Here is a 72,089-nt window from a genome sequence, read left to right as displayed (position 1 = left end):
GGGGTTGTTTCCAGTTTGTGGTTATTATGAATAAAGCCAAAAAAACATGGTTGATCATGCATCATTACGGTCAGATAGAATGTCCTTTGGGTGTATGCCAAAGAGTGGTATAGCTGAATGTTCAGATAGATCAATTCCAAACTTTCTGAAGGACTCTCATATTGATTCCTCCTGTGATTATACAAATTTGTTTTGCAACCAGCAATGGAGGTGTGTTCCTCTTGTTCCACACCCTTGCCAGCAAGAGCTCTACACTTGTGTTATTGAACTTACCCGTTCTGACAGGTGTAAGATAGAATCAATGTTAGCATCCAGGCACAATTTTGCCCTTCCACTTGAGGACCTGGCAGAGTGCATCACCCCTCCATGCATGCCAAGCAGTACTCTGGCTCTATATAGGCATAGGTGGTCATTTTAAGAGATGAAATCTGTCTTCTCCTGATCTCTCCATTTCTCTGAGGAAACAGCACATCTCCTCTTTATCTCTTTCTTTTTTCTGTTTATTATTTCTTTTTTATTTTGAAGCACATTTTATTTTTATTATATATTTAAATTATAAACAAGCTTGTTTCCCATTTCAGTCCCAGCTCCCTCTATCTCCCCCACACCTGATTCCCCACCAGATCCCCAGCCACACACCCAATCCCCAGTACATTCTCCAAGGAGGGTAAGGCCCTCCACGGGGGGGATATCTATAGTCTGTCATTTTCTTCCTGGAAGGGCCCAGGCCCTCCAACAAGTGTCCAGATTGAGAGAGCATCCTCATTTTAGGATGGGCGCCCAAAGTCCATTTGTGCTCCAGGGACAAATACTGAAATACTACTCAAAGGCCCACAAATTCCCTAGGTCTCCTCACTGACACACACATTCAGAGGGTCTGGATAAGTCCTATGCTGGCCTGTCAGCCATCAGTTTGGTGTCCAAGATCACTCCCTTGATCATGTCAGCTGTTTATCTGGGTTTCAAGAACTCAATATTGACCACTTTGTCACTGGGTTGCAGGAGTTCAGTTCAGTGTTTAGCTGTGAGTATCTGCCTCTGCTTCCATCTGTCACTGAATGGAGATTGTAGGATGGTATTTAAGATAGCCATAAAAATCATTATCAGGGAGGTGCATTTAAGGTAGGCTCTCCACTATTGCTTGGTTTGCCAGTTGGTGTCATCCACATAGATCTGTGGGAATTTTCCTTGTGCCTGATGTCCCCTCAAACCTAGAATGACTTCTTCTATTATGGTATCTCTCATCCTGCTCTCCTATATTCTTCCCCCAACTCAACCTGCCTGCTCCCCCATGGCCCCTGCTCCACTACTCTTCCTCCCGCTCTATTTCCTGACTCCCTTCCCCCCCCCAATGCTGCCATTCTTCTCAGGAGGTCGTCCCTCATTTGACCTTTTCTCTAAGATACAATGCATATCTCTCTTAGGGTCCTTCCTGTTTCCCAGACTCTTTGGCAGTGGGATTCTAGGCTGGCACTCCCCTGATTCATGTCTAAAATCCATATATGACTGAGTACATGCCATGTTTGTCTTTTTGTGTCTAGGTTACTCACTCATGATGGTTTCTTCTAGTGCCATTTATTTGCCTACAAATTTCAAGATTCCATTGTTTTTCTGCTGAGTATTACTCCATTTTGTAAATGAACCACATTTTCTGTATCCATTCTTCAGTTGAGGGACATCTGGATTGCTTCCAGGTACTGGCTACCATAAATAGTGCTGCTATAAACATAGTCGAACAGCTGTCCTTGTATGAATGTGCAGCTTTTGCATATATGCCTAAGTGTGGAATTGCTGGGTCTCGTAGTAGACTGATTCCTATTATCCTGAGGGATCTCTATACTGATTTCCATAGTGGCTGTATGATTTGGCACTCCCATCAGCTGTGAAGGAGTGATCCCCTTTCTCCACATCCTCTCCAGCATAAACTGTCATTAGTGTTTTTGATTTTAGCTATTCTGAAATGAGCAAGATACTATCTCAGAGTTGTTATGATTTGCATTTCCCTGATTGCTAGGGATATTGAGCCATTTTAGTCTCCTCTGTGCTCTTGGTGTTGTGCTCAGGAAGCAGTCTCCTGTACCAATTCGTTAAAGGGTACCCCCACTTTTCTTTCTAATAGATTCAATGTGACTAGATTTATGTTGAAGTCTTTCACCCATTTGGAATTAAGTTTTGTGCATGGCGATAGACATGGATATATCTGCAGTCTTCTATATGCCAGCATCCTGTTATGTCAGCACCATTTGTTAAAGATGCCTTCTTTTTTTCCATTGTATAATTTTAGCTACTTTGTCAAAAATCAAGTGTTCATATGTGTGGGGGTTAATACCAGGGTTTTCAATTCGATTCCTTTGGTCTATCTCTCTATTGTGCCAATACCAAGCTGTTTTCAGGCCTATAGCTGATGGCTGATCAGGGATGGTGATGCCTCCGGACCTTGCCTTATTGAACAGTGTGGTTTTGGAAATTCTGGGTCTTTTGTTTTTCCATATAAAGTTGAGAATTTTTCTTTCATAGTCTGTGAAGAACTGTTCTGGGATTTCAATGGGAATAGCATTGAATCTGTAGATTGCTTTTGGCAAGAATGCCATTTTTACTATGTTGATCATACCTATCCGAGAGGATGGGAGATATCTCCATTTTCTGGTGTCTTCTTTAAATTCATTCTTTAAAGATTCAAAGTTCTTGCGATACAGGTCTTTCACTTATTTGGTTAGGGTTACCCCAAGGTACTTTATGTTGCTTGTGACAATTTTTTTTTGGTTTTTCGAGACAGGGTTTCTCTGTACTGTTTTGGAGGCTGTCCTGGAACTAGCTCTGTAGACCAGGCTGACCTCGAACTCACAGAGATCTGCCTGCCTCTGCCTCCTGAGTGCAGGGATTAGAGGCGTGCACCACCAATGCCCAGATCTTCTGGCAATTGTAAAGGGTGATGATTCTCATTCTCTGATTTCTTGCTCAGCTCTTTTATCGTCTGTATATATATTGATCCTACCTATCCAAGACCATGTGAGTTCTTTGGATTTTATGGTGTCTTCTTTTGTTTCTTTCATTAAAGTCTCAAAGTTCTTGTGATGCAGGTCTTTACCTTGTTTGGTAAGGGTTACCCCAAGGTATTTGGTGAATTATATTGATGGATTTTCTTATGTTGGACCATCCATGCATCAGTGAGATGAAACCTAAAAGATCATGGTGGATGATTTTTCTGATGTGTTCTTGGATCTGATTTGCCAGTATTTTATTGAGTATTTTTGCATCAATGTTCATGAGTGAAATTTGTCTGAATTTCTTGTTCTTAGTTGTATCTTTGTGTGGCTTGGGTATGAAGGTTATTGAGGCCTTGCAAAAAGAGGTTGGCAAAGCCCCTTCTGTTCATATTGCATGGAATAATATGAGGAGATCTGGTAGAAGCTGATTTTTGAATTTCTGTTAGAATTCTGTGCTGAGGCAATCTGGACCTTTTTTTGTTTTGTTTTGTTTTGTTTTGTTTTTGGTTGGGAGACTTTTGATGACTGTCACTATTTCCTTTGCGATAATAGGTCAACTTAAATTGTTTATCTGTTCTTGATTTAGTTTTGGTAGGTCATATCTATACTGAAAATAGTCCATTTCCTTTACATTTTTTAATTTTGTGGAGTACAGGTTTTCAAAGTATGACCTGATGATTCTCTGTATTTCCTCAGTGTCCATTGTTATGTCCCCCTTTCCATTTCTGATTTTGTTAAATTGCATTTTCACATTCCGACATTTGGTGAGTTTCAATAAAGGTTTGTCTATCTTGTATATTTGTCTAAGAACTAACTCTTTGATATGTTGATTCTTTATATTGTTTCTCTAGTTTGTAATTTATTGAGTTCAGCCCTCAATTTGATTATTTCCTGGTATCTAATCCTCTTAGGTGAGTTTGCTTCTTTTTATTCTAGAGCTTTCTGTTGTGCTATTAATTCTCTAGTGTGACTATTACCCAGTTTTTTCATGTAGGCACTTAGTGCTATGAACTTTCCTTTTACACTTCTTTCAAAGTGTCCCATAAATTTGGGTATATTTTGTCTTCATTCTCATTGAATTGTTGGAAGTCTTTCATTTCTTTTTTTATTTCTTCTTTGACCCAGGAGTGACACGATAGCACATTATTCATTTTTCCATTAGTTTGTAGGGTTTCTGCAATTTGTGTTGTTGTTGAATTATAGCTTTAAAGCATCATGGTCTGATAAAATACATGGAATTATTCCTATTTTTTGTACCTGTTGAGGTTTGCTATGTTGCCAAGTATGTGGTTGAGTAGTGAGAAGATTCCATGTGGCACTGATAAAAAGGTGTATTCTTTTCTGTTTCTATGCCAGGCGGTCTCTGCAGGCTCCTGGTCATTTGGTTATCCAGGGGGGAGTTGACCTGGCTACTGTACCCAGGACAGGAGATCTGGAGCCTCTGCTTGCTTTCTATCCTCTCTCTCTCTTCTCACACTTCTCTTCCCCCAGTAAAACTACCCACATGAGTTCTGCCTGCATGGCATATTTATCTGAATTGCACCCATCATGAAATTGTCCAAGGAATACCACAGCAACCTCAAACTTACTTTGATTTGTTTTTCCATGATTGAATAGGATGCTGAACATTTATTCAACTTATATTTTGTCCTGACTACACAATATGCTATGGAAGTGGTTGTAGAGAACTTGTTAGAAACCCATATCTAGCTGGAGAAAAGACTACTTTCATTTTGGTGTGGCTCAACAAAACCCACAGAGAGAAATATTTTAAATTTTTAAATTAATATTATTGAATGATATTAATCCTGCAGGAAGGTAACATAATAAATAGTTTTTGTTTGTTCATTTATTTTTCATTTTGTTTTTCACCAAGGCAGAGATTCTGTGTATAAAAGCCCTGACTGCTGCGCGTTGGTGGCACACACCTTTAATCCCAGCTCTCAGGAGGCAGAGGCAGGTGGATCTCTGTGAGTTCGAGGCCAGGCTGGTCTAACAAGCAAGTTCCAGGACAGCCTGTTCCAGGAAAGCTTCCTAAACAATACAGAGAATCCCTGTCTCAAAAAACCAAAAAAAGAAAAAATAATAAAGAAACCCATATCTCTTATTGATCATGGAATTCCACAGAGCTGGAGGCAGAAAGATTATATGAGCCAGAGGACATGCCTTTCTGAATTAATAAAGCATGTCCAATATGAGTTCAGAGGCTGAAGCACCAAGCAGAGGGCTTATATTGGATCTGTACTAGATCCTCTGTATATGCTATAGCTGTAAGCTATGTATTTTATGGGACTCCTGACTGTGAGAATCAGTGGATCTTGACTCTTGTGTCTTTTCTTGGGTCTCTTTTCCTCCTGTTGTGTTGTCATGTCCAACCTTGATATGATAGCTTTTGATTCATCTTATTGTATTTTATTTTTTCATGTTGAGTTTTTACCTCTCAGAATCATTTTCTTACCTAATGACAGACAGAACGGATTCAGAGAGGAAGCAAGGTGGGGAAAATTGGTACAAGTAGAGAGAGACTCACAGGTAGTGTCACTGTTAGTAGGTGTGGCATTGTTGGAAGAAGTGTGACTCAGCTTTCTCCCTGCTGCCTTAGGATCAAGATGTGGAACTCACAGCTCCTTCTACTGCACCATGTCTGCCTGCATGTTGCTCTACACTGCCATGATGTTAATGGATCAAATCTCTGAAGCTGTAAGCCAGCATCAATTAAATGCTTTCCTTATAAGAGTTTTGGTAGTCATGGTGTCTCTTCACACCAACAGAAACCATGAAGCACACTCCATATCTATTGAGTTCAACCTAATAGTCCTCTTCATATTTCTCAGAATCATTATCCATAACATTCTTTGATCCTCTTGAAATTTCTGTTTGTGGGTTGGTGTGTGTATATCTGTGCTATGTTTTTGTGTGTGAATATTTTGGTTGTTTTGTTACAATTCTTATTGTGCCTAAGACCTCAAGTACAATGAAGAAGTAGCACTTAGCTATATAACCCAGTCCTTTTCTGTTACTTTTTATTGTGTAAATCAATAAGTATCTCAGTAAGTAGCTCATGTTGGCCTTGAATTGTCTATGTAGTCAAGAAGGTTGTGATTCATCTACCTCAGGCTATAATGTATAAGGTATGCAAGGCTGAGGCAGATCTGTTTAATTTTTATCAGAATTCACTTGCATGATTGTAAACTCTGATATTTGTTTTGAACAATTTATCATGGTGTGTCCTCTTGATGTATTAACCAGTTTATCATTAACAAGTGAGGTTTGCTGAACTGTATTATACAGCTGTCACTGAAATGTGTATATGTTTATAAGTCAGTGATTATTACATTATTAAGTATAAACAATAGAATTTTCTTTTGCATGTATGGAACAATTTTATCTCTCTTTTTCTCATGGAAATACTTCAGAACATATTAAGGTTGAATAACAAAGGTTAATTACACCTGTCACAAACAGGATACTATGTGAGATCTTTTGCCATTAAAAGGCTGGCACACTTCTAGACTGGATAATAACTGTATTCTGCAAGGAGCTATAATACAGCAATTATGAATAACCCAAATTATGGATGCAGAAAAATCATAGAACAATAAAAATCACTCTTTCCTGAATTTTTAATTAAAAAGGTAGTGCCTGCAATGATTGTTTAATAGTTAAAAGTACATATCGATCTTTGCATGATCCAAGATTCTTCTTTGTACCCATATCACGTAGGGTACAAATGCCTATAGTTACAGCTCTAAGGAATCCAAGGCATTTTTATGCCCTCTTTGGGTATCTGAAAACTGTGTACAATTCTCACACAATAATATACTTGAACAAAAACAGAATTTTTTTTAAACATGAAATTAGGAATCAGCCTTCTTCTGGGTAAGAGAGCGAAGATACATCCATGAAATCTCAACAATATGTTTGTCTGTACAAGAACTGAACCAAGACAGCATTTGGATACATGTCTACAGGGATAAAAAAATCACACGTGTTTCCATACCTAGATGGAGAGTACATGCAGGTCATTACTGCACAGATAAGTAAAAGTACTCTTCAGCAGAGATGAAATATACATATTTTGACAATATACATTTCAGAGGTTGATCCTATGACCATTATGGTGGGGACACAGGTTGGCATGGAAAAGCAGTAGCTGAGAGTATGCGTCTTAATCTGCAAACACAAAGCAGAGAGAGAATCATTGTTATTATGACCATGGAAAATTCAAAGACAGCCATGGTGACACATCTCTCCAAAAATGTAATACCTTCTAAACCTCTCAAAACATCAAAACATTATAATATATATATATATGTATTTGTGTGTGTGTATCTGTGTGTACATATGTGTTTGATAAACATATACACATACTAATGTATACGTATTTACCTTCTTTGTGTCACTATGGAACTTTCTAGATTTAATGCATCCTCAGAGACTTTAGTTTATTTAATATATTTGCAATTATATGTGTGGTAGTTAGAAAAAGAACAGGCCCCTTAGGCTCATATGTATAGATAGTCAGTAGCTAGTAGCACTCTGTAAAAGGAATATAGTGATTAGCAAATGTGGCTCCTTGTTGGAGTAGGTGTTATCACTAGGGCTTGGTTTTGAATTTTTAAAAACTCATGCTACACCCAGGTTCCCTCCATCCCTTGCTCCCTCTCTTTCTCTCTCTCTGTATCAGTCTGTGTGTCTGTCTGTCTGTCTTATGACCTAAGAATCAGGATGTAGTTAGTTCTCAGCTACTGCTCTGTCACCTGCCTTCATGCTACCATGCTCCCTGCCATGATGATAATAGAATGTACTTCTTAGAGGCTGAGTGGGTCCCCATTTAAAGGCTTTATTTTATAAGAGTTGCCTTAGTTGTGGTGTCTCTTCACAGCAATAGAACGGTAACTAATACAAGGTGTTTTCAGGAAGTTGGTAATTACTCTCATAGGACTAACTTTGCTGTTTCCTAAAGGAATATGAAAGACTTTGGAACATTGTGTTAGAATAGCAGTTGGACATTTCCACAATAGCTTAATGGACACCCTAACGGACACATGACAGATGGTACTGAGAGCAATTTGACCTGAGGGGGATTATCTCTACAAGTTTCAGAAGGGAAGAATGGTGGTAAGTGGCAACGAGAGGACCCATACTAGATTTTGGCAAACAATGTGGCTGCTTTTTGCCCTAGCTCTAAAAATCTGTTTAGTAATAAATTGAAGAATTTTGGATTAATGACTTTGCCTGAGAAGATTTTTAAGATAGCCAGATATTGATTCTGTTGCTTGCCTACTAGTAGTCTTATGTGAATCTGTAACGAGAAGGAGGAAGTTGGACTAAAACCAATAAAAAAAGGGGAAATCAAAGAACACCAGGAAAGGTGATTTTATAGCCAAGTCTTGTGTTCCAGCCATAAAAGTCTAAAGAGAATCATGAATCTAAGCTAATAAAGGCAGTGACGAACTCTGGGCAAGATCCCACCAAGCTAAGCTTCCAACTTAGAGAAAAGCAGTGACTGAAAGATTCAACACAGAAAGCTGATGCAGATGTAATTGAATGAAGGAGCCCTCTTTTAGCCCCAGCAAGGAGCAGGATGTGGCAACTTTGGCCATGTGGGTCTGGCTTTAGAGTCAACGATAGAAGAAAGGGGTTATGGGATCTCCCTCCAAGGCAAGTGTCAGGATGCCCCTGCATTGAGGCCCAGAGAGGACATTGAATGAATCTGTGAAGGTAAAGGCTCAATTTATTGGAGACCGTCAGGTTGTTGGAGATACTAGAGTCATGGGATACCTAGCAAGACAACTGCTAATAGAATATGAAGTAAGTCTGAGAAAGATAGGTATGTTGCAGCCAAAAAATCAGGAAGGATTTGCAATTCTGAAGAGTTCTTTGGCATCACATCAAGTATGCCTTGAGGATTTTTGAGTTTTGCTTTGGTCCAGTATTTCCTCATTATTCTCCCAGCTTTCCCTTTTGGAATAGTGATGCATATTCTGTGTCACTGGATGTTGGAGGTATCCAATCTGCTTCTTGGTTTTGATGTTAAAGGGAGTTACAGTTAAAAAATTGCCTTGAGTCTTAGAAGACACTTGAAACTTTAAACTTTTAAACAGTATTGAGACAATAATAGACTATGTGTACTTTCAGAGTTGGACTTAATGCATTTTTGTGTTAGGATATGGCTACAGCGTATGGGAGTCAGGGATGTGATGACTTAAATAAGAATGGCCCATATCATATCTTTGAATGCTCAGTCTCCAGGGACTGGCACTATTTGAAGAGAATACAATTATAACCAGGTGTGACCTTGTTTGATTATTTGTAGCCTTGTTGGATGAATTGTGTCACTGGGGCTTGTCTTTGAGGTTTCAAAAGTTCATGCCTATCCCAGGCCCTCTTGGCCTAAGGACCAGGATGTGGCTCTCAGATACTGCTCTAGCACCTGCGTGCATGCCACCATGTCCCTGCCCACCCTGTGATGATGGTGGAATAATCTCTGAAACTTTTGCAAGTGCCCAATTAAATGTTTTCATTCATAAAAGTTGCTATGGTTATGTTCATTACAATATAACAGTGACTAAGACAATATCAGTATTGATTTAAATTTTATCATTAGGTTTTTAATAATTATCTCATAATTCAGAGAAGCATGCTTAACCAACATAACATCAAAATCATTGAAGGGATATCAAAGGAGAGTTAAGCCATGTGCTTCCTCTAAAAAGAAGTTATTAAGAATAAAGTGCTTCAGATACTTTTGATAATTTCTAGACTTAGAAGTATTCAATTATTGTTTCATCATTACTTAATAACCATGGATGCTCATGATCACAATAAAGATTAATTAATTTCTTGGTATGTAACTTTACAATAGTTCTAGTACTGTGCCTTTATAATTAAAGCACTACAGAAAGTAGAAGCAGAGGGAATCTTAGTTGAATTAGTCCTTTTTTTTTTTACCTTGAATTTTCTTTCTTTTTTATTTTTTGAACACTCAAACGAAAATGTTTATTGAGTTACTACAACATTGTATCTGGTCATTCAGATGTCTTTGGGTTAGTTTTCCCAATAGTATTGTTTTTTTTTATTTTAGTTTTTTTTTTATTTTCCAGTTTAAATTTAGATAAGAAACAAGGTTGCTTCACAAGTCAGTTCCAGGTCCCTCTCCCATTCCCTCCCCTCCTCCCGTGCCCTCCCCCCAACCCCCCCCCTGTTATCCCTTCATTCCCCCAGGGAGGGTGAGGCCCTCCATGGGGGTGTCCATAGTCTGTCATTTCATATAGGGCAGGGCCTAGACCCTTCCCCAAGAGTTCAGGGTGAGAGTGCACCTTACATTGTTCTATGGGAGTCCGAAGTCCGTGTGTATACTTGGGATGGGTACTGATCTGCTGCCCAAGGCTCAATAGATTCCCTAGGCCTCCTCACTGACACCCAAATTCAGGGGGTATTGATTAGTCCCATGCTGGATTCCCAGGCTGATGCCTGGGTTTCAAGAGTTGACCTTTGTCTAGTCAGCTGTTTCTGGGGGTTAAACCAGCCCAGTCTTAATCCCTTTGATCACCAGTCCTCCCTCTCTGTTACTGGCTTTCTTGAGTTCAGCTCAGTACTTAACCAAGGCAGTCTGCCTCTTCTTCGATCAGCCACTAAATGAAGTTTCTGTTTCCCAGACTCTCTGGCCATAGGATTGTAGGCTGGCACTCCCCAGATCTATGTCTAAAATCCATATATGAGAGAGTACATGCCATGTTTCTCTTTTTGTGACTGGGTTACCTCACTCAGGATGGTTTCTTCTAGTGTCATCCATTTGCCTGCGAATCTCATGATTCCATTATTTTTTTCTGCTGAATAGTACTCCATTGTGTAGATGTACCACATTTTCTCTATCCACTCTTCGGGTGAGGGACATCTAGGTTGCTTCCAAGTTCTGGCTATTACAAATAAAGCTGCTATGAACATAGTGGAACAGACATCTTTGTTGTATGAATGGGCATCTTTTTGATATATGCCTAAGAGTGGAGTTGCTGGGTCTTGTGGTAGGTTTATTCCCTTTTTTCTGAGGAATCTCCATACTGATTTCCAAAGTGGCTGAACCAGTTGGCACTCCCACCAGCAATGGAGGAGTGTTCCCCTTTCACCACATCCTCTCCAGCATAAATTGTCCTTTTAATCAAGATAAATAAAAGAGGAAGCAATTATCTGCTTCTCACATTCCACAGGTATTGAAATGAAAACTACAACCATCACACTGGACAACGCTGTGCATAAATAATGTACTGAAACATTGTTTATGCTGATAGAACAGCTGCAAAGTACTACTAGCCTTTGTGTTTATTTTTAAGTTATTATTGATTATTATTATAATTGTTATTATTATTATTACTACTTTGTTTATATTTCCCTTATACGGTATATCCCAACTGCAATTTCTCCTCACTCTACTCCTCCAAATCTCTCCCTCTACCTCCCTTTCCTACACACACACTCCTGCACAATTTCACTTTGGAAAATAGCAGTCCTTCCAGGCATATCAACTAAACACTGCATAACAGGTGGCAGTAATGTAGGCACATGCCCTCATATCAAGGCTAGACAATGCAACTCAGTAGGAGGACAAGGATTCCAAGAGCAGGCAAAAGTGTCAGAGATGAGTCTTCAGTGCCTTCTGCCCTGTGCTTAAGGTGAATGGGGGCCATGTTCTGAACCCCATCTCCCTACACACCCCTGCTCCATCTCCCTGGATGTTTTCTGTGTCTAGAGAGTACCTGCCCCACCCAGAAGGATCACCCTGAGTCAGCCCACTCCTCAATCTCCAGTGCCTTCCGGTCCTTGCCCTGTGTTTAAGTATTCAGTCCATTCCCATCCTTGCCTAGTGCTTAAGGAGAGGAAGAGACCACACTAGCTCCCATTGAAAGAAAGGATGTGAAGAAGGCAATGTAAAAACAGAGCCAATAACAGAGGAACCATTATGACACTACCAGAATCTAGAAACTCTACATCAGCAAGACCAGAACATACCAACACAGATGAAACAGAAAACAATGGCCTTCAAAACAACCTCTTCAAAGTGATAGAGGCCCTCAAAGAAGATGTGAGAAAATCCCTTAAAGAAATGGAAGAAACCACAAACCAAAAAATGAAAGAAATCAACAAATCTATTAAATAAAGCAAGGAAAGCCCAGAAAAAAATCAAAGAGATGAAGAAAACAATTCAAGACCTGAGAGCTGAAATGGAGAAAATAAGAAAAACACAAAGTGAGGTAATGCTGGAAATCAAAAGGCTGAATAAACAATCAGGAACTATGGATGCAAGCATAACTAACAGAAGATGAACTAAAGGAAAAAGATTCATCGACAAAAGAAAGTCTTAAGTCCAACAAATCCATAACACAAAATATCCAGGAAATATGGGACACTGTGAAAAGACCAAATCTAAGAAAAATAGGTATAGAAGAAGGCAAAGAAACCCAGCTCAATGGTGCAGAAAACATATTCAACAAAATCATAGAAGAAAACTTTCCCATCCTGAAGAAGGAGATGCCTATGAAACTACAAGAAACATACTGAACACCAAATAGACTGGACCAAAACAAAGTCACCTAATCACATAAAAATTAAAACACCAAACATACACGATAAAGAACAAATATTAAAAGCAGTAAAGGAAAAATTCCAATTAACATATAAAGGCAAACCTATCAGAATTAAACCCGACTTCTCCATGGAAACTATGAAAGCCAGAAAGTCCTAAGAGATATTCTACAAACACTAAGAGACCACAGATTCCATCCCAGACTACTATTCCCAGCCAAACTATCGATCACTATAGATGGAGAAAACAAGATATTCCATTACAAATCCAGATTTATGCAATGTTTATCCACAAATCTAGACGTACAGAAAGTTCTAGAAGGAAAAACTCTGGCCCAAGAAAGTTAACTACACTCAAAATAACATGAGCAATAGATAATCTAACTTTACCAGAAATCAGGAATAGGAGAAAAACTCACACACAAAACCACCACCACAGACAGATCCAAAGCAAACAAGAATTAACAATCAATGGTCATCAATACCCCTGAATATCAATGGTCTTAACTCACCTATAAAAAGACACAGACTAACAGAATTGATACGAAGAAAGAATCCATCCTTCTGCTGCATACAAGAAACACACCTCAATTTCAAATTCAAACACTACCTCAAGGTTAAGGGTTTGGAAAAGACTTTCCAATTAAATGGACATAAGAAGCAAGTGGGTGTAGCTATCCTAATATCTAACAAAGTAGACTTCAAACTAAAATTAATCAAAAGAGATGAAGAAGGTCATTTAATATTCATCATAGGAAAAATCCATCAGGAAGATGTCTCAATTCTGAACATATATGCCCCAAATATAAAGACACCTACATCCTTAAAAGAATCATTACTACAACTCAAATCACACATTAAACCCCACATATTTATAGTGGGAGACTTCAACACCACACTCTAACCACTGGACAGGTCCACCAGACAGAAACTTAACAAAGAAACAATGGAACTAAGAGACATTATCACCCAATTGGGTTTAACAGATGTCTAGAGAACTTTCCACCCAAACAAAAATGAATATACCTTCTTCTCAGCACCACATGGAACCTTCTCTAAAATTGATGACATGCTTGGTAGTAAAGCAAACCTCAACATATAGAAAAACATGTAATAACCCCCTGTATCCTATCAGACTAACACAGATTAAAATTAGAATTCTATGTCAACACAAATTACAAAAACCACACAAACTCATGGAAATTGAACAATGATCAATTGTATCACCCTTAGGTAAAGGAAGAAATAAAAGACTTCCTAGGATTCAATGAAAATGAAGTCACAACATACCCAAACCTTTGGGATACTTTAAAAGCAGTTTAAGAGGAAAATTCATAGCACTAAGTGCCCACAGGAGAAAACTGGAGAATTGCCACACTAAGTAATTAACAGAACACCTGAAAGCTCTAGAAGAAAAAGAAGCAAATTCACCCAGGAGGAGTACATGCCAGGAAGTAATCAAATTAAGAGCTGAAATCAATAAAGTAGAAACAAAGAAAACAAAACAAAGAATTAATGAAACAAAGAGTTGGTTCTTTGAGAAAATCAACAGGATAGATAAACCTTTATCAAACCTAACCAAAACACACAGAGAGAAGATGAGAACAAAATCAGAAATGAAAACGGGGACATAACAACAGACACTGGGGAAATCCAAAGAATCATCAGATCATACTTTGAAAATCTGTACTCCACTAAACTGGAAAATGCAAAGGAAATGGATGATTTTCTGGATAGATATCACTTACCAAAATTATATCAAGAAGAGACAATTTAAACAGATCTATGACCCCTGAAGAAATACAAGCTGCCATAGAAAGTCTTCCAACCAAAAAAAAGTACAGGGCCAGATGGTTTCAGGGCAAAATTCTATGAAAAATTCAAGGAAGAGCTAATACCAATACTCTTCAAATTGTTCCACACAATGGAAGCAGAAGGATCACTGCCAAGAATTTTTACGAGGCTATAATTACATTAGTACCAGCACCACTCAAAGACACAACCAAGATATGGAATTATAGACCAATCTCCCTCATGAACATTGATGCAAAAATACTCAATAAAGTACTGACAAACCGAATTCATGAACATATCATAAAAGTCATACACCATGATCAAGTAGCTTCATCCCAGGGATGCAATGATGATTCAACATACAAAAATCCATCAATGTAATCCACCATAACAACAATCTGAAAAAGAAAAACCACATAATTTTCTCACTAGATCCTTAAAAAGCCTTTGATAATATCCAATACCCCTTCATGGTAAAAGCATTGGAGAGATCAGGGATTACCGGAACATACCTAAACATAATAAAAGGTATATACAGCAAACCAACAGCCAGCATCAAACTACATGAAGAGAAACTAAAGGTGATTCCTCTAAAACCAGGAACAAGACAAGGATGTCCACTATCTCCGTATCTCTTCAATAATGTACTTGATATTCTAGCTAGAACAATAAGACAACAAAAGGAGATAAAAGGGATACAAATTAGAAAGGAAGTATCAAACTTTCACTATCTGCAGATATGGTTCTTGACGTAAAATAATGGAACTACAGGAGGAATCACCATCCCTGACTTCAAGCTCTATTATAGAGCTATAGTCCTGAAAGCAGCTTGGAATTGCCATGAAAATAGATAGGTATACCAATGGCATAGAATCAAAGACCCTGATATCAAACTATACACCTTTGAACACCTGATCTTTGACAAAGAAACTAAAACTATACAATGCAAAAAAGAAAGCATCTTCAACAATGGTGCTGGAGTAACTGGATGCTGGCATGTAAAAGACAACAGATAGATCCATATCTTTCACCTTGCACAAAACTTAAGTCCAAATGGACCAAAGACCTCAACATCAAACCAGCCACACTAAATCTCTCTTAGAGAAGAAAGTGGGAAGTACCCTTGAATTCATTAGTACAGGAAACAACTTCCTGAACGTAACACCAGTACCACAGACATTGAGATCAACAATTAATAAATGGGACCTCCTGAAACTGAGAAGCTTCTGCAGGGCAAAGGACACAGTCAACAGGCAAAGCAACAGCCCACAGAATGGGAAAAATATTCACTAACCCCGCATCTGACAGAAGGCTAATCTCCAAAATTTGCAAAGGACTCAAGAAGAAATTCTCCAAAACACCAAAGAATCCAATTAAAAGTGGGGTATGGAACTAAGAGGAGAATTCTCAATACTCAATAATGGAGTCCAAAATTGTCATGAGACACCTGAGAAAGTGCTCAATATCCTTAGCCATTAGGGAAATGCAAATCAAAACAACTCTGAGACTCAATCTTACTCCCATCAGAATGGCTAAAATCAAAAACACTAATGACAGTTTATCCTGGAGAGGATGCAAAGAAAGGGGTACACTCCTCCACTGTTGTTGGGAATGACAACTTCTGCAGCCACTTTGGAGATCAGTATGGATATTCCTCAGGAAAATGGAAATCAGTCTACCACAAGATCCAGAAATTCTGCTCTTAGGCATATACCCAAAAGATAATACCCACATACAATAGGCACATCTTCTCAAATATGTTCATAGCAACACTATTTGTAATAGCCAGAACCTGGAAAGAACTTAGATGTCCCTCAACTGAAGAGTGGATAGAGAAAATGTGGTATATTTACACACTGAAGTACTACTCAGCAGAAAAAAAAATGGAATCTTGAAATTTGCAGGCAATTGGATAGCCCTAGAAGAAACCATCCTGAGTGAGGTAACCCAGTCACAAAAAGACAAGTATAGTATGTTCTCACTCATACATGGATTTTGACCTCCAGTCAACAATCATAGCACCAGAGAGTCTGGGGTGCAGGAGGACCCTAAGAGAGACATGCATGTTAACACGGAGAAGGGTTATGGGATCTTATCACCTAATTGGATTTGGGGGATAGAATGGGAGAACAGAAGGAGATGGGAGAAAGAGAGGTAGAAAAGAGGAAGTGAAAAGAGCACATGGAAGTGCAGGAAGGTTGAGCCTGGGTAAGAATAGAGGAGAAAATGATGGGAGATACCATAAATATGGGAGCCATTATAAGTCAGAGGAGAGATCTGGCCCTAGTGAGATCTTCATAGATCTACAATAATGACACCAACTGGCATTATAGCTACCTTAAAAGCCTTCCCATGATAATGAGAATGATGACTACCTTATAAACCATCCCAGAACTCTCACCCAGTGGCTGATGGAAGCAGAGGCAGGCACGCAAACTATGAACCATATTGAACTCCTGGAACCCAGTTGCAAAGACGAGTGATGACCAAAGGAATCAAGATCATGCTGCCCGAAACCCACAGAAGCAGCTGACATAAACAAGGCAGAACACATGGATCATAGATTGATGACTGAAGGGCCAGCATGGGACTGATCCAGACAACCCTCCCTGTTGGGAAAAGGATCCATTCAAAGAAACAAACCCTGAGTATAGCCAAAGAAACACACTTTGTCCTTGGAATCAAAGTCAGTGAAAGAAATGCACCCTGACCCTAAAATTGGAGCCAAAAGGCTAAAAAGGACCAGAGAAAGAAACACACTTTGGCCCTGAAACCAGAGCCAAATCTGACCCTAATCCTGTGCAGAAAACTAACCAGTCCTCAAGCACAGCTTTAGCCAATCTGAGCTCAGCACTGAAATCAGACCAATCCCTGCCCTGGAAAAACTTTCCCGCCCCCCAAGTATCCCAATATAAATCTTGTGTATGTTCAGCTTGGCTGGTCCAGATGCTTTCTTCCAATAAACCCCTTTGATGAGCTTTGGATGAAGATCTTTTGCAGCAGTAGTAACAGAGCAGAGGCTACCCTGGGCAGAGCAGAGCGAGCAGGGCTGTAACACTTTTGCCTGGGAAACCTTCCCTTGGCAGAGTGTAGTTATTATACTCCAGCTAGCTCCCCACTGTCTACTCTCAGGGAGCAGAACTGAACTGTAGCAACTTTGCCCAACCTTCTGCAGAGCAAAACTGCTACACTGGGCAAACATCCCTAGATGGAAGACCCTGTCCTGCTGGAGAGAAGCCAATACCTTGGGGAAGCCTTTCCCTGAGGCAAAGCTTTAAGCTGCTAAGCTTACTACAAGCTGTAGTGTTCCTTGGCTCCTGAGCTCCAGTATTCCTTTCCATCTGTGCTGTGTAACACTTAGTATTTTGTGGCTCCCCTGTGCCAGAATTCCTGTCCCAACTGGATCTGCCTGAAATGCTTACACTCCCACCAAACCTGGGTGACAGAAAGGAGGCCTTGGCAATTTGTGGGACCTTGGAGAGTAGAGCAGTATTTTTTCTTGGCATACCGATGGAATCTGAGAACCCATACCAGGTGGAGGGATGCTCTCTCAGCCTGGACACATGGGGAAGAACCTAGGCCCTTTCCAGTATGATGTGACAATTTCAGAAAATCCCTGCCCTCCCTGGGGAGTGGAGGGGGGATGGAGGGGAAGTGAAGGGTTGGGAAGACTGGGATGTGGGGGAGGAGGGGAGGGAGAGGAACTGAGAATGACATGCATAAAAAGTTAAATAAAAATATGAAAAAAGAAGTATAAATCACAATGTTTTGAAATTGTAAAAAAAGTGTCAGAGACAATTCCTACTCCCATTGTTATTATTCAATTTATTATTAATGTTTATTATTTACATGTTTATTGTTTGATAGCTTCAGGTATTTTTGCAAAGAATTTTAAACTTTTTCACTCCCTATTTTCTGTCATTATTTTTCTTTCTCCAATTGGCTACTTTTTTAATGTATTACCCTCCTATTTCCATGTATAAACAGTCAGTTTCATTATAGGTATTCACCTGAGTTGGACTGATTTTTAAAGTTATTATTCTGCTTATTATTGTATCTGTAATATGAATATATATCTACTTAATTTTAATATGATGTGTATTAATTTATGTCTGCCAGCTTGCACTAAACACTTCAAAAAGCAGAGCACTCATGTAGCAGGTAAACATAATTTTACTTGCTGACTTGGCTGTTAGCTCAACCACTGGCAGCTATGTTTTTGTACACAGAGGTATAATTTAATATTTTTGTACCATATAGCCTGAATATTTAGCTATATATGTTTAGCTTATCTTACCATTGAAAACATTCTAGCATTACCTGATTCAAACACCTTTTAATTTCTTCTTTAATTGATGCTAGGTTTACAAAGAATTGGAAATATTTAATGAAAGGTGTAATTGAAACTGATTAATTATGACTCTACAAAGAAGAACAATCTACCTTGGAAAATATTATTTTTGCATGAAAACCTAAGTTTAATAGTTCTTGATTTTGTATTATCACATTTCGCATATTTAGCAGGATAGACAAAATTCTCTCAGGTATAACCGAGGTTATGAACAGTAAGCATAGGTCTAATATGGACAGATATTCCCGATTGTTTACTGCAAGATTGCTCTCTTAGTTGTGCCACTCACGTAACTTTTGTGACTGGGCAATGAAGCATACTTAATTGAGAAACACATGTTTATGTTTGTAGGACATGATATTTTACAACTCCACCATCAAATAAAAACAATAGAGATGAGAGTATGATAGCATATTCTTGCTGCTCGTATTAATATTTTACAGTAAAAGAGCAAGATTCCTTGTTGACAATGCACAAGAAATAATGTATATATATATCATTTTCAAAGTGAGCCAAATCATAGATGAATAATTCCACATAAATGTATAAGGTCTTGACATTCAAGTTTATTTACATTAGAAAATCATACTTTAATTGTATTTTTCTTTGGGCCATTAGCTCACAAATACTGACCTGGAGACTTAAATTATGAAAGCTTGACCTTTAGCTTAGGTTTTTTTCCCAACCAGTTCTTATAATTTCACTTAACTTATCACTACTAATCAGCCTTCTGCCATTGACCCATTATCTCTCCTCTGTACCATATCTCTGACTTCTTTGGTCTCCTCGTGTCTCCTCTCTCATCTTCCTAAATTCCTCTCTCCTGAGAAGTCCTGCCTATCCACTTCTGCCTAGCTATTTTCTACTCAACTTTTTCTTAAAGCAATCATAGTGGGAGTATAAACAAATATTCTGCAAAATTTCCCCTTTTTGTCTAATTTTTTAATGTTTAACTCTAACAGAATTAAGCTATATATCATAAAAACAATTATCAGGTAAGAATCACATTTACAATGTCCGGTCCACTTGTATTTGGCGAATATGGAGAAAATGCTTCTCTATGTATTCCAACTTGAGGAGGCCAAAGTTTCATTTCTAAACCATTTGCTATCATAACTTGTACTACTGCCCTAAAAATATCTTTTTAGACCTTAAAACGTTTTCTAGATAAATAACTTAAGCTTTTGTGTTACTTAACCTTACAAACTTTATATCCCTTTTGTAAGATTATTTTCTGAATTTGGTAAAACAGAAAAAAGTAACTGTACGTGTTTCATCCTCAAACACATCAGCATACATTTTAGGATCAAGATTTTTAAATGGGCGAATATCTCTGCCCAATTTTTCTCTTTGGTCAAATATACATTTCCATTCTTTGACAATCATGAGGAAAACGAAGTATTACTAGACTGAAAAAAAATAATTCTGAAACAGTTCCTTCACAGAGTAGGTTTAGAATACTGTCACAAATATGGAGGTCGGTAAGCAAAACGAGCATCTTAATTGGAAGGAAATTGTCATGCCTTAGAAATTCACAATTGATAAATACATATGTGTGTGTGTGTGTGTGTGTGTGTGTGTGTGTGTGTGTGTGTGTGAGTATAGTACTCCAAAATAACAATTTAAAACTCTATGGATTTACCTGAATTGGTGCCAGTTACCTGAAATGACAATACTTTATGAGGCTGAGGTAGAGGAAACATAAATTTAAGGAGTTCATGTGCTGCAAATTGACCCCTTGCTTACAAAATTACAGATAAAATCATTATTTTGTATCAGGTTAGTGCTCAGTGAATAACAGCTTCATCATGTACACCTCAGTAAGTTATTAAATCATCATCTGTTTCCTTTGTCCAACGAAAACAGCTGATAATGAAATTTACCCTGTGTGTAATAGAGTTAAATGATTGGTAGCATAAATGCAAATTATTGACACAGATCCTATTTCTATTTTGTATCTTGGAATATTACCTGTACCCTAACAATTATTCAATATTGATTTTTATATGATTTGAGTTTAAATTAGAACTTTTTAAAAGATAAGGCTAGTATTTCTGAACAAAATGAGCGTGACAGTGGAAGAAGGAATTAAAAGGTCAAGCTCATGGGAGATGACCTATCCAGCTCCAGTGCCAATGTCACCTTCTACGACACAGCTCATCTTTGTGATACGCAAAATTCAAACACGAGAGCATGGGCATTTTCATATCATTTAATGCCTTGGGACTATTCCAAAAGTTTTAGTTCTGAAAATTTATTCATATATAGATCCTTTCCTAAAACACGAAAATATTAGGCCAAGTTAGTGACATTTAACCCCGAAGAAAATTCTGCCTAAAACTCTTTTCTTTTGAGATTAATTTTGAAATTCAGATCAAGTAAGAAAGATTCACAGTTCAGTTTTGCAATATAAATTTATAGCTATCAATGATACTAGTCTTTTTTCCTAACGACTTACCTTTAAATAAAATGAACTCATGAGTGTTAGGAAGAATTTTCTAAAATAAGAAAGAAATATATTTACCCTGTTTTCAATCTGAGTAAAACCTATGTTAAAGAGACTGACCTGAGGGCATTTTACAGATTATAGCAGCTGGTAATACTATTTATGTTTTTTTGTTGTAAAATTTGAAGAATTAGATAATTTTGCATTCTCATAATATTCATACAATAATATTAAAATCTGAATGGCATAATATTTTTAAATTATTTAAAAATTTTAGAAGCTTCTATAATTTTAAATTTTTGCTGTTTATAAAGGCCCAGAAATTATTCTAAAGTTTTTCCGAAAAATTCCAATGAGCATTATATACTCTTTCTGAGTTTTCTTAAACTGTCTATTGAATTTGACCTGAGGAAATACAAATTGACTTTCTATATACATTTTATAAATGATTCTGATTTTCTTTAAGTTCTTCTTTCCTTTTACACACTATTGGTGAGGAAAAATAAAGGTTAAGTGTTTATTTTAACTTGTGTTAATGTAACCTAATCATATTTATAATATGCTAAACTAAAATGGCATATGTAACAGTTTCTTGACAACTAAAACTGTGAAAGAAAAAGCAAAATTCATCATTATATAAATGTCTTCTAAGCTAAGCTTTAATGCGTTGTTTAAATTGTTTATTTTTGAACAAATATTTAAACAACTATGTATAGTCATTTCATATAAACTTCTAGCTTTATTCCTTAAAAGGTGGTGCTAAAATACATAAATCATATGATGAACTTCTTTTACAATACTTACATAATGCTCCAATTTCATCCAATGAACAAACAGTTTAATTTAAAATAATTTTATTTTTTGAGCATCACTGATTTTCAGTAAAATAATACATTTGATTTAAAATGGCTTCTTACATTTAAAAATAAATGCATCTAGTGAAAATTAATTATAATAACCAAGTATCCATCTTCAGTTTTATGTCCATCCCATGTCTATTGTTCATTTCTGTGTTGTTCTGTGAGCCAATTAAAATAACACTACAGATCTTCCCATTTTCAAGTTGAAAGGGCATCAAACACTAGTCAGTTGCAGTCGTGAATTAATTATTGCTACTTTTTAATGCATAAAGAACCTGTGTCAAATTCTGTAACCTTGATCTTAAAATCAGTGACATATCAAGTTGCATTAAAGTACCAGATATTGTCAATTTGCAGTTTAAATTACACACAAATCTTACCTATGCCTCCCCTAGATTAACTGATAAGTATGAAATGAAAAAGAGGAGTAAGAAGTAAGTAATTGTAAGAATCATTACAGAATTACAATTAAAGTTGGCTATTGCATAAATATTTCTATCATTTTTGTTATTGTATTATGGCTGGATTGCCTTGCTAGTCTTAATACTTCACCATAGGGCAATTCAAAATGCCAGGTATTTATGGTAGCCATGAGATGTTTGCCCCATTCTGAAAAGGAACAGAGAAGGAGTGAATTGTGGTGTACAGAGGGGGGTAAGGGAATTGAAGGGAAAAATGGATGGGAATCCATGGACAGAGTATAAATAAATAAATAAATAAAATTAATTAATAAAATTTAAAATATTTCTATACATTTACATTTACAGTTCAGCCTTTATATTGTCAATACTTTTGTAGATTTGATCACAGACATTTTGCCTATAAGATAGCTCCCAGTTAACAAGTTGCCAAGAAGCAAAATATTTTTAATAGATATGAAATTAGCTATGTATTTTTTTAAAACTAAGGGAAGGACGACAATACTTTTGCGCACTCAGTAAAAACATTGGAGCATTTTAATGCCCACACAAATCTGGGAACTGATGTCTTTAGTCTCAGAACTCCAAAAGTGGTAGAAAGCTGAATAGCACTACCTAGTGAAAACTAATTTCAAAATAAATAAATATAAAATAATTCAAATGTAGGTAATTAAGGAAAATCCATCAAAGAAGTTATATTTGAAGCTTAGCAGTAGAAATATAGCATTATTTTAAGTGAAAGGATACCTAAGGAATACCTTAAAATATGGTATTTTGAGACGGAATATATTACTTTCTCACTTTATGTAGACTTTTGCTTCTGAATGTCAGTAACTTTTAATTACTCATGTCAGTTTTAATCTAAGTCTTCTTTGAAAATAGAAATAAAGGAATTTGCCTATTTACATGCCAGTTTTCCCAAAGGATTGCAAACAGTTATGAACTGCTCTGATTATAATATACAAAGCCACACACATTCTCCCTTAGTACAGTTTTTCTCCCATTCCTACTTTTAGAACTTCACCAGTCACACTCTGCATGTGGCTACATCTCTCTATATTTATAAATGTGTATAAATTTCATTTCATTACTCAGGTAACTTTTGATCTCTTCAGATTTCAGAAGGAAATGTATTTGACACATTTTGAAGAAGCTTTCTTTGCTCGTCAAAGGAATCAGACATGTTCAAATCTTTGAGTTCAAGTGCTTGGCAAATGATTTTGAAATGGTAGTTCCCAGAATTATGTTTCATAAATTGGTGTCACTAGATAGTTCTGTTGAGAAAAGTTGAGTTTGGTGACTATCATAAACTTCTTGGGCTATAACATTCACCCAGAATAGGGTGGCATTTCAGTACTATACCTTGAGTTGGTTCTACTGCAGAAACACATTACAGGCCTATAATTCTTCTGCAGATTGATCCAAAAAATTCTGTTGGCCAGAGTGATATTCATTGTCCACTCCTGAAAATATCAGTAAATGAGAAATCTGAAATAGCCTCAAGTTATTGTTAAAAAAAGTAAGCTCCCAAGGATTGTAGAATGATTGCAGAGTCCTTCTCAATACTACTGGATTTTTCCCTGTCAAGATACCATGAAGTATAAGGTATTGTTAGAGTGTGACACTCTGCTAATGTCATATTTTTCTGTGAATTTAAGACCATGAAATTTCATTTCATGACAGACCTATTTCATTTTATTAAATAGCAATATCTTACCATGTAAGGCATTCATTAGTCATTTAAGATATTTAGAAATGAAGCTCTCACATTTTCTTATTGCTGTAAAATGATGCATGAGTCACTCGAAAGTGGTACCCTCTTTGGGGATGCTTCCCTTGTAAATGTATGCACTATTGTTTTAGTACGCTGTTCTGTTATCAGCAATCTTTATCAGTAAGTGAAGCTTTAGGTGGTGGAGGGAAACACGAAAATACTTGGTCAATACTATCTGGAAAAAAAGTTGATCTGCTAAGGTACTGATAAGTTACATTACTGGTATCTTGAGGTATAGGCAGCATACTATGCTTGACACCACAGGCAGAGAGATCCATCAGTCTGAGCAAAAAATGTAAATGTACAGGTTATGGATGAAGTGCTCTACTTTTGAATTTTATGCTAAACCTATGAGTTGATATTGAGAATTATTTTTAAATGAAGTAAAAATTGAATTCACTTTCTCAGGAACTCACTAAGAACAATTCAGCTTAACATCTCTCATACTTTATTTTTACCTATTTGAATGGAAATGCTTATGATTGATAAAAATGCATAATTTGTCTTAACATATGGAAATATGTAAATTAAGTGGTAGAGAGTAATATGTGTACAACTATTAAAAATAAATTGAGCAGTTTTATTATGAACAATTTTTCCTAAAATAAAACAGTTAGGTGAAATAATAGACAAAAATAAAAAGTAATATATGAGAAGCCAGAGGAATTTCTTCCATTTTCTTTTGTAAAGATTACCATCATTTGCCTGTAGAAAGATGTAGTTAGCTTTAATAATATATAAATTAGGGTGGATGGAGAATTAGTTGATGATTACTGAGCTGAAAAATTTGGGAAGTTATCATTTAAAGCAATTTTTAATTAACTCAAGTAAAACTAGGAGATAAATTGCATGAATCAAAATGTGGGAATTCTTCACTTAAAGAACCATGAGGTTCTACTCTCATGTTCTTAAGCAACACAGTATACAAGCCAAATAATGGTAGAGGCACAAGAAAATGAATGACATTTATGTGTTCAGTGAATTCAACAATAATTCATTTCCTTCATTAACCTTGTTTAGCACTTGAGGAAAGTGTATATACACATTGGCTGAAGATAAAATAATTTTGCATGCAAACAAAAAGACTCAGAAGCACAATTACAACCCACATATAATCCCCTCCCTTTCAAGCCCTGTGCTTTACTTTGTGTCAATGGCATGATCACCACTAAAGCACTATACAGTGAACTCATTTACTTTGGTTTGTATCACCTTTCCTCCTACATCATGAGCTACAACAAGGCAGAGAACTTTGTCTATTTTGTTTGCTTCTCTAGCTCCAGTATTGAAAGCAGCTTTTGTCATACAGTATGAACATAGTATAAATTTATCTAGTATGTGATTAAGTAGGATAATTTCAACAAAGACTCTCATCAATTACTAATATAATAGGTAGGTCTAAGAGTGGTTAATCCTAAGCTGTTACTTGTAGTAGACTTTAACAGTTGTCCTTTCTCAATGAACTATAGCTGAGTTAATCAAGATACCACAGAATCACAGGATAGAAAGCTACACTGATGAAATAAATGGAAGGATGGAAAGATGTATTTAAAAAGTAATTCAGACTCCAAAGGCCCAGGATGTCAATCCCTATCAACTTGTCTTTTGTTCATTTGTTTTTTTGGTGGATGCAATTTACTCCTTAAATAGATGCTTTATTTTGTTCATAAAACATCATGTACCCTGTGAATTAATATTCAAAATAGAAAATCATGCTGTATGTTTCTATCTACTTATTTATTCTAGAAGCAGGAAGAACATCCTATCAAACCCAATCAACTATCTGCTTCCATCCCCATGGTTTCTGAACCATTTCTTCACTACCCAGGATCCAGATTTCTAGTTCACAAGCAAGAGTGAATTTGTAAATAGTCTTAAGTTGACTGTAGAAACACAGTCTCTGGAGTGTACACTGACAGAAACCCTCGTGTTTAAGGATATAGTATCATAATGTTGGAAATCTTTGATTCTGTTTAGTTGTCAATAGATGAAACAATGACATTTACTAGACAATAGTTTCACCCAATTATAAATTAAACAGAGAACACAATGAGTCTCATGGGAGAGGTTGAAGATGACTTACTGTAATGCACTGTAAACATTTAAGGAGGAACCATCTTTAAAAAGGGTTCTTACAGTGTTGCAGTCTGCTGCAAATAGTTTTATCTTGTTATTTTCCTGGTTTTCCATTGTATTTGCTGTGTTTTCGCTGAGCTTGTGTGTAATTAAATTATGTTATGTATATTTTCCTTATTATAAAATTCTTCAAATGTTTAAAAGTACATTAAATTTTGAAACATGCTATTACCATTTGTGTCCAAATCTCATATGTTATTTTTTCTTTTGTAATGATTCAAATAGTGTTCTGAAACAGCTACTTAAAACAGCAGAGCAGTAGAAAGGTACAGAGTAGAAGTTGAATTCTCTCTGAATAGAAGGACCCAGAGTAAACAATCTAACAAGAAATGGCAACAGGTTTGTGTACGTCAGGTCAGACAATTCATTCTAAACAGCAACTTTGTATGGATAAAAATTGAAAGAAAACGATGTTTTCAGTGATATTTTATATACAGAGAGCCATATGAGAGAAATGGGTTAAGAACATTGGATAGATGAAAGAAGGAAGCTCTTTCTAAAGTATAGTGAGCATAGTCTTCATAAAATGGAATGACAAGTGATTGCTGATAGAGAACATAGGACTAGAATATAAATGATTATGATTTAAATGTTTGTGAGTTTAAATCTAGACAATTGTACACACACGTACTGTGGTTATTTGGATACAATTATAATTCTTCAGTCATTTGGATGGCGATTTTTGTTACTTATAGTAGATACTTAGGAATCTTGGCCAAATCAGAACTTTTGCTCTTAATATACAATATAACACTGCCCATGAACGTCAAGAATAAAACACATAAAAGGAAAAAGTTAACAATCACAACAATGAATCAAATAAGCAGTTGGGTTATATATGTACCAATGGTTCCCATAGAACTCTTCAAGAAATATTTGTAAAGCATGCACATTCAGACAGAAGCTTAGAAGTCTTTCAGATAAATCAGACATATTCAGAGAATTGAAATATGAGACATCAAATGTTTCCTGGAATGACTTATATCTTGATTATATAAACTGGGAAATCCTAGGCAGGGGAAATTACTGGTAGGTTTGAAAAGCCTTTCACTACATGGTGTAATTTTTCTCACTTCTCAAATTGACTTTTCGTGCTTATGGGTTCTGTGTTTAAGGAATCGAGTAAAAACTGATTTAAATGTTTGTTTTCACATTCAGGAGGCAGAGGAAGTCAGGTCTCCAAAGCTACAGAGGGAACCCACAGAAATACCCTGTATTGAAAATTCAAAAAACATATTTGTTTTCAGGAAAGGTTAGTGTGTGTGTGTGTGTGTGTGTGTTTGTATGTATGTATGTATGTATGTATGTATGTGTGGTATATTCCTATTTGTAGTTATTCTAAAACATGATAGGGCAATAAATACTTGTGTAATATATATGCTAGCTTGGATTTTAAATGTAATTCCACAGATGATGTGTGAAATACAAAATACTTAAGTATGAAATGTGTTAAACATATCATTTTGAAGAGAATTTAGATAATTGGATTTTTGTATAAAAAGTATCCAAGAGTCATCTTTCCAGTGGTGCTGAAGAATGGATGGAGGCAGATCAATTTCAATTAGTACCTAATAAAATTGAAAATTTGTACTCCACAAAATCCAAAAATTTAAAGGAAATGTGATGCTGCAAAGATAAATGGCACATTTACTGAAAGTAAAAGTATTTATTGTAGAAATTACTCACAAGAGACCAAACAAGTAACTAAGATGAGCCGAGTAGTTTTCTGCCTCCAAACTGGAATCAGAAAGCTGGAAAAAGAGAGCTAGACTTCTGAGGTTCAGTGTTTTATATATTCCCCCATAAACCCCCTAGCCATGCCCCAAAGTGGGCCTGGCTGGTGACGTAGTTCACCGCCTATGTCCATATACATCTGTAGTCATGCCTAAAGTGGGTGTGGTTAGCAGTGGGGTAAACCGCTCTTCTATAACCTCATCTGTGTGTGCCTCTAGTAAGTCACATGATTAATGGCAGCATTCTGTTTTCCTCCTACAATTCCCCTTTTAGTCTGAAAAGGATATTTAAATTTAAAACAACTAACTTGTGTCAATGAACAAAATGTATCAAACATCTATCCCATCTAAATCTAAATTTATCTGAAAGAAACACCCAAGTCTGGACATATCTTTCCAATCCCAACTCTAAAATAATTGAAAACAAACACTAACAGGTGTAAACTATCCTACAATATCAATAGTAGGGGGAGAGCGCGTGGAATTCTCAAAACTACTTCCTGATGAAATGGGAAGATGACAATCTCATGGGGACCTGTGAGAAGAAAAATGTTAGTATAACAAAATCTTCAGTAGATCAGACAGTCTCTGTATGGCAGGAGATGTTTGATTGAAGTCCCTGACTGGAGTTCTATTGTTGATTGAAGCTCTTGTCTGAAGCTCTGGTCAGATTGTAGAAGATGTGCTGTTTCAGTTCCTTGGTCCGGAGTTGTGTCTAGTGATGTAGTTTCAAGCCATAAGGATAGTGCTTGTCAGGTTAAGTCTATGATGTGGGGCAGTTCAGATGCATCCAGTCAAATCAGGTGGAGTCAAGGAAGTGGATCCTCATTCTCCTTATGAAGCAGTTGAAGATTGCTATCAGATAATCCCTTGTTTTCTGGAAAACTCATTATTGTTAACAAAGAAATATTTTAACTTTTATATGTATGCGTACTGGAAGAGGTGACAATAGGGAAAATGGTAAACATGAAGGAAATTAGACTTTTCAGAAAAAGAAATCCACGGATAACAGTCCCTAATTTTATTTTATTCTGTCTTATATCAATGGCTCTTTGATATAATACAGAAATTCTGAATTTTATTTAAATAATATGCTTGAATTTAGAGTAAGAGAGCCAATCCAACTCCAAAGCCAGCTTCAGTTAAATGATTGGGGACTAAAGTATATGAAGAAACAAAGACAAAGGGCACTATAAAAAATAATATAGAGAGAGATTTAGATTTTGATACCACACAGTGAGTTACTGTTTGTTTGATGGTGCTCATGTTAGCTATTCATTCTTTTCAGGAACCTATATGTCCAGTATTCTTTGCTAAGTTTACCTTTGAAGACAAAAAACAAAACACTTCTCTTTCCTTTTAGGAGGTCACTTTACCCATGGTGGAATATGATTTTGTAGATGAGCTGTTATCTTCCTCCTCCTGAGATGTATTCTGTTCTAATCGAATCTTAATTAATTTTGATGGAACCCAAAGTTTTTCTTCTCCTGTGGAAACAAAAGGATAACCCCTTCCCCAATGTAAAATATATCCTGGTTTCCAGACTGAGGTCATAACATCCTTAAAATACACCGGTGGGTTCAGTTCAGAAGTCTTCTCTGTAGTCCAGTGTCTTTCTAGTGCAGTTTGTCCTTTTACATCAGCATTAAGAAAATTCAACATTAGTAAAGCATTATGTAACCTGTGTTTGAGTGTCTTTATTCCCCCTGGCTGTTTATGAAGCATCTCTTTTAAGGTTCGGTTAGATCTTTCAATCACTGCTAGTCCTGTGGGAATGTAAGGTATACCAGTTACATGTTTTATATTATAATATTTGAAAAATTGTTCCAATTTACTGGAGACATATGCTGGAGCATTGTCAGTTTTTGTTGTTTTAGGTATACCCATAATAGCTATCACCTTTGGTACAGAGTTGTAAGGGCTTTGAACTACTTTACTTATATTTCCTGATTTATACCCTGCCTTACCTGATTTGTTTGAATCCATGTGTAAGGTAAGAACTCCAGAAATAGGTGTTTGCCTCAAGATATGCAGAAGAATCCAAACTGTTTTCTTTATGAACTTGATTCTCTCTGTTTTGGGATACTTACTACTAATAGTTCCAAAAATGTGACTGCATGCTATTTGCCAATACTCATTATCCTTCCATAATGAGGAAATTTCCTCATTTGTTAAAGGTACAATAATTTTAGCTGGGTCTTTCCCAATCAGTTGACGAAGCCTTAACTTACTTTTTAATATCAAATCGGAGATCTTTTCTATATATGTTTTCAATTTTTTATTCTGTTTATGTGGAAGAAATACCCATTCTAGTATGATGTCTTCCCTCTGCATTAATATTCCTGAGGGGTATTCTCCAGATTGTAAAATAACCAGAATAAAGTCCAGCTTTGGATCCACATGGTTCACATGTGCTTCTAATACTCTCTTTTCTACCCATTCAAATTCTTTTTCAGCTTCAGCTGATAGTACTCATGGGCTGTTTAGGTCTTTATCTCCTTTTAAAGCCATTTTCACGTGTTTTAAATCATGCCCTTCTACACCGATAATTGTCTGTAATGTCTTAATTTTCTCAATATATGCTTTTATTTAAATTAGAAACATGAATGCTTCACATGTCAATCCCTGCTCCCTCACCCAAACCTTTTCCCTTCTCCCTCTACCAGCTCCCCCCCAGCCCCATGCCCAATCAACACATCATTCCCCAGGGAGTGTGAGACCCTCCTTGGGGAGATCTCCAGAGTCTGTCATTTCATCCAAGTCAAAAACTAGGCCCTTCCTCATGTGTCCAGGCTGAGAAAGCTTCCCTCCATGTGGAATGAGCTCTCAAAGTTCATTTGTACACCATGGTAAAAAATGATCTACTACCCAAGGCACCAGATATTTCTGAGACCTCCTAACTGATGCTACATTCATGGAGTCTCAATCAATCCCCTGCTGGACCTTCAGCCATCAGTCTGGGGCTCAAGAGCACCCCCTTGTCCTGTCAGCTGTCTTTGTGGGTTTCATCAGCACAGTCTTGACCCCTTTGATCATCACTCCTCCATCTCTGTCACTGGGTTCCAGGGGTGCAGTTCAGTGTTTTGCTGTGGGTATCTGTTTCTGCTTCCATCAGTCACTAGATGAAGGTTCTAAGATGGCATATAAGGTAGTCATCAACCTTATCATCAAGGAGGAGCTATTAATGTAGTCTCTGCACTATTGCTTAATTTGCCAGTTGGTGTTATCCTTTTAGATCTCTGGAAATCTCATTAGTGTCAGCTCTCCTCAAACCTATATTGCCTCCATCTATTATGTCATTTCTCACCCTGCTCTCCTCGATTCTTACCCAGACTCAGCCTTCTTGATACCCCATGTCTTCTTCTACCCTCCTCTTATCCCCTGTCTTTTTCCTGGTTCCCTTTCCCCACCCCTCTTGTTCCAAATCTGCTCAGGAGATTTTCCTCATTCCACTTCTCTGGGGTATCATGCATATCTCTTGGGAAACTCTCTGTTTCCCAGACTCAATGGCATTGGGATTGTATGCTAACATTCCCCTGATACATGTCTAAAAAGCATACATGAGTGAGTACATACCATTTTGTCTTTTTGTGACTGGGTTCCACTCAGGATGGTTTCTTCTGGTGCCATCCAATTGCCTGCAAATTTCAAGATTCCATTGTTTTTTTTCCCATTAAGTAGCACTCCATTGTGTAAATATACCACATTTTCTCTATCCACTCTTCAGTTGTGGGGCATCTATGCTGCTTCCAGGATCTAGCTATTACAAATAATGCTGCTATTTACATACTGGAACAGACATCCATGATGTATGAATGGGCATCTTTTGATTATATGCCTAAGAGTGGAATTGTTGGGGCTTGCGGTAGACTGATTCCAATTTTTCTAATGAATCTCCATACTGATTTCTAATGTGGCTGTACAAGTTTGTACTCCCACTAGCAATGGACAAGTGTTCTCTTTCTCCACATCCTCTACAGCATAAGCTGTCATTTGTTTTTTTTAAATTTTTGCCATTCTGACTGGAGTAAGATGATATCTCTGAATTGTTTTGATTTACGTTTCCCTGATGTTTAAGGATGGTGAGCACTTTCAAAAGTGTCTCTCAGCCATTTTTAGACTCCAATATTCAGAATTGTCTATTTAGTACAGACTCCCACTTTTTAATTGGATCCTTTGTTGTTTTGGAGTCTTGCTTCTTGAGTTCTTTGTAAATTTTGGACATCAGCCCTCTGTCAGATGTGGGGTTAGTGAATATCTTTTCACAATACTTGGGTTACCTTTTTGCCTTTCTTTTTTTTTTTTTGGTTTTTCGAGACAGGGTTTCTCTGTGGCTTTGGAGGCTGTCCTGGAACTAGCTCTTGTGGACCAGGCTGGTCTCGAACTCACAAAGATCCACCTGTCTCTGCCTCCCAAGTGCTGGGATTAAAGGCATGCACCACCAACACCCGGCTACTTTTTTGCCTTTCTAACTGTGTCCTTTGCCTTACAGAAGCTTCTCTGTTTCAGAAGGTCCCATTTTTTGTCCATATCAGTGTTTGTGCTGCTGGTGTTATGTTCAAGAAGTAATCTCTTGTACCAATTTGTTAAAAGGTACCTCGCACTTTCTCTTCTAACAGGTTCAGTGTGGCTGGATTTATGTTGAGGTCTTTGATAAATTTGGACTTAAGTTTTGTGCATGGCAATAGACATGATCTATCTGCAGTCTTCTTCATGCCAATATCTAGTGATGCCAGCACCATTTATTGAAGATGCTTTTTCCCCATTGTATAACTCAAGGTTCTTTTTTGAAAATCAGCTGTCCATAGGTTTGTGGATTAATGTCAGGGTGTCCAATTTGATCCATTGTTCTGTCTATTTTTGTGCCAATACCACGCTGTTTTCAGGACTATAGCTCTACAATAAAACTTGAAGTCAGGAATGGTAATGCTTCCAGACATTTCTTTGTTGAGCAGTGTTGTCTTAGCTATCCTGGGTCTGTTGATTTTCCATATAAAGTGGAAAATAGATTGTTCTTCCAAGTCTGTGAAGAATTGTGCTGGGTTTTGATGGGGATTGCATTGATTCTGTAGATTGCTTTTGGTGGGATTGTCATTTTTACTATGTTGATCCTACCTATCTAAGAACATGGGAGATCTTTCAATTTTTTGGTGTCTTCTTTAATTTTTTTCTTTAAAGACTCAAAGTTCTTGTGATACAGGTCTTTCACATGATTGGTTAGCATTACCCCAAGGTTTTTTATGTTGTTTGTGGCAATTGTCAAGGGCGATGTTTCAATGATTTCTTTCTCAGCCCTCTTATCATCTGTATATAGTGAGGCTACTGAATTCCTTGAGTTGATCTTGTATCCTGCCACATTGCTGAAGCTGTTCATTAGGTTTAAGAGTACCCTGGTAGAGTTTTTTTTTTTGGTCACTTATGTAAGCTATCATATTATCTTCAGTCACACATTGAAAATAGGTAAATAGTGGTAAAATATCTACTTTGATATTCTAAATATGCAATCAAAACCATGTAGTCTGTAAAAGAAAGAAATAAAAATAACATTGAAGAAGAGAAGGGAATCACTGCTGTTTAATGTTTAGAGGGATTTTAAAAAGAGCTTTATAATGAATGAGATAAAGGAAAGAAGAAGAAGTAAAGTAAAATGGTTTAGAGGAAAGGAACAAATTTTAAGGAGTCCATATGCCCGTATTTAATAGGTTTCCTATTATCTATTTTAAGTTTTACAGTTTCAATGCCTTTTAAAGATTATTTTCAGTTCTAGAAGTTTCTTTAATATATCTTTCATCTTCGATTATTTTACTGGATAAATTATACTATTTCTGTAATATTTGAATGTTTATCTGATTATTGAGGTTATTTGAAATCATTCATTTTAAGAGTTAGAAACAAGTGAAGCAAATGAAACTTCCACTTTATATACTAGAATTTACTTCGGTTAATAAGATTATATTACACTGGGTCTGTATGCGTTTTAAAGTTATCTAGTTTCTGTATAGTCTTATAGCCTCCTGTTAACAACTAAGCCACATCTCCTTGCCTGGCCACTGTTAGCATGTTGATTCGCCCCCAGTGGTCCATGCAATCCAAGTCTGCTACCATTGCTGTATAAGGCCTGCCCCTATTGAGGGAGATATTTACTTGGCCCCTCAGGATTCAAATCAATCCAGAGTCTGCTGAAATCTCAGTGCTAGCCTGTCTCCACTCACCAACAGAGGCAGTGTCTCAGACCCTCCTGCCATACTGAGAAGTATCAGAGTATTGGACCTGCTTGTTGCTATTGAAAGAGAACCTTGGATCCATACCCACCAGGAGTGGAAGAGACCTCACCTGCACCCACAGGAAGAACAGAAGGAAATAAAACATTATAAAAACACATTCAACAACAGAAAAACCAACGTGATACCACTAGAGGCAAGGGACTCTACACCAGCAAGACATGAATATGCCAACACAGATGAAGCAGAAGTAAACAACCTTAAAAACAGTTTCATGAAAGTGATAGAGGCACTCAAAGAAGATATAAGAAAATCCCTTAAAAAAGACAAATCAAAACATGCAAGAAATAAACAAATCACTTAAAGACAGCAAATAAAGCCCAGAGAAAAACAAGCAAATGAAGGAAATAATTCATACAGTTCAAGACCTGAAAACCGAAATATAGACAATAAAGGAAACACAAACTGAGGGAATGCTGAAAATACAAAAGCTAAGTAAATGATCAGGAACTACAGATGCAAGAATAACCAACAGAATACAAAAGAATGAAGACAGAATCACAAGGCATTGAAGATACAATAGGAGACATAGATTCATCAAACAAAGAAAAATTAAAATCCCTAAATCAAAATGTTCAGGAAATACGGGACACTGTGAAAAGGCCATAAGAATAGACAGACCAATGGAATCAAATTGAACACCTTGACATTAACCCATACACATATGAATACATGATCTTTGACAAAGAAGATAAAATTATAGAAGAATGGGGAGGAGGGGAGAGAGAGGATGCTGGGATTGACATGTGAAGCAAGCTTGTTTCAAACTTAAATTTAAAAATGTAGAAAAAAAGAGTACTAGGTATAGAAGAAGATGAAGACACCCACCTCAAAGATGCAGAAACCATATTCAACAAAATCATAGATGAAAACTTTCCCAACCTATAGAAAAACATGCCTATGAAAGTACAAGAAGCTTACAGAAGGCTAAATAGAATGGATCACAAAAATTTCCCTTATCACATAACAATCAAAATATAAAACATACAGAATAAAGAAAGAACATTAAGAGCAGCAAAGGAAAAAGGCCAAGTAACATACAAAGGCAAACCTTTCAGAATTACACCTGACTTCTCCATGGAAAAATAACAGTCCTGGTTAGATATCATACAAACACTAAGAGACAAAGAATGCCAGCCAAGACTACTATACCCAGTAAAGCTTTCAATCACTTTAGATGGAGAAAACAAGATAGTTCATGATAAAATCAAATTTAAAAAAGAAATACACATTGATACAGCACTACAGAAAGTACTGGAAGGAAAAGTCATACCTAAGGAATTTAAATACACTCCAAAAAAGATAGTACATAGATGATAGTACTTTACCCAGAGCTGAAAGAACAAGTGGGGCAAACCCCCACACAAAAGCACCAACTAAAACAAATACAAAACAAACAAGAATTAACATTCAGTGGTCCATAGTTTTCCTCAATATTAATGATCTTAATTTGCCTATAAAAGGACACAGGCTAACAAAATGGATACAAAGAAAGAATCCATCCTTCTGATGCCAACAAGAAAAACACGTCAACTTCAAAGACAGATGTTACCTCAGGTTAAGGGGTAAGGATAACATTTTCCAATCAAATGCAATCAAGAAAGAGGCTGGCATAGCTATCCTTATATCTATCAGATTAGTCTTCAAACTGAAATTAATCAAAAGAGATGAAGAAGGTCATTTCATACTCGTCAATGGAAAAATTCATCAGGATGAAGTCGCTATTATAAACATCTATGCCCCAAATACAAAGACACCCGCATTTGTAAAACAAACATTACTAAAACTCAAATCACACATAAGACCTCACACGCTTATAGTGGGAGACCAACACCGCACACTCACCAGTAGACTGTGTTGGGGCCTAGCCCTCACAGGGTCTCTGAGGTGTTTGTCATCTGACAGCCACAGGTGCATCCTGTTTTCTATTCCTGAATTACTAACCCCGCATTGCTCCACTGACATCAACATCTAGCATGAGGAAAACATGCTTTCTTCCACCTGGGGTTTTTCCACTGTCCTGTACGCCTGTATAAATATGACTGCTCCCTCAAGAGAGAGAACTCTTAGCATTTGCAATAAAGACACACTCTCTCTCACTCTCTCTCTCTCTCTCTCTCTCTCTCTCTCTCTCTCTCTCTCTCTCTCTCCTGGCAATAAAGGAAGCACATGCATTCTCTTAGTACAAACAGCTGGACGTCTTGTCTTTCTTCTCCTGATACCCTGGACTTGCTTGTGGCACGGGCGCAGCAGACAGGACTACCAGCAAGAAACTTAACAAAGAAACTAAAGAACTACCAGAAGCTATGACCCAATTGCTTTTATCAGACATCTATAGAACATTCTGCCCAAAGACAAAAGAATATACATTCTTCTCAGCTTCACATGGAATCTTCTATAAAATTACCCACATACTAAGCAACATTGCAAACCTCAACAGATACAAAAAATTGGAATAACCCCCTGTATCTTATCAGACCACCATGTTCTAAAGTTAGAATTCAAAAACAATACAAATTGCAGAAACCCCACAAACTCATAATTGAATAATGTGTAATTGCACCATTCCTGTGTCAAGGAAGGAACAAAAAAAGAAATTAAAGACTTCCTAGAATTCAATGAAAATGAGGACACAGCATACCCAAACTTATGGGACAGTTTGAAAGCAGTACAAGGAGGAAAGTTCATAGCACTAAGTGCCCAATTGAAGAAACTGTAGAAAAGTCACACCAATAAAATAAAAGCCCAACTGAAAGCTCTAAAACAAAAAGAACCACACCCACCCATGAAGAGTAGATGCCCCTGAAATAATCAAATGAGGGTTACAATCAATAAAGTAGAAACAATACAAAGAATCAATGTAACAAAGAGTTAGTTCTTTGATAAAATCAACAAGATAGTCAAACCTTTATCCAAACTAACCAAACAGCAGGGAGAGAAAGAAAATGCAAATTAACAAAATCATAAATGAAATGGGGAATATAACCGACACTGAGGAAATCTACAAAATCTTTAGGTCATACTTTGAAAACCTGTAGTTCACAAAAATCAAAAAATATAAAGGAAATGGACAATTTTCTGGCTGGATATCACTTTCCAAAATTAAATCAACAACAGATAAGCAATTTATGCAAATCTATAACCACTAATGAAATAGAAGCACTCATCAATAGTCTCCCAAACAAAAGCCGAGGGTCACAGTTTACAAAATTTCTTTGGATGAGGCTAACCAAATAAATGAAAGAACTGTATAGCAAGAACTTTGAGTCTTTAAGGAAGGAAATTCAAGAAGAAACCAGAAAATGGAAAGATCTCCCATGCTCTTTGATAGGTAGGATTAACATTGTAAACACAGCAATCTTGCCAAAAGCAAGCTACAGATTCCAGGCAATCCACCCAAAATACCAATACAATTCTTCACAGACCTTAAAAGAAAAAATATTTAACTTTGAATGGAAAAAGAAAAGACCCAGGCTAGCAAAAACAATTCTGTACAATAAAGAACTTCCAGGGGCATCACCATCCCTGACTTCAAGCAAAGTAGCTTGTTATTGCCATAAAAATAGACAGGTAGACCAATGGAATCCAACTGAAAACCCTTGGATTAACCCACATCCCTATGAAGACTTGATTTTTGACAAAGAAGGTTAAATTATACTATAGAAAAATGGAAGCATCTGCAGCTATTGTTGCTGACATGACTGGTTGCTGGTATTGAGAAGACTGCAGATAGATCCATTTCTATCACTATGCACAAAATTTAAGTCCAAATGGATCAAAAATCTCAACATAAATACTTATAAGAGAAAGTGGGAAGTGACCTTGAACAAATTAGTACAAGAGAATGCTTCCTGAAAATAACACTAGAAGCACAGACACTGAGATCAACAACTAATAAATGTGACCTTGTGAAACTAAGAAGCTTCTGTATAGTAAAGATCACAGGTAAGACAAAAAGGCAGCCCATAGAATGGGAAAAGATCTTCACCAAACCCCCATGTGACAGGAGGCTGATTTCTGGACTATACAAAGAACTCAAGAAGTAGTCACCAAAATACCAAATAATCCAATTCAAAAGTTGAATACATAACTAAATAGAGAATTCTCAATAGAGAAATCTCAAATGAACACTTAAGAAAGTGTACAACATCCTTAGTCATCAGAGAAATGCAAATCGAAACAATTCTGAGATACCATCTTAGTCCTGTCAGAATAGCTAAAATCAATAATAACAATGAAAGTTCATGCTGGAAATTATGTGGAGAAAGGGGAGCACTCATCCATGGCGGGTGAGAGTACAAACTCATACAGCCACTTTGAAAATCAGTAGTGTGGTTTCTCAGGAAAATGGAAATCAGTGTACTTCAAGATTCAGCAATTCCACTCTTTGGTAATACGGAAAATAAGCACATTCTTACAACAAGGACATCTGTTCAGCTATGTTCATAGCAGCATTGTTGTAATAGCTGGAACCTGATAGCAACTTAGATGCCCCACAACTGAAGAATGGATAAAGAAAATATGGTACCTTTACACAATGGAGTATTACTCAATGGGGAAAAAATGGAATCTTGAAATGGGCAGGCAAATGGATGGAATAAAAGAAACCATGTTGAATGAGGCAACCCAGGCACAAAAAGACAAACATGGTATGTACTGACTCACATATGGATTTTAGACATAAAGCACAGGAATACCATGCTATAATCCATAACACTAGGGAAGCTGGGAAACAAGGATGACCCTAAGATGGACACAGAGATTCACCTGGAGAAGAGGAAAGTGACAAGACATCCTGAGCAAATTGGCAGCATAGGGGGAGTGGAAAGGGAGCTATTTGAAAGACAAGGGGACAATAGGAGGGGAAAGGAGAACAGGAGGGAGTGGGAAGTTTGAGTCAGGGGAAGAATAGAGGAGAACAAGAGTGGAGATGCCATAATAGAGAGAGCCATTATAGGTTTAAACTGATGTCTTTCACTATGGAAATGTCGAGAGATTTATAAGGATGACACCAGCTAACAATATGGGTAATAATGGAGATGCTACCTTAAATGTACTTTTCTAATAATGAGATCGATTATTCCCTTACATAGGGAAGGGTGAGGAACAAAGGGGTCAAGACAAGGCTGGAGAAACCCACAGAAACAGCTGACGTGAACACCAGGGAGCTCATGGACCCCAGACAGCTGAGAAACCAGCATAGGACTGTTCCAGACCGTGTGAACTTGGGTGTCACTTACAAGACCTGTGCAATCTATATGACCTCTACTAGTGGATCAGTATTTATCCACGGTGTATAAATGGAACTCATTACACATAGAGGGATCCTCTCTCTACCTAAACACAATGGGGAGGGCCTAGGCCCTACTCTAAATGATATGACAGACTTTGAAGAGTTCCCTTGGAAGGCCCTACCCTACATGGGGAACAGAAAGGGCATGGAAGAAGGGACCATTTGGGGGCAGAGAAGGAAGAGAGGGAGAGGTAATTGAGACTGACATGTAAAACAAGCTTGTTTGTAATTAAAATTTTAAAAAAAGAGGAAAAATAAAAGGAAATTATGAGACATGTATTCAATCATTGGTACTTGAAAAGTTAAGGTATGAGAAACACAATGTTGCATTCTATATGGGCTACTCAGAATGTCTACTGCTAGGCTACACAATACAACAGGTCTGTGATTAAAATTAAGAGTTAAAATGTGTTAAGAAACTCAGTAATAAAGTACTTCTGTAGCACATAAAGACATCTTTGGGAGATGAGACGAGAGAGAGAGAGAGAGAGAGAGAGAGAGAGAGAGAGAGAGAGAGAGAGAATGAGAGAGAGAATTTTAGGAGAGGAGGATGTTGTGAATAAGGGAGGAGAAGGTGAAGGATGGATAAAATTTTGCTGGAGCAGAGTGAGACATGATATAGGAGTCGGAATTAGAGAACAGAAAGAAGTAAGGATGGGTGGGGTAATACTCAGGTTGTCTAATTAGGGATAGTGAGATGGATGCAAGCACACATTTTCCACCTGTGCAGAGGTCTAGCCTGTGAGACTTTGTGGGAATTTCAGTGAGTCTTACTGGAGTGTGCCTATGCAGCTGAGTTTTCTCCCTTAATGAGATTGTGGATGAGGGTTTCTGGATGAGCTTGTCTTGCATTCACACTCATGCCTGTAGGTGAGCCAAGGAGAAGGTATCAGTGCTCTTAAAGTCTAGACTACATTAATACTGAAATGCATTATCTGCTAGGTTGTGTTAGTAAAGAAAGAAATACAAAGTTTGCAACTCTGCTTCTCATTAAAGAGAATAGCAACAGACTCAATATTTTCAATCTATCACTCCTAGGTGAAAATATTTATTCCTTTATAATATTATAAAATGTATAAAGAACATGTTATTCCCCAGCATATTTTTAAGGTATTATATAGGAAAAAATTCAAGTAATAATTTATAAGCAACACCCATAGTAGACTACATCAGTTCATGATTTGAATCAGTGTTCTCAAAAAATAAATTGAGTTATTAGTTTACAAACTTCATGGAAATGTTAACACTGTGACTTTTTTTCTTCTTTTTTCTTTTAATTTTAAATAGCTTGTTTTACATGTCAATCCCAGTTCCCTCTCCCTCCCCTCCTCCTGCACCCCCTAGCATCCCCCCATCCTCCCACCCTATAGCCAGTTCTTTCCACATAGGGGATATCTAGAGTCCATCATTTCACTCAGGGTAGGGTTCAGGCACTCCCTTAAGAGTCCAGGCTGAGAGAGCATCCCTCTTTGTGTTATGGACACACGATGTCTGTTAGTATTCGAGGGATAAACACTGATCCACTGCTCAGAACCCCATAGGTTGCCCAGGCCTCCTCACTGACTCTCACATTCAGGGGGTCTGAATCAGTCCCATGCTGGCCTCCCAGCAGTCAGTCTCGGGTCCAAGAGCTCTCCCTTGTTCGGATCAGCTGTCGCTGCTGGTTTTGCCAGCCCATTCTTTGCCAATTTGCTCATCGCTCCTCTCTCTCTGTCGCTGGGTTCCTTGGGTTCAGTTCAGTGTTTAACTGTGGGTGTTTGCCTCTACTTCCATCAATCACTGGATGAAGGCTCCAGGATGTTTATATACATCAAGTTCATTATCAGGAATGGGCATTCGGGGTGGTCTCTACACTATTGCTTAGCTTGCCAATTGGTGTCGTCCCTTTAGATTACTTTTTTTCTAATTCTGGTACTTCATTAAATCTAAAGAGACAGATAATGTAATATTCCCACTCAATAGTACATAAGAGAATAGCATGATTAATTTTAGGCACGTGTTCATTATCCAGTTTTATCACAAGTAAACTTTCACTGACATTGTGCAATAACATTTTTAGAAAAGAGAGGATGTTAACATACCAGCTTTTAAGTTCACAGATTTACATGATTGACCAACCAATGAAATCAATTGAATAAGGAAAAAGAATTAATGAGTAGGAAATAGAGATACAACAGTTATGAAGAAAGTAACATTGTGAATTTGACACTTATAATGGATTGCCTGTTCATTTTTCTTCTTCTATGTGTTTTGCTAATAAGATTTGTCAGAACTGCTGTTCAATCTATCTTTCTGTGCATCTCCCTTACAGATGAAATATTGCTGACTGTTATGAGCCAAACTTCATATGAAGTAAAGAGATTTGCTTCAGCAGTAGCAACGAAGGAAAGACCTTTTTATGATTACATCTATGACTTTTATGCTCTTATTTACATTTAAAAAATTAAACAGGAATTGTGGTAGTTTGACTAAGAATGCCTCTTATAGACTTATATATTTTAATGCTTAGTTACCAGGGAGTGAAATCTTTTGAAAGTATTAGAGTGGTTAGGAGATGTAGTCTTGGAGGAAATGTGTCTCTGAGGATGGGCTTTGGAGATTCAAAGGCACATTCTAGGTCCAGTCTCTGACCCTTTTTACTCTCTCTCTACAGGTCAGGATGCAGCTCTCAGCTGTTTCTCCATTGTCATGCTCCTTGCCTTGTTTAAAATGTGGTAAGACTCTGAAACTGTAAGCAAGCAGGTAGTCAAATATTTTCTTTTAGAAAATTTGCTTAAATCATAGAAATAGAAGAGAAACTAAGACAGAATTTTAGATATGCTCCTAATAGCTCATGTGTAAACTATATTATTTCTACTCCTTTTTCTTTATTGAATGGACATCCTAGAGACAATTGTGCCTCAAGTCAAATGTTCAGTCAGTGTCAACAAGTTTTATACCCATGTCTATCAATAATTTTTGCTTTAGATATTATTGCATGTTCTCCTTTATTTTCTTTCTCAGATATAAATGGAATTCCTACTATCATTTCTGGAAATATAATTTATTCTACTTATGAATTGTAATCATGGGCTTCTAGGCACCAATAAGTATCCAGATAATATTCTTAGAATCTTCAGCAGGTTGTACTCTGTCCAGTACATATGCAAAAGGAAACATATTGTTCTCTTAATCCTCCCACACACAACCATGCATGCACACAGAAATACATAAAATTCAAATGAATAATGTTCCCCGACACAAATTTTTATATAGCAATATATCAAATTAATATTTTTGTATTTATTAGAGTGTATTCCATCATTTAATCAGAGAACTTCTAAGATACATGGTAAACGAAGACATGTTAAGTCAAAAAAGGAAGAAAAGTGAAAGAATAATTAAATATCTTTATACCATATTTATCAGTATTTTACTTTTGGATATTGCCATAGAAAATTTACAGTGACATCTTGGAAAACAAACAGCATGCTGAGCAAAATAATCTTGGAGCTGATACCAAAATTTATTTTGGTAAGATTTTTGTTTCTAAACTTCATGTCAACAAGGTTGATAATAACATTATTATTCATAACGGTATTTACTACATTTAATTCTGAAATAAACTACCTCTCAAAAACCAGTATTTAGAATATAAAATTAATATATTGCACATTTATGAATTAATTTTTCACAAGATACAGACACAGAAATAATTAAATTACTGTCCTTATATTATGAGAAATAAAAATTTAAGAATCATTCCCCATCCATGAGGAGAATGAGAAGATGCCAACCGTAGGAGAGTTGCTTTAAGAATATCTACTGTAAGCCGAACGGTGATTATACACGCCTTTAATCCCAGCACTCGGGAGGCAGAAGCAGGCGGATCTCTGTGAGTTCGAGGCCAGGCTGGTTCGACAGCCTCCAAAACAATACAGAGAAACCCTGTCTCATAAAACCAAAAAAAAAAAAGAATAACTACTATAATAGTGAAGGTCAACGTAAAACTTCTGGAGTGAGCATAGAGGCTCCCCATGAGCTTGATTATGAACATCAGTTTGGAGCACATTTTTAAAATGCATATTCCATAGTTTTGTAGTGGTGGTGCATACCTTTAATCTCAACACTATGAATGCACAGAAGCTCTCTTAGTTCAACGTCAGTCAGCCTGTGATACATAGTAACTACCTGGAAAAACAGGACTACTCAGAGGTACCCTATTTCAAAAACAACAACATCAAAAAAAAAAAACATTAAAATGCAGATCCTTTATAGATCACCCAAAATACAATGTCACAGAACTGTTAGATTGATGTTTGATGAGAGTTGAAGACACAGGAAGAAGTTGTTATTTTCAGACAGTGTATGCTTTAATTTTTATGATCATTTAAACCCTGAAGCTGATAAGGAAAGCACAGTTTTAGGTTTTGTTGTTGTTGTTGTTGTTTTGAGACAGGGTTTCTCTGTATTGCTTTTGGAGGTTTTCTTGGAACTTGCTGTATAGAACAGGTTGGCCTTGAAATCACATAGATCCACCTGTCTCTGCCTCCCAAGTGCTGGGATTAAATGTGTGTGCCATCAACGCCCTGCTAAAAGTAGAGTTTTCAATTATCAAACTATCTTCTACATAAAACTTGAATGAGTCCTAATCTGAAAGATCAAAACCAGATCACTAAGAGCCACACTTGCACATTAATGAGAGAGAAAATAGTTCAATTTTATTCAGTTCCTAATATATTGTGCATACTGTGATGAGACTTAATATGGGTTAGGCAAATTTCTCAACTAAATAAAAACTCTGTGATGCTTATTGTCATGATTTCCACCATCCCCTGAGTGTAAAACTGTGAGAACTAAACTTTAGAGGTGAAAACTCGTGCTTATCATACCAGAATGAGAAAGGGTGGAGTGTGATTTAATCCTAGGAAGTTTAAATTCAGACTTTTTATTCTTATTCACAAAAGTGGACTAGGTGATTGTCTTATGTTTATTGTGCTGGAGTTTTAGGGTCTTTGTGGGGTTCGCCACCCAGCTCCCAAGTAAATCACTTATGGATTTTTATTCTTAGTTACCAATGCTCAGTCTCTGCTTGGCTTGTTTCTTGCCAGCTTCTTTTAAATTATCCTGACTTCTTTTTGACTCTAGGCTTTTATTTCTATTTCTTATAACTTACTTACACTCTTACTCTGTAGCTGGTTGAGTGGCTGGGTGGCTAGCCCTGGTGTCCTCCTCTCATTGATCTCTCATCTCTCCTCTAATCTGCATGGTTTCTACATCAATTTATATATTGCCCTCCAGCCATGCCTATCCTTGCTCCTGCCTCTCTGTTGTCCATTCTACTCTTTATTAGACCATCAGTTGTTTTAGAAAGGCAAAGAATCGCAGCTTCACAGAGTTAAACAAATGCATCATGAACAAAAGGCACACACCTTAAAACCATATTCTGCCACACTGGGTACTCCTACGAGGTTTCAGAATTTGCAAATGAATTTAATTTTTGGCAGACCACATGTCTATGGAATGAAGACATCCAATGGAGCAAGTAGCCCTGCTGCTTTAAGAACATTATACCTAATTAATGGGATGGTTTCTAGTGAAGCCAATTCCTCCAAAGATGAGATTTAGGTGAAGTTACACACACGCACACACACACACACACACACACACACACAAACACACACACAGGACTGCCTTGAGAATATTTTCAAGCAAAAATTTAAAGTATGTCAATTATTTTTGCAAAAGAATTATTTGCAGTAGCTCTTTGCAGTATTTTGAATTCTTTCAAAGTATCATGTGGCTTGTACTACTGAATGAAAATTGTGATTACATTTCATATATACAACTGTGTATTGAGGTGTTTTTAATCTTGATTTTCTTATGGGAGAAGAAATTAACATCTGCATTTTAATGTTCATAAGATCATGTAACTGTAGTCAGAAGAGAAAGGAATGACAAAGATATCACCATGTGTGATTCCACAAAGGTCACCTGAAATATAAATTTGTCAATTAATTTTCAACACATACTTCTCATCACTTATTTTGTTTTTTGATAAAGAGTTATTGCAAGAGTACATCCGTAATCATAGTAGATAATATTGTCATAAGGCAGCTTTTGGGAAACAGTATGAAGAACTCTGATTGTCAGAGTAATAGAGAAGGTCTATACATGAATTATTCAAAGGATTGTATAATCAGTACAGCATTCAAATTAAACCCCAGAATGTGCAAATTAGGCAATTATTCACAAAATTATTAACATTTTAATTTTTCAGAGTTCAATGTGACATTTTGCCTAGCCTTACTTAAATATAGCATAGAGCACACAATTAGGGACATAGTTTTGCATTTCATAATGGTCAAATAGTATGAATTCTTTACAGTTCTACAAATGATATTATAGGGTAGAAGGGCAAGTAAAATTATTGATGTTCCTGTAAATATGAACCTGTGTCTGATCAATCAAATGTGTCAGTTATAATCAGTCAGATTATCTGTAAATATGAACTCAGTCACTTCTGAGTTTCTTTAATGCTGGTACAATTCACTTCCCTTGAAAAGACTAGAAAATCATACCTTCCATGCATATAACACAGATGTACTAAGTCTTACACAGAATGGAAGCTAAATTACATGAATGATTGATTCTAAAACATTGCTACATGTTATATGCTGATTTGGGGGGGAGCTATGATTTCTTCTAAAATCCCAGGGGAATTTTTTTCCTTTATTTTGCACCACCTAGCAATGATTTGCTTTCCACAGGCAGTGTCTCCCTTCTCCTTTCTCCTCTCTATGGCAACTCCTCTGTGGCATCATCTCTACTTGGTTTCATGTTAAAAAGGATTTCCTCTTCAGAGAACCTGTGTGATTAGATTGAACCAACTCATATAGAAAAGGGTAAGCTCCTCATTTCAACTTTATTAAGTTAATCCCATGAAATACCAGTTGTCATAAAAACTAGGCAGTGACTTGTTTTTGCAAGATTGTCATTTGGCCTTTGACAAATTTTATGAAGTGGGAGCTTTAGTGTAATTTGAGTAGTTAATATGGGCGATGAAGGATGTTGCAAAGAATAAAACAATAGTCTTTTCTATTTTCATTTGTATGACATGTTACATTAACCTAATTGGTGACATTTCAAAATATGAAGTACAGTAATTTAAGTACAAGAATTAAGATGGGTAAATATAGCTAGGGTTACAAGTGGAAAGAACTAATAAACGCTAAAAGGGATGCCTAACCAAATAGACTCTACCTGTTCTCTGTGAACAAAACTTAAAGCAAAACAAAAATCCCTACAATTAGACACTAATAAAATAACCAATCAGAATAAAATTGTTAAAAGCAAGAACTAACGAATATTTGTCTTCTCCAGTGACATAGACTCTTATTGACTGATGCTTTCCTGGAGAATGTCTCTCTAGCTGCATTGCTGCTCCACTTGCCTAAAACTAGCACAGCATCCTCAGATGAAATGGCCTAGAAACTCTTAAAGTTTGCTGTCTTCTAAAACAAAGCAATAGCTCATAAAGTAAAAACCAAAACTAATTAACAAAATAGGTAACAGGCTCTGAGGTAAGTAGAATAATTTCTACTCTTTCAAAATAGGGACAAAAGTAGTTAGACTTTAATGTGAAGCCAAATACCCAATGTCACCTTCCTCATTTACAGCTTAAACCACATGGTATTATATGCATTTATTATTACCACCTTAGTTTTATTTATTGTTGTCGCATGGTGTTTCTATTTGTTTATGAGTAAATACCATTGGTTATATGAAAGGGGACATATTAGGTTCTTTAACATTCACATAAAATTGTTTTCATTTAAACTAAAAACAATCATATTTTACAAGCAATACAAGTTCCTTCTCTGTCCTGTCCTTCCATTCTCCCCAGAACTTCCACAACACTCCCCCATGCACTCCTCAGGGAGGGTTAGGCTTCCCATTGGGAATCATCAAAGTCTTATACCATTTTGCATCTAAAGACTTAGAAATGTGTTAGTACCCATGGTGTAGAATATAGCTTGATTCTGAAAAAATTACTCCCGAAATGCAAACCAAAGGAAAAATGATTCCCTATTGAAGAAAACAAAGCCACCAACTGCATCTTCAATCATACATCCTGATGCGATGCCATCTCATGGAAGATATCTTATTCATTTCACTAGTATGAAAATAGATGTTACTGTGAAGTTGAAAGAGATGAAAAATTAGAGAAATTTGATGAAAGGATTGCTCATGGGCTATTCAAACAGACTAAGCAGCAATAACAGCAAAGGCATTATGGTACTCTTGGAAACAACCTTAATTTTTATTTGAATACAGATATTAATCATAGATGTCTTTTACTTATTCACATTAATATTATGATTTAATTAATTCTTCATTAAATGGAAAACATGTAGGTAGTTATAAAATAAATTCATTTTATTTAATCAATATTGTATGCTTATTCACAGTATTTTCTTATTTAAAAATATGTGTCGGCTGACACTCCCCTGATCCATATCAAAAATCCATATATGAGTGAGTACATACCACTCTTTTTGTGTCTGGGTTACCTCATTCAGTATGGTTTCCTCTAGTACCTTCCATTTGCCTGCAAATTTCAAGATTCCATTGTTTTTGTCTGCTGAGTAGTACTCCATTATGTAAATGAACCACATTTTCTCTGTCCACTCTTCAGTTGTGGGACATCTAGGTTTTTTCCAGGACCTAGATATTACATGTATTGCTGCTATGAACATAGTGGAACAGATATCCTTGTTGTGTGAATGGGCATCTTTTGGGTATATGCCTAAGAGTAGAATTGCTGGTTCTTGTCATGATACTCCAGAGAAGTGGAATGAGGCAAGATCTCCTGAGCAGATTGGGAACATTGGGGGAGGGGAGAGAGAACCAGGAAAGAGAGGGGGATAAAAGGAGGGGAAAAGAAGACATGGGAGATTAGGAAGGTTGAGTCAAGGTAAGAATAGAGGAGAGCAGAATGAGAGATACCATAATTGATGGAGTCATTATAAGCTTGAGGAAAGCTGACACTAGTGAGATCTCTCTCCAGAGATCTACAAGGATAACACAAACTGTCAAACTAAGCAATAGTGGAGTGAATACATTAATACCCCTCCTTGATGATAAGGTTTATGACTACCCTATATACCATCCTAGAACTTTCATCCAGTGATTGATGGAAGCAGAGACAGATACCCATAGCTAAATACTGAACTGAACTCCTGGAACCCAGTGACAGAGATGGAGGACTGATGAGCAAAGGGTTCAAGACCATGATGGTGAAACCCAAAGATAGCTGACCAGATAAGGGGGAGCTTTTGAATCCCAGACTGAGGGCTGAGAGGCCAACATGGGACTGATCCAGACTCCATGAATGTAGTGCCAGGAAGGAGGCCACAAAAATAACTGGGGCCTTGGGTAGCAGATCAGTGTTTACCATGTTGTATGAATGATCTTTGGGAGCCCATTCCTAATATGGGGATGCTCTCTCATGCTGGACACATGGAGAAGGGCCTAGTTCCTGCCCTGGATTAAATGACAGACTTTGGAGATCCCCCCAAGCAGGGCCTCACCTTCTTTGGGAAATTATGTGGGGATGGGGTAGGGGGCTGGGGACCCTGGTGGAGTAACAAGGGAGGAGGGGTGGGAAAGGTAGCATTCATGTTTCTAATTTAAATAAAAACATACATTGAGGAAATAAATAAATGTCATGCACAATATAAAGTAAGGTAAAATGTTTCATTTAATATTAGTTATATCACCTTTAGCAATGGTTTAAAATAGCCTTTTTATGAATTAAGATATTATCGTGGGTCTTTGCTTGTTTTTTATTCACTTGGTTGTTTGTTTCCTTTTTTGGAAGACTTTTACAAAATGTCATTTCAGAGCAACATCCTGAAGATGCAGCTGTCAATACGTTATTATTTTTGAGAAGGTGGTTGGAGTATGATGAACAGTGAAGGATTTCCCACCTTTATGATTTGAGATAAGGCTTGTGGTCAAGATCTTCAAAAGTAGCACTGTGTTCACCTGGAAACACAGAGGCTTATTGTTGTAGTTGTTGTTGTTGACTTGACCACATGAGTCACAATGAAGTATCCCTTCACTTGTTTGCTCAGCAAATCTTGTCTAAGTCCATGGTGCAGTGGCATGACATTGTAGGTCTCCCCTGGGGATGCTGATCTCAATCACAAACTCGATGACTTGGCCTTCTGTCTGTGGAGCTTCCTAGACATCATCTGTCTGTGGAGCATCCCTTGGCTCTACTCTCCACCTTAGCAAACTGTAACAAAACCTTCCTATTGAAATCTCTCCTAGGGTCTTACAATGCAGAGAGATTCCACTTGAGCATAACACACATCCTTTTATGATCACTTTTTCAACATACAGCTATATGCTGCCTTCAAGGAAGACAAGCCTCTTCCAGACTAAGGAGTCAGTTTTCTGATCCACACACCCTATCACCAAGAACATTCTGTGTCTTGGTCGCTAAGATAATGATTTCTGTTCTGGACAGTTAATTAAAACTGCAACTCCATGATAGCCATTTTCAACAGCAGAAGTTCCCTTTAGGCAGAGTACAGTCCCAGGATACACATGCAGATTTGTAAAAAAGATAAAGTTTTTTGCTGATTGCATGTTCAAAGCTGGACTGAATGGAATTTTAGCTTCGGCTTAACTTCTTGAAGGAACTTACATAAGTGTTGATGATATCATTAATTTTCATATAGTATAAAAAGATAATTATATTTCATTTTCTTCTAAAGATTTAACTTGGCAGTGGGAAAGATTTCTGTGCTGAAATGCAAGATTAAAATAATTAAAGCAGCCCATAAAACTTAACGATTTCTGAAAGATCTTTTTTTGCGAGTATGTAATTTAAACTATAATTTTCTTTTAAAAGTCATTGTCACTATAACTAATATGAACTGTCTGACAACATTGAACAGTGAGCAAGCTATGTTTTAGAAATTTTAAAAGTATAAGTATTGCAAAATTATATTCCAATTGCAACAAAAATATATATTGTTCATAAAGAAATATACGCTTAAAAGATATTTTACATAAATCATAGTGTATTTTATGTTTTTTTTGGTTTACTTTACATTTCTTTTCCCACCATATCAATCTAGGAAAAATTTTATATATGTAATAATGTATTTGATACCAAGAAAAGAATGGTTTTTTATTTTATACTTTTAAATTATATATTTAAATTAGAAACAAGCTTGCTTCTCATGTCACTCTCAGTTCCCTCTCCCTCCCCTCCATGCTTACTCCCTCCCCCCAGCCTCCCCAGTCCCCCACCAAATCCCCACTCCATTTCCCAGGGAGGGTAAGGCCCTCTATGGGGGATCTCTAGAGTCTGTCATTTCTTTCCGGGGAGGGCCCAGTACCTCTCCAGAGTGTTCAGATTGAGAAAACATCCCTCAATGTGGGATGGGTCCCCAAATTCCATTTGTGTGCCAGGGATAAATACTGATTTACTACATCCAAACCCCATAGATTGCCTGAGTCTCCTCACTGTCACCCACATTCAGGGGGTCTGGATCAATCTCATGTTGACCTCTCAGCATCAGTCTGGGGTTGAACATCTCCCCAGATCAGCTGTTTCTCTGTGATTCACCAGCCCAGTCTTGACCCCTTTGATCACCTCTCCTCCCTCTCTGTCACTGGGTTCCAGGAGTCCAGTTCAGTGTTAAGCTGTGGGTGTCTGCCTCTGATTCCATGTCACTGGTTCTAGGATGGTATGTAAGATAGTTATCAAAATCATTATAAGGGAGGGGCATTTAAAGTAGTCTCTCCACTACTGCTAATTTTGCCAGTTGGTGTCATTTTTGTACATCTCTGGAGTTCTCACTAGTGCCAGATATCCCCTCAAATGTAGAATGGCTCTCTCTATTATGGTATCTCTCATGCTGCTCTCTTCTATTCTTCCCCCTACTCAACTCTCCTGCTCCCGCATATCCTCCTCTCCCTTCCTCTTTTTTTCTGAAGAAATTAGCATTGTCCATACACCTCACTATAAAACAAGTGTGAACAAGGTAGAGTGCCTGCCCCAGTTTCCATATTAGGAAAATTTCTGATAAAAAGCTTGGACTTTTATTATTGTTATTGTTGTTTCATTTTGTTTTGTTTCTAAGCTGGAAAGATGGCTGGGCATTCAAGAATCCTTGATGCTTTCCCAGATTATCTGATTTTGTTTTTCATGTTCATGGAAACCTACAATACTTGTGCAGCTACAAGGCAAAGCATTCCCATACACACACATATGACCATTGCAGACTCAAGTCACACACACATGGAGCACATACATACATATAGGAACAACACTGATATACACAAAATAAAATGAGTAATTCCTAGAAAAAATATTTTTAAAGTCATATGCCATCATTTATGTAAAGTAAAATCACAAAAGTACCTTTAGATATCAAAATTAGACAAATGCTAAATGTTATACGTCTGTCTTACTCATATTTTAAAATCAATACAATCATACTGTCCCAGGATTAATTAATGATTTTCACTTAATAAATGGAAGAACTTGAATAATATTTAAAAATTTTTAACCTAATATGTAAAAAATTAACATATTCTTAAATGCTTTACAGTTTTATGAAAGGTTAGTGAAATCTGTTAGAAGCAATATATCATCTTAAACAAGGTAAAATTTCATATTCATTACCTCTTAGCTTGTTATTATATTAAATTTATGAAATAGTATATTTTTCTAGTAGTTTCCAACATCACAGTTCAAACAATTTAAATGAAATAAAATTAAATGAAAGAAAAGGATGGTAAATAAATGAGTTTTGTTTGTTGTTCTCTGAAATCTTATTTCTTAAAATTCTCTGTCTCATCATGTGTCCATAACACAAAGAGGGATGCTCTCTCAGCCTGGACTCTTAGGGGAGTGCCTGGACCCTGCCCTGGGTGAAATGACAGACTCTAGATATCCCCTATGTGGAAGGAAATGGCGATAGGGTGGGAGGCTGGGGGAAATTGTGTGGGAGGAGGGGAGGGAGAGGGAACTGGGGTTGACATGTAAAGCAAGCTATTTAAAATTAAAACAATAAAAAATAAAAAGCAACAAAATTCTCTGTCTGCTTATTTTTTGATATTTTTTTAGAAAATGAAAATAGTTATGAATATGATAAACATTTTCTATTTTATCTGGTGACTTCAGAGGGCATAATCAAGGGAAATGTTATTTTCTCATCTTTATTTCTTCCAGAAATAATGGCTATAAAGTAAGGGGAGAAAAGGTGAGTTGTTAAATAACAAAGATCATTCTAACATTTAAACCCTTTACTTTTATAATGGGTTTACAGTTGTAGATCATCCATGGAAGAATGTTGCATGATTAATAAATGATCTTAATTGGGATGGAAGTCCTAAACACATAGACCCATAGACCCAAGCACACAGAGTACCTGCTTCACACTCATGAAATACAGATTGTCTGGTAATTCACAGAAATGATGTGTTTTCTAAAGAGACTCTAAGTTCTGTATTACCAGCTTAACATTGCCTTGAAATTTGTAAAGGAAGTATCTGTTATATGGATCTCACTTTATAGAATCATGGTGAACCTCATCCATGTCTAACTACTTCAGTCTTGTCATTGAATGTTTCCTTGTTCATAATCATGTTATAAATTCCTAATACAGAACAGCCAATAACACTCTCCACATTTGAAATTCTGTATTCATAAGGAAACATGGCCTAGATATAAGTGGATAAAAAAGAACTCTTGGCAGGCCTTTTATGAAATATCTATGAAGGAAATTTGATGAAATAATTCAGTATTTCTTGTTAATTGCAAGTTAACCTGCAACAGAGGAGTCTGCACATAGCCTGCTCAATCAGTGCACCTGGCTTCCCTAAGAATAGCCTGTCTGCTCAGAAGGTGTTATAAACTAGGTCAGCTGGGAGGGGCACTTAGAGACACACTGGCCAACACACAGCTACATTTGCTGTCAAGCGGGGACATCTGTGGGTCTCTGTGAAAACTCTGAAAAAAACTTAATGTGATTTTTGCACCAAATAGCCAAATAGCCAAATAAATAATCTTGTGTGGATTTGCATTTGTCATTGAAGGAGGTTCTCTCTCAGTGGCACAGTTGTCCATGCGCAATCTTGTATGTGCAAAATACAGAGGACCTTGTCTTATTTTATGAATAAAAAGCCCAAGACATCCTAAGATTAGAAGATACAATAAATGAGAGGCATTCATATTTGCTAAGAAATAATTATCTAATACAAAAGTATGTTTGACAGAACATTGAGCCTGACTCTCCAAAGTAAAATTATGTAGAGAATAATTTAACATGTATTGTTAAATGACCATTTGGTACTAGTATTGAATTATACAGTATCTAGTTTAGAACTGTTATCCCTGGGTTTGAAATATGTGAAGAAAACTGTTGGATTTAGGGTGGGTATTGCTTTAAGTAATAATATATGCTACTGGAAAAGAAAATGTCACAATTTTTAGCAACTGATACTTTAAAGATAGTATGGCTTTTAAAGTTTTGATTTAAAATAAAATATGATATGCAGAAATTTGTCACAATTTGATTGAGCTGGGGCATTGAAATTTCAAAGTGACAAATGGAATTATATATGTGAGATACAAATTAATTAATCTAATGGAGCTTGCTAGACAGACTATACAATGAATAAAAAATAGTATTTACCTTCTTCAATTGAAAGAGGAGGACAATGACAAATAAAACTCTGGCAAGACAGAAGAAAACCATTGTCCTGTGATTATTACATAGAAGCCCATGCCAAGAAAACCTGTACTGGCAAGAAACAGATTCTTTGAACAAACTGACAATTAGCATCATATATACTGTGTAGACTTCCTAAAGAGATAGAAGTCACTGCTACATTCTGAGCACAGGTGTCACAGTTCATCATTAGTATATTCAATCAATCAAAATCCTGGTAGTTTTCAGATTGTTAATGAAAGATTATTTGTTCATTAAAAAGAAGAAATTAATTTCTAAATTTTTTTCAAGAAGTGAGAACAACAGCAGACTACATTGAATATTTGGCTAAGAGAGATGCATTAAAGACAGGGTTACCCACAAAGCAGGCTCCAAGTACTATATCAGTGACTAATGTAAGGATTTTTCTTCATATTGATGACATCGTAGAGGAAAGGATGAGAATGAGCGACATAGTCTGTATTTCAGTATTTACTTCATCTTTGATCAAATTCACAAGAATTCATCATTGCATTCACAAGATTGAGTGTTTGTGTCCTTGTTTTAATGAGTACTTAGTTGTTGGTGATCTCAGGAGGAAAGTAACTATATAAGTGTGGTCTTTTCTGTGCCATTAAGACAATTCCTGAAGCTTGGTCGACACTCAAAGAATTTGGGAAGTAAGTCTTCACTGACAAGAATCTCTGTGTAGACATAGCTGTGTTACTTTATTTCCCCTTGTTGTATCCAAATAATGGGTCATGGAACAGATGCTCTGGCTTCTGGTTGCACACATTCCCTTGGGAAAATATTTCAAGAGAAATCCAAGCAAGATAATACCCAGCACCTTCAATGTATGCACCTCTGTCAACCTCACTGATTCACTAGGAATTGTACCTAGATACAGAGACATCAAATGAATGATAGCCAATCCTTTCATTGACCAGTTCTGGAACTGTTGTCTCTCATGCTGTAAGGTATACAAGTGAATAACAAAAAGTTGCTCAAGTAGTCTATTTAAGTGCCATCCTTTTTTAAATTTTAACTATCAATTCCATTTAAGATTACGACTAATTTTCTTCAATCTGACTCTGAGACACAAATAGAAGGAGGCAGACAAGGCAATATTGTTTAACTGGAGTTATAACACGTTCCATGGATGAGGTTTATCTCTATGAGGATGACTGCCTCTAACCATGGAAACTTCAAATTTGTGTAAATGTCACTGGAATTACCAAGATGACGAAACACAAAACAGCTAGAGTGATCTATTTGTTTCTTTTGTGCTTCTTCAGTGTAGGTAGCTTAGCTAGAACATAAAACTATAGGTAATTCACTACTTGAAAGCCCTTATTGAATCTAGACTATAGTACAACATTCTTTGTTATAAGATACTCTACTCGGGTACAAGGTTATGGAATAATCTTTTCCTACATGGTAAATATTTGGTAAACTCCTAGTTAATGTCATGATCTATGCCTTCAAGTCAAACATTTGTCATCTCCCTCCCCGCAATTGTGTATCTCTACAGATAGTTAAATTAATAGTTCTTCCTGAGTGGAAAGAACACAGTGGGACCATATTTCCACTAAAGAACTGAATTGTCTCTGTATTTGTCTTTCATTTCCATGTTAAATTACCGGGGATAGTCAATGAAAGTAAGTTTCAAAATATTCCTTCCTTGAGGAAGAAGAGGTTCATGGCACTCCAAATAACTTCCTAGACTTCAAATTCACATATTTTATAAGACTGAAGATTTTCGTTCTCTGTGTTTCATAAGCACTAAACACTTTCTGAAGGGGATAAGACTCCTTGTCAGAGCTGCCTAGAACTCATACATGGGATTCTAGAAATGTTTCTATCACTGTGAATCAACCAAACTGCTGTCAATAACCCCAGTAAATTCATAGTATCTCTATTCTAACGTTGGGTGGAATATTTTCTTTTTTTTCTCTTTTGTCCTAGGGCATTAATTTGCTTAAATCTCCTGAGGAATAGTTACTCAACAGGTGGAAAATTTGTGTTGATTCATAGTGTTAAGGGTTCAAACCCATTGTTACTTGATTGCATTATTTTAAAGCACTGGAAAAGAAAATGATGATTGTTAGGAATATGTGGTAGAGCAAGCTTGCTTATATCATGGTGGTCAAGATAGAGGAAAACTGAAAAGAAGAGAAAGGAAGCTAGAGAGGGATGCTACATCATATTCTTCAAGCCAAGAGATTTTATTCAGCAAACTGTTCCAGAATCCTAAATATTCTACCAGTTTAAAACAGCATTATCATCTTCAACATATGAGTCCTTAGGAAACCATTTTGAATCCACACTATAATAGAAAAATTAAGGAAAAGTATAACCTCAAATTTGATCTCTGCTATTAAATGGATGAGCATTCATACTTGATGTGTAAAACACACTAAATTTGAATTTTTCCATGTCTGCTGCCACATGTATTTAGTTCATATGCTTGTGGTGTCAGAATAGTTCTGCAATGAACACAGATAATTGGTGATTCACTAATATCAGTGAGCGATCTTATTTTACCTAATTGGTTGACCAGTGATTTTCCATACTGGAGATCTTTTCTGGAACATTAAGATATCGTACAAAGGTTTTTATACATCTTAATTCACCCTCGTTCCAATACCCAGTCTTAACCTTGATCTTCTTCTTCACCATTTCTTCACAAAAGACAAAATGAAAGCAAACAAACAAAAATAAATAAAATCCCTATGCATTATGGCTAACTAAGATAGGAGATATGAGATTTTACAGCACTTGACACAAACCTACAGGGAGAATAGCAACTACGATCACTAGTTACCCAATCAACTAAGTAATTAATTTGTTAAATCAACTAAGATTATAGTCCTCTGCTTTATTGCAAAACTGGAAAGATTTCCATCAATATGAAATAGGTCAGAAAGGAAATGTGCAATGTACACTTTTATGTCAACTAAATAGAGACCACCTTAAATGCCCATCCTATAACCTTCATCCAGTGACTGATAGAAGCAGAGGCAAACACCCACAGTTAAACACTGAACTGAACTCATGGAACCCAGTGACAGAGAGAGGAGCAATAAGAAAATTGGTAAAGAATGGGCTCTTGAACCCCAGACCTACATCTGGGAGGCCAGCATGGGACTGATCCAGACTCTCTGAGTGTGAGAGTAAGTGAGGAGGCCTGGGAAACCTATGGGGCCCTGGGCAGTAGATCAGTGTTTATCCTTGGCATACAAACGGAATTCGTGTATTCATAACACAAAGAGGGATGCTCTCTCAGCCTTCACTCTTAGAGGAGTGCCTAGACCCGGCCCTGAGTGAAATGGCAGACTCTAAATATCTCCTATGTGGAAAGAAGTGAGGATAGGGTTGGAGGATGGGGAGGATGTTGGGGGGTGCATGAGGAGGGGAGAGAGAGGGAACTGGGATTGACATGTGAAGCAAGCTATTTAAAATTAAAGCAATAAAAAAGACAACAAAATCAAAAAAGAGACTAATGGTTACAATGGATAGAAATGGGTGTTAGGGTTTCAAAAAATGAAATAATTTATTCTCTACTTTACGTGGGAGCTATGAGAGCACAATTGAAAATGAACATAAATGGAAGAGACTGAGGAACAATAGAGTCAAGATTTTCCCTGAATAAGTAAATCATTGAAATTAAGGATTTATTTAGAGCAGTATGGGGATTAGCATTCCTTTTTGCAACAGGAAATCCATGTGTTTTGGAATCAGACAGGAGTTTCCAACTGCTGACTCCTGTGCTCAAAGAACATAAGGCTGGGTTGAAATTAAAAAAGGTAGAATGATAAAGGTCCTAGAGAGATCAGGGATAACAGGAACGTACCTGAATATAATAAAAGCAATATACAGTAAACCAACAGCTAACATCAAACTAAATGGAGAGAAACTCAAAGCAATTCCTCTAAAATCAGGAACAAGACAAGGCTGTCCACTCTCTCCATATCTCTTCAATATTGTACTTGAAGTTCTAGCTACAGCAATAAGACAACAAAAGGAGATAAAGGGGATACAAATAGGAAAAGAAGAAGTCAAACTTTCATTATTTGCAGATGATATGATAGTTTACATAAGTGACCCAAAAAACTCTGCAAGGTCACTCCTAGAGCTGATAAACACCTTCAGCAATGTGGCAGGATACAAGGTAAACTCAAAAAAAATCAGTGGCCCTATTATATACAGATGATGAAGTGACTGAGAAAGAAATCAGTGAAACATCACCTTTTACAATAGCCAAAAACAGCATCAAATATCTGGGGATAATGTTAACCAAGGAAGTGAAAGACCTGTATATCAAGAACTTTGTGTCTTTGAAGAAAGAAATCAAAGAAGATACCAGAAAATGGAAAGATCTCCCATGCTCTTGGATTGGTAGGATCAACATAATAAAAATGGCAATCTTGCCAAAAGCAGTCTATAGATTCAATGCAATCCCTATCAAAATTCCATCACAATTCTTCAAGGACCTGGAAAGAACATTAATCAACTTTATATGGAAAAACAAAAGGCCCAGGATAGCCAAAACATCCCTATACAATAAAGGAACTTCAGGAGGCATCACCATACCTGACTTCAAGCTCTATTATAGAGCTATAGTCCTGAAAACAGCTTGGTATTGGCACAAAAATAGGCAGGTAGACCAATGGAACCGAATCGAAAGCCCTAATTTTAACCCACACACCTATGAACACCTGATTTTTGACAAAGAAGCTAAAACTGTACAGTGGAAAAAGAAAGCATCTTCAACAAATGGTGCTGGCATAACTGGGTAGTGGTATGCAGAAGACTGCAGATAGATCCATGTTTATCGCCTTGTACAAAACTTAAGTCCAAATGGATCAAAGATCTCAACATACATCCAGCCACACTGAAACTTTTAGAAGAGAAAGTGGGAGATACTCTTCAACGAGTTGGTACAGGAGACCACTTCCTAAACATAACACCAGTGGCACAGGCACTGAGATCAACAATTAACAAATGGGACCTTCTGAAACTAAAAAGCTTCTGTAAGGCAAAGGACACAATCAAAAAGACAAAAAGGCAGGCCACAGAATGGGAAAAGATGTTCACTAACCCTACATCTGACAGAGGGCTAATCTCCAAAATTTACAAAGAATTCAAGAAACAAGTCTCCAAAACACCAAAGGATCCACTTGAAAGGTGGGGTACAGAGCTAAATAGAGAATTCTCAGTAGAGGAGGCTAAAATGGCCAAGAGACACTTAAGAAAGTGCTCAACATCCTTATCCATCAGGGAAATGCAAATCAAAACAACTCTGAGATACCATCTTACTCCTGTCAGAATGGCTAGAATCAAAAACACCGAAGACAATTTATGCTGGAGGGGATGTGGAGAGAGAGGAACACTCCTCCACTGCTGGTGGGAATGCCAACTCATACAGCCTCTTTGGAAATCAGTATGGAGATTCCTCAGGAAAATGGGAATTAATCTACCACTAGACCCAGCAATTCCACTCTTAGGCATTTATCCAAATGAGGCAGGTTCATACAACAAGGGCATCTGCTCCACTATGTTCATAGCAGCATTGTTTGTAATAGCCAGAACCTGGAAGCAACCTAGATGCCCCTCAACTGAAGAGTGGATAGAGAAAATGTGGTACATTTACACAATGGAGTATTACTCAGCAGAAAAAAACAATGGAATCGAGGCCAGTTTCCCGGCCTGTGTTCCAGAGCCTGCAGATCGCCTGGGAACTGCACAGAGCTCCAAATCCCGGCGGGAGCCAAGCACCCCAGACTCCAGATCTTCTCTCCCCCCAAAGAGACCAGGAAACTACAGGAACCACGGAGACCAGGGGAGTAGCTGTTCAGGATCAGGTACAACAGGACCCAGCATAGGGTCCAGGGGACCAGGTAGGAGGCTAAGCGCCCCAGATCCTGTTCTTCTTTTCTACCCACGGACCAGCATTTGGACAAGGCATAGAAGAACCACCAGATTACTGGACTTACTAGCACCCACCAAAAGGGAACTCTGGTCCCCAGACAAGGCAGGGGCTCTTTCTGCACCCACTAAAGGAAGAGATGGGAAAGAGACAATACAAAAACACAGTCAGCAACAGAAAAACAAATATGACACCGCCAGATTCTAGAGACTCCACACCAGCAAGACCCCAATATTCCAACGGGAAGGAAGCAGAAGAGAACGATCTTAAAAGCACTTTCATGAAAATGATAGAGGCCCTAAAAGAGGATATTGGAAAATCCCTCAAAGAAATGGAAGAAAAAACAAACCAAAAAATGCAAGAAATGGAAGAAAAAACAAACCAAAAAATGCAAGAATTGGAAGAAAAAACAAACCAAAAACGGCACGAAATGGAAGAAGAAATGAAGCAAAAAATGCAAGAAATGGAAGAAAAAGCAAAGCAAAAAATGCAAGAATTAGAAGAAGAAACATACCAAATAAGGCAGGAAATGGAAGAAGAAACAAAGCAAAAAATGCAAGAAATGGTAGAAAAAACAAAGCAAAAAATGAAAAAAATGGAGGAAGAAACAAACCAAAAAAGGCAGGAAATGGAAGAAGAAACAAAGCACAAAATCCAAGAAATGGAACAAAAAGCAAACCAAAAAATGCAAGAAATGGAAGAAAGAACAAACCAAAAAATTCATAAAAGGCAACAAACGGACGAACAGATAAACAGAAAATTGCAAGAAGCAATGCAAACGCTGCAAGGGTTGAAAACTGAAATAGAGACACTAAAAAAAACACAATCTGAAGAAAGGCAGGAAATAGAAAAGCTGGACAAACAGTCAGGCACTACCAATACAAGCATTACCAACAGAATAGAAGAGATGGAAGAGAGAATCTCAAGTGTTGAAGATACATTAGGAGAAATGGATTTATCAACCAAAGAAAACCTTAAATCCAACAAATCCTTAACACAAAACATCCAGGAATTATGGGACACCATGAAAAGACCAAACCTAAGAATAATAGGTATAGAAGAAGGAGAAGAAATCCACCTCAAAGGGGCAGAAGGCATATTCAACAAAATCATAGAAGAAAACTTTCCCAACCTTAAGAAAGACATGCCAAAGAAGGTACAAGAAGCCTACAGAACACCAAATAGAGTGGACCACAAAAAAAATCCCCTCGCCACATAATAATCAAGACCCCAAACATACAGAATAAAGAAAGAATATTAAGAGCAGCTAAGGAAAAAGGTCAAGTAACATATAAAGGCAGACCTATCAGAATTACACCTGATTTCTCCATGGAAACTCTGAAAGCCAGAAGGTCCTGGATAGATATTCTACCTACACTAAGAGACCATGGATGCCAGCCCAGACTACTATACCCGGCAAAGCTCTCAATCACTATAGACGGAGAAAACAAGATATTCCATGACAAAACTAGATTCAACCAATATGTGTCCACTAACCCAGCCCTACAGAAAATTTTGGAAGGAAAACTCCAACCCAAGGAAGCTAACTACAACCAGAAAAACATAAGCATTAGAGAATCCCTCTCTACCAACAGCCAAAAGAACAAAGGGGTGAAATTCCACCCATAATTCCAACAACAACAACCATCGCAAATCGAAGAAGGATGAGCAATCAATGGTCATTAATATCCCTCAATATTAACGGCCTTAACTCACCCATAAAAAGACACAGACTAGCAGAATGGATTCGAAGACAGAACCCTTCCTTCTGCTGCATACAAGAAACACACCTCACCCTCAAAGACAGACATTACTTGAGAGTTAAAGGTTGGGAAAAAATTTTTCAATCAAATGGACCCAAGAAACAAGCAGGGGTAGCAATCCTAATATCTAACAAACTAGACTTTAAAATAAAATCAATCAAAAGAGATGAAGGAGGTCATTACATACTCATCACAGGTGAAACCCACCAAGACGAAGTGTCTATCCTGAACATCTATGCCCCCAATACAAAGGCATCCACATTCGTTAAAGAAACATTATTAGAACTTAAATCTCATCTAAAGCCCCACACAGTTATAGTGGGAGATTTCAACACACCACTCTCACCACTAGACAAGAATACCAGACAGGAACTCAACAAAGAAGCAAAGGGTCTAATAGAAGTAATGACCCAACTGGGATTAACAGATATCTATAGAACATTTCATCCACATAAAAAAGAATATACCTTCTTCTCACCACCACATGGAACCTTCTCAAAAATCGACCACATACTTGGCAACATATCAAACCTCAGCAGCTACAAAAAAATTGGAATAACTCCATGCATCTTATCAGACCACCATGCCTTAAAATTAGAATTCAACAACAACACAAATTGCAGAAAACCTACAAACTCATGGAAATTGAATAATGCTCAACTGCACCATCCCTGGGTCAAAGAGGAAATAAAAAAAGAAATTAAAGACTTCCTCGAATTCAATGAGAATGAAGACACAACATACCCAAACCTATGGGACACTTTGAAAGCAGTGCTACGGGGAAGTTCATAGCACTAAGTGCTCACATGAAGAAACAGGAAAACAGTTATACCAGAGAATTAACATCACAGCTAAAAGCTCTAGAACACAAAGAAGCAAACTCCCCCAGGAGGAGTAGACGCCAGGAAATAATCAAATTGAGGGCTGAAATCAACAAAGTAGAAACCAGGAAAACAATACAAAGAATCAATGCAACGAAGAGTTGGTTCTTTGAGAAAATCAACAAGATAGACAAACCTTTGTCCAAACTTACCAAACAGCAGAGAGTGAACACGCAAATTAACAAAATCAGAAATGAAAAGGGGGACATAACAACAGACTCTGAGGAAATCCAGAGAATAATTAGGCCATACTTTGAAAACCTGTACTCCACAAAATTCGAAAATTTAAAGGAAATGGATGACTTCCTGGACAGCTATCATTTGCCAAAACTAAATCAAGAACAGATAAGCAATTTAAATAGACCTATAACCCCTATGGAAATAGAAGCTGTCATCAAAAGTCTCCCAACCAAAAAAAGTCCAGGTCCAGATGGCCTCAGTGCAGAATTCTACCACAAATTCAAAGAACAGCTTATACCAATTCTTCTCAAAGTGTTCCACACAATAGAAGCAGAAGGGTCTTTGCCAAACTCTTTCTATGAGGCTTCAATAACCTTGATCCCCAAGCCACACAAAGATACAACCAAGAAAGAGAACTTCAGACCAATATCCCTCATGAACATTGATGCAAAAATACTCAATAAAATACTGGCAAATCGGATCCAAGAACACATCAAAACAATCATTCACCATGATCAAGTAGGTTTCATCCCAGGGATGCAGGGATGGTTCAACATACGAAAATCCATCAACGTAATCCACCATATAAACAAGCTGAAAAACAAAAATCACATGATCATCTCACTAGATGCTGAAAAAGCCTTTGACAAAATCCAACACCCCTTCATGATAAAGGTCTTGGAGAGATCTGGGATAACAGGGACATACTTAAACATAATAAAAGCCATATACAGTAAACCAACAGCCAACATCAAACTAAATGGACAGAAACTCAACGCAATTCCTCTAAAATCAGGAACAAAACAAGGCTGTCCACTCTCTCCATACCTTTTCAACATGGTACTTGAAGTTCTAGCTATAGCCATACGACAACAAAGGGGGATCAAGGGGATACAAATTGGGAAGGAAGAAGTCAAACTTTCACTGTTTGCAGACGATATGATAGTTTACATCAATGACCCAAAGAACTCTACCAGGGAACTCTTACAGCTGATTAACACCTTCAGCAAAGTGGCAGGTTACAAGATCAACTCAAGAAAGTCAGTAGCCCTACTATATACAGATGATAAAAGGGCTGAAAGAGAAATCAGAGAAACATCACCCTTTACAATTGCCACAAACAATATAAAATACCTTGGGGTAACGCTAACCAAACAAGTGAAAGACCTGTATCGTAAGAACTTCGAATCTTTAAAGAAAGAAATTAAAGAAGCCCTCAGAAAATGGAAAGATCTCCCATGCTCTTGGATAGGTAGGATCAATATAGTAAAAATGGCAATCCTGCCAAAAGCAATCTACAGATTCAATGCTATCCCCATTAAAATCCCAGCACAATTCTTCACAGACCTTGAAAGAACAATAATCAATTTTGTATGGAAAAACAAAAGACCCAGGATAGCCAAAACAACCCTGTTCAACAAGGCAACGTCCGGAGGCATCACTATCCCTGACCTCAAACTCTATTATAGAGCTATAGTCCTGAAAACAGTTTGGTATTGGCACAAAAATAGACAGGCAGACCAATGGAATCGAATTGAAAATCCGGGTATTAACCCACACACGTACGAACATCTGATCTTTGACAAAGAAGCTAAAAATATACAATGGAATAAAGAAAGCATCTTCAACAAATGGTGCTGGCATAATTGGAGACTGGCCTGTAGAAAAATGCGGATCAATCCATGTTTATCGCCATGCACAAAACTTAAGTCCAAATGGATCAAAGACCTCAACATAAATCCAGCCACACTGAACCTCTTAGAAGAGAAAGTGGGTGGTACCCTTGAAAGAATTGGTACAGGAGACAGCTTCCTGAACATAACACCAGTAGCACAGACAGTGAGATCAACAATTAATAAATGGGACCTACTGAAACTGAGAAGCTTCTGTAAGGCAAAGGACACAGTCAGCAAGACAAAAAGGCAGCCCACAGAATGGGAAAAAATATTCACTAATCCCACATCTGACAGAGGGTTGATCTCCAAAATTTACAAAGAACTCAAGAAGCAAGTCTCCAAAACAGCAAAGGACCCAATTAAGAAGTGGGCTGCAGAACTAAATAGAGAGTTTTCAATAGAGGAGTCTAAAATGGCTGAGAGGCACTTGAGAAAGTGCTCAACATCCTTAGCCATCCGGGAAATGCAAATCAAAGCAACTCTGAGATACCATCTCACTCCTGTCAGAATGGCTAAAATCAAAAACACCAATGACAATTTATGCTGGAGAGGATGTGGTGAAAGGGGGACACTCCTCCATTGCTGGTGGGAGTGCCAACTGGTTCAGCCACTTTGGAAAGCAGTATGGAGATTCCTCAGAAAAATGGGAATAAACCTACCACAAGACCCAGCAACTGCACTCTTAGGCATATATCCAAAAGATGCCCATTCATGTAACAAAGATGTCTGTTCCACTATGTTCATAGCAGCTTTATTTGTAATAGCCAGAACTTGGAAGCAACCTAGATGTCCCTCACCCGAAGAATGGATAGAGAAAATGTGGTACATCTACACAATGGAGTACTATTCAGCAGAAAAAAATAATGGAATCATGAGATTCGCAGGCAAATGGATGACACTAGAAGAAACCATCCTGAGTGAGGTAACCCAGTCACAAAAAGAGAAACATGGCATGTACTCTCTCATATATGGATTTTAGACATAGATCTGGGGAGTGCCAGCCTACAATCCTATTGCCAGAGAGTCTGGGAAACAGAAACTTCATTTACTGGCTGGTTAAGTACTGAGCTGAACTCAAGAAAGCCAGTATCAGAGAGGGAGGACTGATGATCAAAGGGATTAAGACTGGGCTGGTTGAACCCCCAGAAACAGCTGACCAGACAAAGGTTAACTCTTGAATCCCAGGCATCAGCCTGGGAATCCAGCATGGGACTGATCAAGACCCCCTGAATCTGGGTGTCAGTGAGGAGGCCTAGGGAATCTATTGAGCCTTGGACAGCAGATCAGTACCCATCCCAAGTATACACACGGTCTCTGGACTCCCATAGAACAATGTGAGGTGCACTCTCACCCTGAACTCTTGGGAAGGGTCTAGGCCCTGCCCTATATGAAATGACAGACTATGGACACCCCCATGGAGGGCCTCACCCTCCCTGGGAGAATGAGGGGATAACGGGGGGGGATGGGGGGGAGGGCACGGGAGGAGGGGAGGGAAAGGGAGAGGGACCTCGTACTGACTTGTGAAGCAACCTTGTTTCTTATCTAAATTTAAAATGGAAAATAAAGAAAATATAAAAAAAAAAAACAAAAAAAAAACAATGGAATCTTGAAATTCGCAGGGAAATGGATAGCACTGGAAGAAACCATCCTGAGTGAGGTAACCCAGTCGCAAAAAGACAAACATGGTATGTACTCACTCATATATGGATTTTAGATATGGATCAGGATAGGGCCAGTCTGCACTTCCACAGATAGAGAGTCTGGGAAACAGGAAAGAACCTAAAAGATATGCATATATACATAGTACCCAAGAGAAGAGGATGGAGACAAGATCCTCTGAATGGATGGGGAACAGGGCGAGGGGGGTATTGGGACCTGGGAAGAATAGAGGGGGTAAAGAGGAAGGGAGTTGGTCATGGGGGAACAGGAAGTTGAGGGGGTGGGGGTAGAATAGGGGGAAGAGGGAATCATAGGATCGAAGACAGATCAGGCACCAGAGTGACCTCGAGTGATCTAAAGGTATAACATCAATTGGCAAGCTAAGCAATAGTGGAAGGACCACCTCGAATGCCCATTCCTGATAATGAACTTGATGTCTATAACTATCCGGGAGCCTTCATCCTGGGACTGATGGAAGCAGAGGCAAACACACATCTAAGCACTGAACTGAACCCAAGGAACCCAGTGACAGAGAGAGAGGAATGATGAGCAAATTGGCAAAGAATGGGCTGGCAAAACCAGCAGAGACAGCTGATCTGAACAGGGGAGTGCTCTTGGACCCCAGACCGACAGTGGGGAGGCCAGAATGGGACTGATCTGGACCCCCCAAATGTGAGTGTCAGTGAGAAGGCCTGGACAACCTATGGGGCTCTGAGCTGTGGATCAGTGTCTATTCCTGGTATACAATCTGTCTTCATGTGCCTATAGCACAAAGAGAGATGCTCTCTCAGCCTGGACTCTTAGGGGAGTGCCTTGACCCTACCAAGAGTAAAATGATAGACTCTAGACATCCCCTATGTGGAAGTATGTGGCAATAGGGTGGGAGGGAGGGTGGAAGGGGAGTGCGGGAGGAGGGGAGGGAGAGGGAACTGGGATTGACATGTAAAACAAGCTATTTAAAATAAAAAAAAACTAAAAAAAAAAAAAAGGTAGAATTTCAGGTTGTTTGAAATAACCCTATGGAGAATAGAAAACTAGAAGCATGATCAAGGACTCAGTTGAGGCTGTTAGGTATAAATTCACAGTGGCACCAATTATCAGATGATGTGATTATTTGCTACAGTGTGTGCATCTGGGGATAAACATTGATAATGAAGCTGATGAGATTGAGAGCACACTGAAAAGAGGCTGAGACCAAAGCCAAGGGAATGATTAATTTGTTTAATAATGAATTCATGTGTATATACAATAATTACGTGACTTATTCAGATTTAAAATTGTTACTTTTGCCTTAAAGATCTTTAAGAAAATTGCAGATCATGTATATGATGAATCATTTTCATTATTATGAAACTAGTTTGAGTTCATATAATCTAAAGTAAGATAAATACCACAGAGTAAGAGTGCCTGTTACCCTGCAGTTAGCCACACAAACTGCCAATAATCTGACTGCACTTTGTCCTTGTATGTGGAAGTTAGAAAATTAAGAGAAGACTGGGTGAACACAGAATTTCTTCCTTGTGTGGAGTGTCTATTACTTTTAATTTTTCTAATGCAATGAGAATAGTTTTGCTTATAGTTTTATAATGAAATAGTAGTTTATGCAATAATATGGTAGCCCATTGATTATAGAGTACACAATAAATAAAATTTTCTTTTGAATGTTATAGTGTATGGAGGCCGGTTTCAAAAATGTGAAAGTATAACAGATAATGCGTTGTGTGTGTGTGTGTGTGTGTGTGTGTGTGTGTGTGTGTGTGTGTGTGTGTGTGTGTAGAGATATAACATGTTCCCCATCATTTGGGAAATACTTATACCACACTACATATTGTTAGCATGAAAGGCATATTTAGGACAATATTTTAAATATGTGAAGGTGAAACCAAATTTATATTGTAAACTTAAATTCAATAAGTTGTGAATAAATCTCTGTGAATACATCTTGATTAATTTATTATTTATAAATTACAAACATATATTAAACAGCACATAAATTGGTAATGAAAATTGTGTTTAGTTACATTTTGACCAAACTATGCCCATAGCCCTCTATTAGGGAATCTTATGACAAAGGCTAGAGCAAATTTCAATTTGGTGTGAGACAGGTTAAATGACATTTTTTGCAGAAGGGGATCTTGGGCTCTTGTTGCTTCACTTTCATGTAACAGGTTTTTTTGTCATTTGTTTGCTTGTTAGTCAAGTATCAGCCAAACATTGGCTCTCAAAGATTATCCATCTTGAAAAAAAAATGTTTCCTTTATACCCATTCAATCCATTCATGTTGCAGACCTAGAGGAGTTACTCCTACCTAAATCCATTCTTTGGGCCATGCAAAGCAAAAGTCTATTGTGACATTTCTTAGTGTGCCAGTGTTAAGATGGAATCAGCATTGCTGTTGAACATACTAATATTGCCAGTGAAAAAAGGGTAATATTTCAATAGCTGAAGAAATGTGGACAATTGGATATCTATTGTCAGGCTTCCAGGTGTTTTCATGGTTCCTGAAGTACTAGAAACATTTGAATTTTAAGACATGTTTGAAGGATAATAAATTAAAATTCAATGGAAAAACATTATTACAGACATTTAATTCTTTTCTTTCAATTCTCTCATATAAATTTTAAATCTGAAATTAAAAAATTCATGGGACATTAGGTGGACCTGTTGTTGTTTCACTGAGGGAATGATTTAGAAAAAAACCAACTTACTCTAGATGTATTTCAGTCATAATAGTGCTTGCCCAGCATGCATGATGCCTCACGTTCAATCTCCAACTCTATATAAATGAGGTGTGGTGTACACTTGTAATCCTAGCATTTCTGTGCTGAAAGCAGGAGGAATACTAGATCAAGGTAATCTTTCTCTAGGTAGTAAATAAATAGGCAGCCTAGGGAATATGAAACACTGTCTCATTATAAGTAAATAAATAAATTTCAATAAAATATAAGGTAGCATACAATTCATAGAAAATAATTTTCAATACTTAATAGCATATGATAAATATAAATAAACCAATGTTAGCCATTTTTAATCTTTGTCTATATTTTTTCTTGTTTTATAATTATTACATTAAAATTCTTGGTTATCTTTGTTTCTACAGCTGCTAAAAGAAGAGCTACTCAAACATGATGTAATCTTTGAAAGCTTTCACTACCTTATTGAAAATTATACAGTTAATGTTGCTAGAATCTCATTCTGAACTTTTCTTGCTTCCTTTTTTCTGTGTGATCTCTGTTTAAAGAATTCAGTCACGATACACCTAATAGAATGTAAAAATCAGCGTTTATTATGGGGCAAATTGTGGCAACCTCAGGAAATAGAAGTGGGCAATGACCAAAGGGCCCATTGTGGAGAGACTGGCATTATAAATTGGCTAGACAATTTTTTACAGGTACCCAAAAGTAAATAATTTCATTATTGTCTTTAGCCAGAAACAGGAAATATCCTTGTTTCTTAAGTTCAGAATTCTTTCTCCAAGCTTCTTCTGTGAAATTACACATGAGGGTTGAGACAGAAAATCCACTCCTGCTGTTAACCACTTCATGTGAATGGCTTTAGAACTGAGGCAATAAATTGTCATGGTTTAGATGGGTTAAACCCATTGCCCAATTTTAGATTTTCATGCTAATGACTTTGGATGTGCCTTTTCAGTGGGCCAGAGTTAACAATAGCCTTCTTCAGAACTCTTCTGGGGCCTATTGATGAAAAGGTAGTTTTCCCTGCTTAAACAAACAAACAACAACAAAACCAAACCAAACAAACCTAAACTAAGCTCTTTCTTATCCCCATGTGGATCTAATATTCCAAAATACATATAACATAAATGTGAAGTAAGCTAAGCATGTTTATCCCATGGCTAGGCGACCAAGCCTCAGAAATAATGACTCACCCTTAAGTACAAGAAAGCCTGTTGTGGCCACAAATGGAGCCATTGTGCAACAGCCATGCTAGGTCTACCCAGTTGTCTAAGTTAAAACTTAGAAAAGTGTACTTCACTTTTTTTTTGTCATTCCTAACTTCTTCTTGCTTCTCCCTTGTCCTCCTTTTGCTTTTTCTTCAAAAGAAGAAAACATAGCTATTAAAGCTAAGGGACAGTACAGGACTAGAGAGGAATCTACTAGCAACCTCTCTAGCAGACCCAAAATTGTTTCTTCCTGATTTCTGTGAGAAATTTTGATTTAGCTTGTAGTTTTTCATTTCTCCCTTTGTTTGGGCATTTTTGTTTGTTTGTTTTGTTTCTATCTATCTCTTTCATTTAGATCCGTACTTCCCCACCTATCTCCTGCCACTTGGTAATGTACAAATGACATAGTTTTCCTATGGCAAAAAGAGAATATAAATAAAATTTGAAAACCTCTAATGAAATTACATTTGAGCTTTCTTCCAAATTATTAATTTTTTTCTGTTGACAAGACAAAGAAACCAATGAAGTGACTCTGGTTTTCAAGACAGCTTTGTGGCACACTTTACCATTTAGGGTAGCCCAAATTTCTTTAGCGATGGGGTGAAAATGGATAATGACCAGAAACCACTATGTAGGTTAGAGTACAGTTTTCAGGAGTGAGAGTGGACAATTGCTTACAGGACGATTGTGAGACCAAACATATTTTATGCTATTGCTTAAAGTTCCAATAACAGAGAACACTTCCAAAGAGCATTTCCTCCCTACGATATTGACAAGCCATTTTGTATAAACTGTTGAAAGAAAGGAAAATGTCCTTACTTTTTACAAGAAAGCCTCTGGGCTAGATGATTGTTTTCAGAAATTCTAGCTTGTATTCAATGCTAAGTCTCTCCCAAAGGCTAGAGATTGACTTGTAATTTTTTTTCTGATCAAAATACAAATGCAGTCACTTTGGTTTCTAATTGTAGAAGTCACTCAACATGAGGGTGTGGCAAAACAGTGCTGTTTGCCTAGCTGAAATCTAATCAACTCTATCAGTTAATTGGTCAGATGATTTGAGTAGGTAACTAATTCTACACAGGGGAAATTTGGCTTCATTCTGAATTGTGTCAGTCATGCTACTGAATATAGGAAACAAGACCTATATTTGGAAATTAATAGAGTACCATCTAAGAATTATCACTGGTCCTTAGGATATTAACAATATGGACATTAATACTTTTCCCTATTAAGTTATTAATTCTGTGACAGCAAGATGGGCATTTCCTTACACTACTTTATGTGTCTCCTATGTGAATTAGTGAATATGACACACAAATGATATTCCAAAATCACTTCAGAATATACTAATAAATGGAAAAATTCATGCTACCAGAATGAAAAAAGTATATTGGGGAAGAAATACTCAGGCAAAAATTGCATCTTTAAGATTTGCTTAAATTATAGGTGGGAAGATGAAAGTGTCTTGCAACCTGTAAATTTTATTAGAGGGAAAATGTGCAGTCAACCTCATTCATCCAATTTACCCTGGAAAATTTGGCAACCAAGAGTAATTGAACAATTTGCCCAAGGTCACACAGCCAGTAAGAGTACCATAAGTGATGTCACAGCTGTTAGATAAAAGATTCCATGCTCTTATCTGAATTGGCCAGTAGAGAGATCACAGAGCTGTTAATCAGCCTAAGTTGTTCAGCCTAATTCTCTAACTAATTATCAAAGGCCTC

Source organism: Mesocricetus auratus, unplaced genomic scaffold, assembly GCF_017639785.1.
Source record: "Mesocricetus auratus isolate SY011 unplaced genomic scaffold, BCM_Maur_2.0 Super-Scaffold_100026, whole genome shotgun sequence".
NCBI classification, from domain to species: domain Eukaryota; kingdom Metazoa; phylum Chordata; class Mammalia; order Rodentia; family Cricetidae; genus Mesocricetus; species Mesocricetus auratus.
Note: the sequence above shows the minus strand (reverse complement) of the source record.